Raw genomic sequence first — 60,948 nt, forward strand, 5'->3', positions numbered from 1 at the left:
TGGGTGAAAAAGTAAAATAATTATCCAGGGAATTAAGTTTTTTATATTTTTACTTGAAATTTATGGATAACTGAGGCAAATATATTATTTTGACAGAGCAATGACTTTTTCTATAATTTTTTTCACTTATTAATCAAATGTATTGATGTATAACATGTAAAATGTGCCCATTTAAGTGAATTGTTTTTTTAAGATTTAAAAAAAATTTTAATGTTTATTTATTTTTGAGAGAGAGAGACACACACACACAGCATGAGCAGGGGAAGGGCAGAGAGAGAGAGGAAGACACAGAATCCAAAGCAGGCTCCAGGATCTGAGCTGTCAGCACCGAGCCCAACGCAGGGCTCAAACTCGTGAACCGTGAGATCATGACCAGAGCTGAAGTCAGATGCTTAACGACTGAGGCATCCAGGTGCCCCAAGATTTTTATTTTTAAAAATCTCTACACCCAATGTGTGGCTCAAACTTACAACCTCGATTTCAAGAGTACACACTCTACCGTCTGAGCCAGCCACATACCCCCTAAGTGAATCATTTGTTGAGGGTTGTTGTTGTTGTTGTTGTAGTTATTTATTTTTTGAGAGAGAGAGCACGAGAGCAAGCAGGGAGGGGCAGAGAGAGAGGGAGAGAGAGAATCCCAAGCAAGTTCCACATTGCTAGCACAGACCCCATTGTGGGTCTCAAACCCATGATATGAGACCATGATGTTAGCCGAAATCAAGAGTCTGACACTTAACCAACTGAACCATCCAGGCGCCCCATTTGTTGAGTTTTTAATAAATGTTATTCACCTATATAACCACCAACATAATCAAGATGTGCAGTATTTCTATCATCGCAAAATTTTCCCTCTTGCCTCTCTGCAGTCAATTCCACCCTCACCCAGCCAGAGTTCCAGGCAAACACTGATCTGCTCTCTGTCACATTAGATTCATTTTACAGTTCCGGAACTTCAGATAATGAAACTGAATTATGTATGCTTTTGTGTCTGGCTTCTTTCAGTCAGCATGGTGTCTTTGAAATTCACCCATGTTGTTGCGTGTGTCAGTAGTCCATTCCTTTTTATTGTTGAGTAGCATTCCATTGTATGAATATAATGGAATTTGTCTATTCACACACTGATGAATATTTGACTTGCTTCCAGTTTGGTGTTATTGTGAATAAAACTGCTGTGAATACTCACGTACAAGTCTTTTTTGTGAACATATATTCTCATTTCTCTTGAAAAAATAGCTAGGAGTGGAATTGCTTGGTCATATAGTAAATGTACATTTAATTTTATAGGAATCTGCCAAGTGATTGTATTATTCTGCATTCCTACCAGCAATTTATGGAAGTTCTACTTGGTTTATATATCCAATCAACACCTGGTATCGTCCATCAATTAATTTCAGCGATTCTAGTAGGTATGTAGTGGTATGTCATTGTGGTTTTATTTTGCATTTTCTTGATGACTAATGATTTTGAGTGTCTCTTTGTGTGATTTTTGGCTATTCTTTCTGGTATCTTCTTTTGTGAAATGTCTGTTCAAAACATTTGCCTGTTTTCATTGGGTTGTTTTGATTTTAATTAAGTCATAAAAAGAGTCGTTTACATATCCTAGATACAAATCTTTTGTCAGATATATATTGTGATTATTTTTCAAGTCTATGTTTGCCTTTTAATTTTTCTAATAGTGCCTTCCAAAGGGCAAGCATTTTAAACTTTGATGAAGTCCTATTTATCAAATTTTTCTTTTATGACTAGTGTTTTTGTGTCCTGTCTAGGAAATCTCTGGCTACTCCAAGGTTTTCTTTTGTGCTTTCTTCTAGAAAAATTATAGTTTTAGCTTTGAAGCTTAGGACTCTGACCCATTTTAATTTTTATATACAGTAGAAGCTAAGAGTAGAGAATTTTTTCTATAGGAATATCCAGCTATTCCATTTGTTGAAAAGAATTTCCTTTTCCTTTTGAATTCCCTTGGAAGTTTTATTGAAATAAATTGATCATGTATGTGTGAACTTATTTCTGGAAACTATTCTGTTCTTTTAATCAAAATGTCTATTTTTATGTCAGTACCACACTGTCTTGATTACTCTTGCTTTATAGTAAGGCTTGAAATCTTGTACTGTAAGTCCTCCAACTTTGTTCTTCTTTTTCAAAAAGTATTTTGTCTATTCCAGGTCTTTTATATTTTTCATATAAATGTATTAATTATTTGTCAATTTCTACAAAATTCTAGGATTTTGACTGAGATTGCTGTAAATCACTTTAAGAAGAATCAACATCTAAACAATATTGAGTCTTACAATCCATCAACATGGTATATCTCTCCATTTGATTAGGCCCTTTAAATTTTCTCTCAGTAATGTTCTGTAGCTGTCACTATATAAGTCACACACATATTTTGTTAAATGTACTCATAAATGTTTCTTGGTTTTGATGGTCTTATAAATGGTATTTTTTATTTCTAGTTGTTCATTATTAATGTATAAAAATGCAATTGATTTTTGTACATTGACCTTGTATGCAGCAACCTTGCCTAATTTACCTATCAGTTCCAGGAAATTTTTTTTATATATTCCTTAGAACCTTCTTTTTTCCCAGCTTTATTGACATATAATTGATATATAATATTGTGTAAGTTTACAATGTCATAATTTAATATACGTTTACATTGCAAAACAATTACCACAATAAGTTTAGTTAACATCCATCATCTCATACAAAAAAAAAGAAAGAAAGAAAATGGTTTTTATCTTGTGAGAACTCCTAAGATCTACTCTTTTAACAACTTCCAAATACACCATACATCAGTGTTAACTATAGTCATCATGCTGTATATTACAACCCCAGTACTTATTTATCTTGTAACTGGAAGTTGTACCTTTTGACCATCTTTATCCAATTCCCCTACCTCCCCACCCCTGCCTCTGGTGACCACAAATCTGATCTCTTTTTCTATAAGTTTGTTTTTTGGGGGTTTTGATGTGTTTTTTTAATTCCACATAAAAATGAGATCATACAGTATTTGTCTTTCTCTGTCTGACTTATTTCACTTAGCATAATGCCCTCAAGATCCACCCATGTTGTCACACATGGCAGGATTTCCTTCTTTTTTGTGGTGAATAAGTTTCCATTGTATATTTATACCATAATTTTTTTTAATTTTTTGTTTATTTATTATTAAGAGAGAGACAGAGCATGAGCAGGGGAGGAGCAGAGAAAGAGAGGGAGACACAGAATCTGAAACAGGCTCCAGGCTCCCAGCTGTCCACACAGAGCCTGACATGGGGACCAAACCTACGGACCCCAAGATCATGACCTGAGCCAAAGTTGGACACTCAACAGACTGAGCCACCCAGGTGCCCCTACACCACTATTTCTTTATCCATGTATCCTTCCACAGATATCTGGGTTGTTTCCATATCTTGGCTATTATACCTAATGCTACTATGAACACGAAGGTGCAGATATGTCTTTGATGTAGTGTTTTTGTTTCCTTCAGATATATTCCCAAACATGGAAATGCTGGATTCTATGGTAGTTCTTAATTTTTTGAGGAACTTCCATACTATTTTTCATAGTGGTTGTACAAGACTATACAAGGATGCAAATACTGTGACAGATGGTTCATTTGGGGCCACCAAAGTATCAGTTTGGGTTTTTATTTCCCCAAGTGTCCTGTAGTTGTAGATTTGTCATCACCTCTAACTGTATTTTTTAAAGTAACCTTTAAAATCTTATTTACAATAGTACCCAATATATGTGATTGATAGGGCATAACCCCTACTTATTACTAAATCTGGATTGTATTTTTTTCTTTTTGCCTATTTTTACCATTTCTGTATGGTGCATTCATAATCATCCCCAAATAACAGTGACTGAAATAATATCTGGCTACTGTATCTTTCCAAACTATGTTATTCAAAAAGCACTCTGTAATTTGAAAGAAGTTGTAAGCATTCAACTCTAACCAACTTCCACCTTTCTGAGCAGAACTTTTTTTCCTTAGGGAGAGAATTTCACCTCATATAACTTTAGGAATGCTTTCAGCTTTAAGAAGCAAACACCCAAGCAACAGAGATTTAGAGTCTGGACAATAAAGACCTTTAATTATCTTATACAGCAGTCTAGATACAGGTGGTATCAAGCTTGATACCTGAATGACATCACCAAGTATTCAGGGTTTTTCTCTCTTTCCATACCATCATCTTCAACACGTTAGTTTCTCATCTTTAGATTTGTCCCCTCATGGTCATCAGATGATCCACACGCAACCCCACTTAAGGAAGGGAAAGGTGAAAGGTAGAGTCCCCTCTTGAAGCTTTGCCTTTTTATCTGGGAGGAAAATATTTCCTTCCTATAAGTTGCCTTCCCTCCATTTTTGTCAGACGCCAGGCTATCCTCACATTTCACTTAATCTGCAATTACAATATTATCTAGCAATAAAAGTCGAACATCACTGGGCAGGAAAAATCTACGCCAAGCACAGCCAAGACTGTCTCGAAGCTATTTTTTAACTCTACAAATCAGAGGGGAATCGCGGATTTACGAGACGGAGGAAAACAGCCCAAACCCCAAGGTTTGCAGTCACTACCAGACCGCCTCTCCCGGGGCTCTTAATTTAAATCTTTCAAAGTCCTGAAAACACCGCACGATCTTGTTAATAGGACCCTTAGCGTCTTCGTACCCACTTCAAATATGGCCGCCAGGTTTCAGTCCCCTTTACCACCTGATCGTGGCAATAGCTCTGGCTTCAAGCCCATTTCCAAAAGGGCCTCTTCCCGCGAGGCTAAAGTTCTGAGTGCGCAGGCGCGAGCGCAAGGCTTCTTCCCGGCAAAATGGCGATGGGATTGATGTGCGGACGCCGGGAGCTTCTTCGCCTGTTACGGCCACAGCGTCAGGTAAGGATGCCCCAGGGGAGAGCGCCCTAATGCTACCCTGTCCCTGTGGCCCGAGCCCGAGACAGCTTGTGCCAGGGACAGCATGACCTGCCCACCAGGACCTGTCTCTCTTGACCTCGGCTCGCCTGAGGACGCGGGAGGGTTACGGCCCCGGCCGTGCGGCCTCAGCGGCCGCGTATAGTTAACTATTCACGGGTCCCGTTGTCACCCCTGCCACGGAAACCTTAGCCTCGACCTCTGTGCTCCCGGGTGGGTCTGTGGTAACTGAGAGCCAGGACTCAACAAGTTGCATGCCTTCGGGCCAGCCATCTGCGCGCGGAGAGTAGCAGTGCCCTCACCTGTGGTGGCGGGCTGCCTGCTTCGTGGCAAATGAGCATGATGAACGACATCTGCTCCGATAAGAGGGCCCCATCCTCCTTTTACCCTCTCAGTTCCACAGCGTCGCAGGGCCCTCACATTGGCCCCAGAAACCGCTGACCGCGGGGCACCTCTTCCCAGCCGGCCGGTGCTGCGAGCGCCCGCACTATGTCCTCCTCGCGGCCCCTGGCCCACGGGGCCTCAGTACCTCTGTGATCTTGTTCTCAGAAGCCCAGGTAAGAGGCGATTAGTCCCTGCGACGTTAGGAGTGGGGTTTGTTGGTTGATTTGTTTCTATTTTAACTACATGGAGAGGGAATGTGGCAAAGAGTTCTTGGCCACACTCCACACAGCTCCCCAAAATGGTAGTATCTCTGCCTGGGATAGATTTTCAAGTCAGTGGGGAAATGACTGACAGTACAGCAGGAGAGATTTAAGTGCTATACAAGGCATTGTTTGCCATAATGGTGGCAAGCCACTGATGGTTTAGATGTGATTCCAGGTGTGCGTGTGTATTAGAAAAGTTATAACTTGCAAATCAAGGACTTCATGGCTATTAATATTTCTGACGGTGAGACCAAGTAAATATTTTGGTCTTAAAAACTAAATTGTTTTAATTAAAAATTTTGATAGTTGCAGTATCTGCAAAATCATGCCAGTGATGCTCAAATGACTGAAGTTTGGAAAACACTGATAGAAGAAATAACTTCCTAATAATAGGAAGAGAAGTCATGAAATCTTACTCTAAGTAACTTCCTGCCTGGAGGAGAAAGTAAAATGTCCTTTTTAAGCTTTGAATTCCATGTACACTGTAGACTAACCTGGGAGAATGAGAAATAGAAAGTCAATAGAACAACCTGATTTGATATTAGTTATTATTTTAGGGGACCTGTGATTTCTGTATGTCCCCCCTACTGAGTATTACACATGGCTTCCTTTTGCACAGGTTCAGGCCCCTCCTGTCATTCCTGCAACTCCCTCACCCACAGCCATAATGGAGGTGGCTTCTGGAGAGACTGCAGATGTAATCCAAACTGCTGCAGAACAGAGCTTCGCTGAACTGGGGCTGGGGTCATACACCCCAGTGGGACTAATTCAGAACTTACTGGAATTTATGCATGTTAACCTGGGCCTACCTTGGTGGGGGGCCATTGCTGCATGTAAGGGGAATACATCCTGATCAAGGGTAGAGGAAATGGGAACTTAGAAGTAGAACTTTAAAGATAGCAGTTCTATACGTGGATGGGAGGGATTACAGCTGACTCTTGAATAACCTGGGGGTTAGGGGTGCCAGCCCCACTCAACAGTTGAAAATCCATGTATAACTTTTGACTTCTCAAAACTTAACTGCTAAAAGCCAACTGTTAGAAGCCTTACTGATAACATAAACAACTAATACATATTTTGTGTGTTATATGTATTCTATATTATATTCTTACAATAAAGTAAGGTAGAGAAAATACATTTACAGTGCTATAAAAAAAAAAATCCCTGTATGAGGGGGCCCATGCGGTTCAAACCCCTGTTGTTCAAAGGTCAACTGTAGTTGCAGAAGTTTAGGGGTCAGAAAAGGAGGTGATTCAGGTGAGAGAGATTCTTGATACTTAGATACACTCTACTTATCTTTCCTAACAGGTATTATAAAATCACTAGATCATCTGAGATTCAAGAAATGTAGATACTTGAATGTGAGCATGGGGTTAGATTAAGGAGACCTTGTTAACAGTGATGAAGCTGCCCTGGTTTAGGTGAATAGAAGGTCAGGCCAGGTACTTAAAACTCCCCAAAGTGGAAGATGCCCACATTGTTCCTCCTGTAGGCGAAGACTATAAATTCTGTTTCTTCCTACACCGTACGCCAGAGATCATCCTGTCTCTTGTGTCTTTTTAGTGCCCTATTCTGAAAATATAAACATGTTCAAACATACCATGTATTTCTTGAGGAAAAAGTCCCTTCATCCTTTGTTCTTTCTCCTTTCATAGCTGTTATTTTAAAAGACTATCCTGCATGCAGTGGACTTCTTTCCACTCTTTGACACTCAACAATCTGACTTATTAATAACACCTCATTTTAACTGTCTGTGACATCAGCTAAGCCCATATTTCTTTTCATATTCAGCCTTTCTGTGTTAGACTTTCTCCCCCAGTTTATTCTATTGGAGTGTAGTTGGTACACAATATTATGTTAGTTTCAGGTGTACAACATAGTGATTCAACATTTATACCTTATGAAGTAACCACGATGTCACCATATAAAGTTGTCAACAGTGTTATTAACTATTTTCCCTGTGCTGTACATTGCATACCTATGTCTTCTTTATTTGTAACTGGAAGTTTGTACCTTTGTTTTTTATTTATTTAAGCAATACCTGGCTCAGTCAGTATAGCATGCAGCTCTTGATCTCAGAGCTCAAACTCAACAACCCCAAGATCAAGAGTTGCATGCTCTACCAGCTGAGCCAACCTAGCACCCCTGGAAATTTGTACCATTTAATTAATTAATTTACTTATTTTGAGAGCAAGTGGGGGGCGGTGGGGGGGAACACAAGCAAGCTCCTTGCTGTCAGTGCAGAGCCTATTGTGGGGCTCAAACTCAGAAGCCATGAGATCATGACCTGAGGCAAACGCAAGATGCTTAGGGGCACCTGGGTGTCTCAGTCGGTTAAGTGTCTGACTTCAGTTCAGGTCATGATCTGCTGGTTCGTGGGTTTGAACCCTGCATCAGGCTTTCTGCTATCAGTGAGGAGCCCACTTTGGATCCTCTGTCCCCCTCTCTTTTGCTTGTCCCCAACTTGTGCTGTCTCTCAAAATAAATAAACTTTAAAAAAAAAAAAAAAGAGTTGGACACTTAACCGACTGAGCCACCCAGGTGCCCCAAGTTTGTGCCTTTTCATCTCCTATTCTACCCATCTCTGCCACCCCCCTCCCTTTTGACATCCAGATTGTTCTCTATATATATGGGTCTGTTTGGTTTTCTAGATTCCACATATAAGTGAAATTATACTGTATTTGTCTTTCTCCTTCTGACTATACATAGCATAATACCCTGTAGGTCCATCCATGTCACAAATGGCAAGATCTCATTCTTTTTTATGGCTGCATAATTTTCTGCTGTGTGTGTATACACTACACCTTTTTTAGCCATTCACCTATGAATGGACATTTGCTTCCATATCTTGGCTGTTGTAAATAATGCTGCAATGAACTTAGGGGTGTATATATATTTTTGAAGTACTGTTTTCATTTTCTTTGGGTAAATCCCCAGCAGTGGGATGATTAGATCATATGGTATTTCTATTATTAGTTTTTTAAGGAACTGCCATGCTGTTTTCCACAGTGGCTGTACTATTTTACATTCTCACCAGCAGTGCACGATGAGTCTCTTTTCTCCACATCCTTATCAACACTTCTTTTTTATTCTAGCCATTCTGACAGATGTTGAGGTGATAACTCATTTTGGCTCTGATTTGCATTTCCCTGATGATTAGTGATGTTTAGCATGTTTTCTTTTTTTTTTATGTTTGTATATTTTATTTTTGAGAAGGGGGAGGGACAGAGAGAGACTCCCAAGCAGGCTCTGCACTATCAGCACAGAGCCCAATACAGGGCTCAAACTTATAAACCCATGAGATCATGACCTGAGCTGAAACCAAGTCAGCCACTTAATCAACTGAGACACCTAAGCACCCCTCTGTCTCTTTTTTGTTGTTGTTTTTTTAATACTTATTTATTTTTGAGAGGGAGAGAGAAAAAGAGCAAGCAGGGGAAGGGCAGAGAGAGAGAGGGAGACAGAATCCCAAGCGGGCTCTGCACTGTCAGGGTAGAGCCCGACAAGGGGCTCAAACTCACGAATCTTGATTTCATGACCTGAGCCGAAATCAAGAGTCAGATGCCTAACCCACTGAGCCACTCAGACACCCCTAGCACGTTTTCATTTGTCTGTTGGCCATCTGCATGTGTTTGTAGAAATGCCTATTCAGGGCCTCTACCCATTTTTTAATTGTACTGTTTTTTGGATATTGAGTTGTAGAAGTTCTTTATTTTGGATATTAACCCCTTATTGATTATATCATTTGCGAATATCTTCTCCCATTCAGTAGTTTACCTTTTTGGTTTGTTGATGGTTTCATTCACTGTGCAAAAACTTTTTGTTTTGGTGTAGCTTCAATAGTTTATTTTGCTTTTATTTCTCTTGCCTGGGAAGACATACCCACAAAACTATTGCTAAAGCTGATATCCAAAAATTTACTGCCTATATTTTCTTCTAGGAATTTTATGGCTTCTGGTCTCACATTGAAGTCTTTAATCTAGTTCCGTTTATTTTTGTATATGGTGTAGGAAAGTGATTCCAGTTTCATTCTTTTGCATGTGGCTGTCCAATTTTAACAACACCGTTTATTAAAGAGGCTCTCTCTTCTCCATTGTATATTTTTGCCACCTTTGTCAAAGATTAATTGACCGTGTAAACGTAGGTTTATTTCTTGATTCTATTGTGTTCCCATTAGTTTATGTGTCTATTTTTGTGCCAGTGCCTACTGTTTTATAACTTTGTAATAGATCTTGAAATCTGGGATTGTGATACTTTCATTTTTGTTCTTATGATTGTTTTGGGTATTTAAGGTCTTATGTGGTTCCATACAAATTTTAGAATTCTTCTAGTTCTGTGAAAAATGTAATTGGTATTTTATTTGATAGGGATTGCATTGAATCTGTAGATTGCTTTGGGTGTATGGACATTTTAGCAGTTTTCTTCCAATCCATGAGCATGGTGTATCTTTTCAGTTATTTGTGTTGTCTTCAGTTTCTTTCATCAGTCTTCTACAGTTTTCACACAGGTCTTTCACTTGCTTAGTTAAATTTATCCCTAGATATTTTATTCTTTTTGGTGCAGTTGTAAATGGAGTTGTTTCTTAATTTCTCTTTCTACTTCATAATTAGTCTGTAGAAATGCAAGACATTTTTGTATGTTAATTTTGTATCTTGCAGCTTTATTTTCATTTATTATTTATTTTCATATATTACTTGTAATCACTTTTTTTAGTGGAGTTCTAAGGTTTTTCTGTGTATGTCATTTGAAAATAGTGACAGTTTTACTTCTTCCTTACTGATTTAGATGCCTTTTATTTCTTTTTCTTATCTGATTGCTGTGGCTAGAACGTCCAGTGCTGTGTTGAATACAAGTGGCAAGAGGGTACATACTTGGCATGTTCCTGATCTTAAAGCAAAAGTTCTTGGGGTGCCTGGGTGGCTCAGTTGGGGAAATATCTGACTCTTGATTTCGGCTCAGGTCATAATCTCACATCTTGTGAGTTTGAGCCCTGCGTTGACAGCACAGAGCCTGCTTGGGATGCTCTGTCTCCCTCTCCTGCCCCTCCCCTACTCACTGGCTGTCTTTCATAAATGAGTAAATAAACTTTTTTTTTTTTAATGTATTCTTGAATGCGATTCGGTAATATTTTGTTGACGTTTTTTTGCATCTGTGTTCATCACAGATATCGGCCAGGTAGTTTTCTTTTTTTGTAGTGTCTTTGGTTTTGGTATCAGGGTAATACTGGCCTTATAGAATGAGTTTGGAACGCTTCCCTTCGTCTTCAGTTTTTTGAATAGTTTAAGAAGGATAGGTTAAGAAGGATAAGATTGGCTCTTCTTTAAATGTTTGGTAAAATTCACCTATGAAGCTCTCTGGTCTTGGACTTTTGTTTTTTGGGAGCTTGATTGCCAATTTCATTACTAGTAATCAGTCTGTTCACATTTTCTATTTCTTCCTGATTCAGTATTGGAAGATTGTATGTTTCTAGGAATTTATTTCTTCCAGGTTGTCCCATATAATGTTGGCATGTAATTATTTATAGTAATGTCTTACAATCCTTTGTGTTTCTGTGGTATTATTCTCTTTCTTTTTTTTTTTTTTTTTTTTTTTAATTTTTTTAATTTACATCCAAATTAGTATATAGTGCAACAATGATTTCAGGAGTAGATTCCTTAATGCCCCTTACCCATTTAGCCCATTCCCCTACCTCAACCCCTTCAGTAGCCCCTGTTTGTTCTTTGTTCTTCATATTAAAGAGTCTTTTATGTTTTGTCCCCCTCCCTGTTTTTATATATTATTTTTGCTTCCCTTCCCTTCCCTTATATTCATCTGTTTTGTCTCTTAAAGTCCTCATATGAATGGAGTCATATATTTGTCTTTCTCTAATTTCACTTAGCATGATACCCTCTAGTTCCATCCACGTAGTTGCAAATGGCAAGATTTCATTCTTTTTCATTGCCAAGTAATACTCCATTGTGTGTTTGTATGTGTGTGTGTGTGTGTGTGTGTGTGTGTGTGTGTGTGTGTGTATAGTATTATTCTCTTTCATTTCTGATTTTATTTATTTAGATCCTCTTTGTGATGAGTCCGGCTAAAGGTTTATTAATTTGGTTTATCTTTTCAAGGAACCAATTCTTGATTTCACTGATCTTTTTTTTTTTAATTTTTTTTTTTAATGTTTTATTTATATTTGAGAAAGAAACAGCGTGAGTGGGGAAGGGGCAGAGAGAGACGGAGACAGAATCTGAAGCAGGCTTCAGGCTCTGAGCTGTCAGCACAGAGCCCGGTGTGGGGCTTGAACTCATGAACCACGAGATCATGACCTGAGCCGAAGTCAGACGCTTAACCGACTGAGCCACCCAGGCGCCCCTCACTGATCTTTTCTATCATTTTTATTCAGTCTCCATTTCATTTATTTCTGCTCTGATCTTTATTATTTCCTTCCTTCTACTAATTTTGGTCTCTTTTTTTCTGGATCACTTAGGTGTAAGGTTAGATCATATGAAATTTTTCTTTTTTCTTGTATCGCTGTAAGTTTCCCTCTTAGAACTACTTTTGCTTCTAAAGATATTTGTTCCAAAGATTTTGAACCATTATGTTTTCATTTTCACTAATCTCAAGGTATTTTTCATATCCTCTTTGATTTCATTGGTTGTTCAGTAGCATGTTTTAGCCCCCACGTGTTTGTGGGGGTTTTGGGGTTTAGTTTCATACTCTTGTGGTCAGAAAAGATGATCTCAATATTCTTAAAGTTCTTCACACAGAGGGTGTCCCAGCAGGACAGCTGAAGCTAAAGTGGATTTAGGCTGGAGGAGGGAGGGTGTCTTGGGGAGTTCCACACAGGGAGCACCCTGGCAGGATGGGTGGAGGCAAAGCAAGCATGTGCTGGGAGGTCCCAGAGCACTCTGCACCAGGGATGCCCTAGGAAGTCCTCTGGAGCTGAAGTGTTGCAGGTCTGGGATGTTTCAGGCTACTCTGTGCCTATGGCACCTTGGCCAGACAACTGGAAGTATAGTAAGCACTAACTAGCATGTGCCACACAAGGGCTGCTTTGGTGGGATGGCTTGGGCTGTTATGGGCTAAGATCCTGGGGCTCACTGAAGAGGTAGGCTGGCTAGGGTACTCAGACCTGGCTCCTGTCCATGCGATCAAGGTGGAAGGGGAACATAAATTGTGGCACTCGCAAGCCCCACTAACCCGAAGAGAGTTCCAGCAGCTGCCCTGTCATTTGGCGGAGTTCTACAACTGGAACCTTTTTAAACCGCAGCTTTTATTTTTCCTGTAACCTAGTTTATCCAGGGTTGGTATGGGTTAGTGTCCTGGGGCTCGTGCGGCAGCAGGCCAGCTATGGCACCTAGACCCTGCCTCCCATCAGTGCTATCAAGGTGGAAGGACAATGTAAACTCTGACATTCTCCAGCCCCTCAGTGCTAGAGAGAGTTCCAGCAGCTCTCCACTGTTTGGCAGGGTTCTAAAGCCAGTTGCTTTGTAATTTAGTTGCTGATTGATGAATCCATTGTAATTTACCCCCCGTGTAGGGCTCAAACTCACCACCCTGAGATCAAGAGTCTCATGCTCTACTGACTGAGCCAGCCAGTTGCTCTTTCATACTGCTGCTTTTTTTGTGTGCCCAGGGTAGAAGAAACTGCTCATGATCCCTCAATGCAGTCCCTCCCACTGCGGTTCACAGTGCTGGGGCGTGGAGGTTCCCTTCATTAGTGTGTGTCCATCTCTCTTGACTTTCTCTATGTGATCTATCTTCCATTGTGCAGAAGGTGTTCAGTCAGCCCTCAGTTCTTCAGGAGGAATTGCTTTGTAAATAGGTGTAGTTTCGGTGTGTCCATGTAGGAGGTGACCGCCTTAGACAGGAAGCCCAGTGCATTGCCACCTTAGACAGGAAGCCCGGTAGTATGGACATTTTAACAGTATTAATTCAGTCCATAAACACAGTATATCTTTCCATTATTTGTATTGCCTTCAGTTTCTATAATCAGTGTCTTATAGTTTTCAGAGTACAAGTGTTTCACCTCCTTGGTTAAATTTGTTCCTCAGTATTAATTTTGTATCCTGCAGATTTACTGAATTCATTTATTCCGATCATTTTTGGATAAAGTCTTTAGGGTTTTCTGTATATAGTAATGTGTCATCTGCAAATACTAATGGTTTTACTTCTTTTCCAGTTTGGATGGCTTTTATTTCTTTTTCTCATCTATTGCTGTGGTAGGACTTCCAGTACAGGTATAACTTACTTTATTGCACTTTGTGGATAATGCATTTTTTACATATTGAAGGTTTGTGGCAACCCTGCATCTTGCAAGTCTTATCACTGCCATTTTTACAACAGCATTTGCTCATTTCCTGTCTCTGTGTCACATTTTGGTAATTCTCACAATACTTAAAACTTTTTTATTATATTTGTTACAGTGTTTTGTGATGTTACCATTGTAATTTTTTTTTTAATTGTTTTTTTTTTAACTTTTATTTATTTTTGAGACAGACAGAGAGCATGAACGGGGGAGGGGCAGAGAGAGAGGGAGACACAGAATCGGAAGCAGGCTCCAGGCTCTGAGCCATCAGCGCAGAGCCCGACACAGGGCTCAAACTCACGGATCGCGAGATCGTGACCTGAGCTGAAGTCGGACGCTTAACCGACTGAGCCACGCAGGCGCCCTACCATTGTAATTGTTTTGGAGTGTCACAAACTGTACCCATATATGACAGAGAATGTAATCAATAAATGTGTGTGTTCTGACTATTCTACCAACCAGCCATTCCCCCATCTCTCTCCCTTTCTTCAGGCCTTCCCAGGACACAACAATATTGAAATTAGGCCTGAAATTAGGGTTAATAACCCTACCGTGACCTCTCATTGTTCAAGTGAAAGGAATAGTCACATGTCTCACCATAAAAGCTAGAAATGATTAAATTTAGTGAGTAAGGCAAAAGTCATCACACTAACCAACAGATTCTCAACATGGATGAGAAGCTTTATATTGGAAAAAGATGTCATCTAGGACTTTCACAGCTAGAGGGAAGTCAATGTCTATCTTCAAAGGACAGGCAGACTCTTGTTAGGAGCTAATACAACTGATGGCTTTAAGTTGAGTTGTCCTTGTTAGTATAGTGGTGAGTATCCCCACCTGTCATGTAGGAGACCTGGTTCGATTTCCCAACCGGGAGGCAAGATGCACTTTGGTGGCTGGGTAGCTCAGTCGGTTAGGCTTCCGACTTGGGCTCAGGTGATGATCTCATTGTTTGAGCCCTGCGTCAGCTCTGTGCCGACAGCTTGGAGGTTGGAGCCTGCTTCAGATTCTGTGTCCTCCCTCTCTCTCTGCCCCTCCCCAACTCACACTCTTTTCTCTTTTTTTTTTTTTCATTATGTATATTTTTTAATCTTTTATCTATTTTTGAGAGAGAGAGAGTCCAAGCTGGGGAGGAGCAGAGACAGAGACACAGAATCCGAAGCAGGCTCCAAGCTCTGAGCTGTCGGCACAGAGCCTGACGCATGGCTGGAACTCACAGACCATGAGATCATGACCTGAGCCCAAGTTGGATGCTTAACCGACTGAGCCACCCAGGCGCCCCTCTCTCTTTTTCAAAAATAAACATTTAAAAAATTGTTTTAATCTTTTTAAGTTGAAGCCAGTGCTCATTTCCCATTTTGAAAATTGCAAGGCCCTGAAGAATTATGCTAAATCTACCCTGCCTGTGCTCTATAAATAGAACAACAAAGCCTGGGTGACAGCACATCAGTTTACAACATGGACTGAATATTTTAAGCCTACCATTGAGACCTAGTCCTTAGGAAAAAAAGATTCGTTTCAAAATATTGCTCATTGACAATGGACTTGGTCACCTAAGAGCTCTGATGGAGGTATACAAGACTGATGTTATCATGCCTGCTAATGCAACGTCCATTCTGCAGCCCATGGATTAAGGCGTAATTTTAAGTCATAATTTTTAAGAAATACATTTTGTAAAGCTAGAGCTGCCATAGATTGTGGTTCCTCTGATAGATCTGGGCAAAGTAAATAGATAACCTTTTAGAAAGGATTCACCATCCTAGATGCCATAAAAAACATTCACGATTCATGAGAAAAGGTCAAAATACCAACATTAATAAGAGTATGATATAAGTTCCAATTCCAGTCCTCATGGATGACTTTGAGGGGGTCAAGACTTCAATGGAGGAAGTAACTGCAGATAAGATAGAAATAGCAAGAAAACTAAAAGGGAGCCTCAAGATATGACTGAACTGCTGCAGTCGCATGATAAAACTTGAATAGATAAGGAGTTGCTTCTTATGAAGAGCAAAGAAAGTGGTTTTTTGAGGTGGATTTATTCCTGGTGCAGATACTATGAAGACTGTTAAATGATAAAGGATTTGGAATATTACACAGACTTAGGTGATAAAGCAGTAGCAGGGATTGACTCCAATTTTGAAAGTTCTAATGTGGATAAAATGCTATCAAACAGCATTGCATTCTACAGAGAAATTCATAAAAGGAAGAGTCAATTGGTGCAGCAGACCTCACTGCCATCTTTTTTAAGAAATTGCCACAGCCACCTCCAGCTTTCAGCAACCACCTGGTCAGCAGCCATCCATCAGTATCAAGGCAAGACCCTCCAGGAGCCAAAAGATAACTTGCTGAAAGCTCAGATGATAGCATTTTTTAGCAATAAAGTACCTTTTTTTTTTTTTTAAATGTTTATGTATTTTTAAGAGCAAGAGAGTGCAAGTGGGAGAGGGGCAGAGAGAAGTGGGGGAAAGAGGATCCAAAGTGGGCTCTGCACTGACAGCAGTGAGCCCGACATGGGGCTCAAAGTCACAAACCATGAGCTCATGACCTGAACTGAAGTTGGATGCTTAACCAACTAAGCCACTCAGGTGCCCCAATAAAGTAATTTTAAGGTATGTATATTATTTTTTTAGATATAATACTATTGCACTTAATAAACTACAGCATAGTATAAACATAACTTTTATATGCACTGAGAAACGAGTAAATGCATTTGACTATTGTGATAACCACTTTACTGGTAGTCTAGAACCAAAACTGCAACATCTCCAAGGCGTACCTCATATTGTTAAAAGCAATGAGAATGGGCATCCTTGTCTTGTTCCTGATCTTAGAGGAAAAGCTTTCACCTTTTCACTATTCAGTATGTTAGCTGAGGATTTGTCATAGATGACCTTTATCATGTTGAGGTATATTCCCTCTATACCTACTTTTTTGAGACTTTTTTAAAACATTAAAAAAAAATTTTTTTAATGTTTATTTGTTTTTGAGACAGCATGAGTGGAAGAGGGGTAGAAGGAGAGAGAGGGAGACAGAATCTGAACCAGGCTCCAGGCTCTGAGCTGTTAGCACAGAGCCTGACGTAAGGCTCAAACTCATGAGCCATGAGATCATGAACTGAGCCAAACAAAGTCGGATGCTTAACCAACTGAGCAACCCAGGTGCCCCAAGAGTTTTTAATCATAAATGGATTTTGAAATTATCATCAAATGCCTATTCTGTATCTTTTGAGATGATTTTTATTCTTTTTGTTAATGTGTGTCAACATTGATGGGTTTGCGTATATTTAACCATCCTTGCATTCCTGGAATAAATCTCACTTGATCATAGTGTGTGATCCTTTTAATGTATTGTTGCATTTGGTTTGCTAATATTTTGTTGAGGATTTTTACATGTATGTTCATCGGGGATATTGACCTGCAGTTTTGTTTTTTTTTTGTGATATCTTTGGTATCAGCGTAATACTGGCCTTATAGAATGAGTTTGAAAGCTTTTCTTCCGCTTCAGTTTTTTGGAATAGTTTGAGAAAGATCGGTATAAACTCTTCTTTAATGTTTGGTAGAATTCACCTGTGAAGCTGTCTGATCTGGGGACTTTTGTTTGTTGGTAATTTGATTCACAATTCAATTTCATGACTAGTAATCAGTCTGTCCAGAGTTTCTATTTCTTCTTGATTTAGTCTCAGAAGATTGTATGTTTCTTCTGGGTTGTCCCATTTGTTGGCATATATTTTTTATAGTAGCGTCTTATAATCCTTTGTGTTTCTGTGTATGGGTTGTTCTGTTTCATTTCTGGTTTTATTTGGGCCCTCTCTTTTTTTTTCCTTGATGAGTCTGGCTAAAGTTTATCAATTTTGTTTTATCTTTTTTTTTCTTTTTTTAATATGTATTTATTTTTAAGAGAGAGTGAGAGTGAGTGCAAGCGAGGGAGGGGCAGAGAGGGAGACACAAAATCTGAATCAGGCTCCAGGCTCAGCTGTCAGCACAGAGACTGGAGTGGGGCTCAAACTCACAAATCACGAGATCATGACCTGAGCCAAAGTTGGGCGTTTAACCAACTGAGCCACCCAGGCGCCCCAATTTTGTTTCTCTTTTTAAAAGACCACCTCTTGGGGCACCTGGGTGGCTCAATCGGTTGAACATCTGACGTCAGCTCAGGTCATGATGCGCGGTTTGTGAGTTCTAGCCCTGCATCGGGCTCTGTGCTGATAGCTCAGAGCCTGGAGCCTGCTTTGGATCCTGTGTCCCCCTCTCTCTCTGCCCTCCCCCGCTCATGCTTTGTCTCTCAAAAATAAAAATAAGATATTAAAAAAAAAAAAAAAAGACCATCCCTTAGATTTGTTGATCTTCTGTATTGCTTTTTTAATCTATTTCATTTGTTTCTGCTGTAATCTTTATTATTTCCTTCCCTCTACTAATTCTGGGCTTTGTTCTTTTTTTTTTTTTTTTTTTTAATGTTTATTTATTTTTGAGAGATAAAGACACAGAGCATGAGCAGGAGAGGGACAGAGAGAGATGGGAAACACAGAATCTAAAACAGGCTCCAGGCTCTGAGCTGTCAGCACAGAGCCCGACACGGGGCTTGAACTCACAAACCGCAAGACCATGACCTGAGCTGAAGTCAGACACTTAACCAATTGAGCTACGCAGGCGCCCATGAGCTTTGTTCTTTTTCTAGTTCATTTAGCTGTAAGGTTAGATTGTTTTAGATTTTTCTTGTTTCCTAAGGTAAGTCTTTACCATCTAAGCTGCCCTTTTTCAACTGCTTTTGCTGCATCTTATAGATTTTGGACTATTGTGTTTCCATCTTCATTTATCTCAAGGTCCTCCTTGACCCACTGGTTGTTTAGTAGCATGTAGTTTAGCCTCCACATGTTTGGCTTTTCCATTTTTCCTCTTGTAATTGATTTTTAGTATCATACAATTGTTGTTAGAAAAGATGCTTGATATGATTTTAGTTTTCAGTTCATTAAGACTTGGTTTGTGGCCTAACATATATCCTGGAGGATGTCCCATGTGCAGTTGAAAAGAATGTGTGTTCTGCTGTCTGGGGGCTGTTTTGTTGTTTTAATATTTTTTTAAGGTTTATTATTTATTTTTAGTAATCTCTACACCCAACATGAGGTTCAAACTCAAGATCAAGAGTTAATGCTCTTTTTTTTTTTTACCATTCTTTCTTTTTTTTTTTTCTTAATTTTTATTTATTTTTTTAATTTACACCCAAGTTAGTTAGCATATAGTGCAACAGTGATTTCAGGAGTAGATTCCATAATGCCCCTTACCCATTTAGCCCATCCGCCCTCCCATAACCCCTCCAGTAACCCTGTCTGTTCTCCATGTTTAAGAGTCTCATGTTTTTGTCCCCCCCCCCCCCATTTTTATATTATTTTTGTTTCCTTTCCCTTATGTTCATCTGTTTTGTATCTTAAAGTCCTCATGAGTGAAGTCATATATTTGTCTTTCTCTAATTTCGCTTAGCATAATACCCTCTCGTTCCATCCACGTAGTTGCAAATGGCAAGATTTCACTCTTTTTGATTGCCAAGTAATACTCCATTGTGTGTGTGTGCGTGTGTGCGCGCACACACACACACACACACACACACACACACACACAACCACATCTTTATCCATTCCTCCATCAATGGACATTTGCGCCCTTTCCATACCTTGGCTATTGTTGATAATGCTGCTATAAACATTGGGATGCATGTGCCCCTTCGAAACAACACACCTGTATCCCTTGGATAAATACCTAGTAGTGCAATTGCTGGGTCGTAGGGTAGTTCTATTTTTAATTTTTTGTGGAACCTCCATACTGTTTTCCAGAGTGGCTGCACCAGCTTGCATTCCCAAGGACTCACATGCTTTTCTGATTGAGCCAGCCAGGTACCCCTGTATTCTGCTGTTTGGGAATGGAATGCTTTGTATATATCTATTAAGTCTCTGGTCTTATGTGTTGTTTAAAGCAACTGTTTCCGGGGCCTGTGGGTGGCTCAGTGGGTTAAGCGGCCGACTTCAGCTCAGGTCATGATCTCACGGTCCGTGAGTTCGAGCCCCACGTCGGGCTCTGTGCTGACAGCTCAGAGCCTGGAGCCTGTTTCGGATTCTGTGTCTCCCTCTCTCTGACCCTCCCCCATTCATGCTCTGTCTCTCTCTGTCTCAAAAATAAATAAATGTTAAAAAAAAAAAAATTTTTTTTAAAAAAAGCAACTGTTTCCTTATGGATTTTCTGTCTGGACAGTCTATCCATTGATGTAAAAGGGATGTTAAAGTCTCCTACCTTTATTGTATAAGTGTCAATTTCTTCCTTTTTGTCTGTTAACATTTCCGTTACATATTTAGCTGCCCCCCGTGTTGGGTGCATAAATATTTACAAGTGTTATATTCTCTTTGGATTGATCCTTTTATCATTATGTAATGCCCTTTTTTGTCACTTGGTTTTGTCTGATACAAGTATTGCTACCCCAATTTTCTTTTCATTTCCATGGAATATCTTTTTCCATCACTTTCAGTCTATCTTCTTAGGAATCACATGTGAGTCTCTTAACAGGCAGTATATAGACGAGTCTTGTTTTTTTTAATCCATTCAGCCACCTCTGTCTTGATTGGAACATGTAGTTCATTTACCCTCAAGGTAATTACTGAAAGATACACTTTTTATCATTTTTTTAAGTAATCTCTACACCCAATGTGGGGCTCAAATTCACAGCCCCCTAAAAATCAGGAGTCACATGCTCTACCAGCTGAGCCTGCCAGGTGCCCTTACTTCTTACCATTTTTTTGATTTCTGCTTGTTTTTATAGTTCTTCTCTGTTCCTGTCTTTCTCTTCCCTTGTAATTTGGTGACTTTCCTTAGTGTCATGTTTGTATACCTTTCTCTTTATTTTTGTGTGTATATTATAGGTATTTGCTGTGTGGTTACCATGAGGTTCATATGTAACATTGTATGTATATAACAGTCTATTTTAAGTTGATGATTGCTTTAAGTTCAAGTGCATTCTAAAAGCACTACATTTTTAGTCCCCCTTCTCACATTTTGTAGGTTTTGGTTTTTGTGTTTGGGTTTTTTGGAGTTTATTTTGTTGTCTGTTTTGTTTTGAAGCTTTAAGAGCTTTTATTCAGAAAGCCTATGAAATAATTATATGATACTTTGAATGGGTAGGTGGTACAAAAAATGACTTGAAAATTCCTACATTGTTTTTGACATATCTTAGAATTTAATATTTTGTGTATCTCTTGACTAATTATTGTAGGTCTAGGTGATTTTATTACTTTTGTCTTTTAACCTTCATACTAAAGTATGTAGTCAGTTATCTGCTCCCTTTATTATATGTTTACCTTTGCCAGTGAGATTTTTTTTCATAATTTTCTTATTTCTAATTATAGCCTTTTCTGTTTTGAGAATTCTGTTTAATATTTCTTATAAGGCTGGTTGGTGTTGATGAATTCTTTAGCTTTTGCTTCTCTGGGAAACTCCTTATCTCTCCCTCAATCTGAATGATAAATTTGCTGGGTAGGCTATTCTCGGTTGTAAGTTTTTCCTTTTGGCACTATGAATATATTGTGCTCCTTCTGGCTTGTAAAGTTTTTGCTGAAAAATCAACTAATAGTCTTATGGGGGCTCTTTTATATGTAGTTGTTTTCCTCTTGTTGCTTTTAAGATTCTTTAACTGTTGGAATTTTTATTAATTAGTCTTAGTGTGCATCTTTTTGGGTTCATCTTTTTTTGGGATTATCTCTGCTTTCTGGAGTTGGATGTCTGTGTCCTTTAACAGGTTAGGGAATTTTTCACCCATTATCTCTTCAAATAGGTTTTCTGTCCCTTTCTCTCTTTCTTCTGAGATCCCTATGATGCCAATGTTAGTACAGTTGATATCCCTGAGGTTCCTTCAATCATCCTCAGTATTTTTCTTTTTTCTTTTTGCTGTTCCCATTGGGTGATCTCCACTATCTTCTAGATACCCGATTCATTCTTCTGCATCACCTAATCTGCTATTGATTCCCTCTAATGTACTTTTTATTTTAGTTATTGTATACAGCTCTCATTGGCCCCTATTTTATAGTTTCTGTTGAAATTCTGTTCATCAATTCTTCTTTGGAGTTCAGTGAGTATGTTTATGACTTAGACCTATGTATCTGGTAGATTGCTTATCTCTTCTTTGTTTAGTTCTTTTTCTGAGGCTTTGTCTTGTTCTTTTGTTTAGAACATACTTTTCTGGCTTTTCGTTTTGCCTAAACTCTCTGTGTTTATATTAGTTAGATCACTTCTGTCTCCTGGTTGTGAAGGAATGAGTTTTTGCAGAAGGTGTCCTATGAGGTCCAGTAGTGCAAACTCCCCGGTCACCTGAGCCAGGTGCCCTAGAGGTTCCTTGTGTGAGTGGTGTGTACCCTCCTCCTGTGGCTGGGTCTCTGTTGGTGTAGACTCAATGGTTTGCAGAGCTGTCCCCTGACACAGCTGTCTACAAGGCTCAGCCACAGCTTCTTCAGGTGTGCTGGTAAGTAGAGCTGCCCCCCATCCTGTCTGAGAGGCCCAGCTACTACTACTGTTGGGTGGGCTGGTGTGAGGGTTTGGCCCCAACATAGATGGCTACCAAGCCCAGCTGTTGCAGGTGCTCTAGTAGGCAGGGCAGGGGCCTCTTGGTGGGGGTGGCTCTGGTACAGACTGAGGTGGGGGTGGCTCTGGTACAGACTGAGGCCACCTGCTGGGTGGGAGGGGGAGGGCAGGGAGCCACTTAAGAGGGGCTCCTGGCCAGTGCATGAGTTGGGCTGAGCAAGCTGGTGCTAGCACAGTAGATGGAGAATGTCAGAAATGGTGCCCACCAGCTCTTCCATCCCCAGAGAATGTTCCAACAGATCCCTGCCCTGCCAGCACATGCCCTAAAATTAGTCTGTGGATCTCTTCCATGTGTAGCCCATTTTTCTAACTGCTGCCTCTGCACTGAACCTTCAGCAAGTGAGATTGTGCTGTACCCTTTAAAAGCAGAGTCTGGGGGCGCCTGGGTGGCTGAGTCAGTTAAGCGACCAACTTCAGCTCAGGTCATGATCTCACAGTCCGTGGGTTCGAGCCCCGCGTCAGGCTCTGTGCTGACAGCTCAGAGCCTGGAGTCTGCTTCGGATTCTGTGTCTCCCTCTCTCTCTGCCCCTCCCCTGCTCACGCTCATCTCTGTCTCAAAAATAAATAAACATTAAGGAAAAAAATTTTTGTTAAATAAAAAATAAAAGCAGAGTCTGTTTCCTATTGCACTCCAGCTCTCCCAGACATAAGCCTTGCTGGTTATCAAAACCAGATGTTGTACGGGGCTTGTCTTTCCAGTGCAGGTCCCCCAGTCCTGGGAACCTAATATGGGGCTTGGACCCCTCGTTTCACAGGGAGAGCCTTTATGGTTATGAAGTCCCTCCCACTCATGGTTCCGGACTAGACCATGTCTCTGCCTCCTATCTAGCTCAAAATGGCTTTTTCTTTATATCCTTAGTTGTATAAGATCTGTTCTACTACTCTGAAGTTCTTTCTCAGAGACAGTTATATATAGTTACAGATTTTGGTATATCCTTGAGAGAATGTAAGCTCACGATCTTTCCTCCTCCATTTTGACCTCTTGGGACCAAGGTCCTGTATTAGACACTTTAGACCTTGAAATCTATCCCATGGCTTTTGTGATCATCTTTCCTGATTTTCTTCCAGTCTTTCTGACCACGTCTTTCCATTTCCATTGCCCTTGCCCGGTTCTCGGTCTCCTCCTTCAGGGCTAGTATTCTCGGTTTCATCCTTAGCTTCCCTTCTCTTTCCACTCCACATCAGCCATCATAATGTTGATAAAGCCTAAGCCCATATCCCCCCAACTACCACTACCCTCTTTTTTCAGCCCAGACCTTCTTGCTTGTCTACAGATAAAGTATTTGTTGGAATTATCAAGAAATAGGAAATACAAGAAAAGAAATAGGAGCTAAAGCAGTAGGCCACCAAATTACTACCACCAAATTACTAGGGATTTCTAAGCTAGTGGTTTTCAAACTTTATTCTTGGGAGCCCCAGAGTTCTATAATGGTGCCTCTGAGGAAAGCAAAAGCCAGAGCTTGAACGGTTCTGTAGCCAGACTACCCCCTCATCCAGAGCAGCTCAATTTTATCTGTTACTTGTATTGGGGCTACACCTAAGAGTTGGGGGTGGGGGGGTTCCATTGATAATAGAAGAGTTTGGAAACCACTGATCTAGAGAAGTATCTTCTGTCACCTTCCTTTTGTTCAAGGAAATAAACAGTATTCCTGGCCATTTGCTTACAGAAGTTAATGCTAGACATTGTGATATCAAAGCAGAAGACTAAGCCTTGAAGGAACTAAGTCACCCCTGCCCTTTGTTTTGGGCTCCTCCAGCAAGAGTCGCAGTGTTGAAAAGACTGGAATAAGAAAGAGTCTTTCAGTGAGGACCTAAAGACCTTCAGCCTTCTAGCTGCAGAACTGCTTTAATTTCACTTCAGTCCTAGTGTATGTTTTCCAGGTACAGTCCTTGCCCGATGCCTGGTGTTTCCTCTCATCGTGAAGGGCCAACGAGAAGCAGCCAAGATCCACAACCACTTGCCAGAGATCCAGAAGTTTTCCACTCGAATCAGAGAGGCCAAGTTGGCAGGAGATCATGCTGAGTGTGAGTCAACTGCAGAATACACGTAGGAGCGGACCACATTTGCACTTTGCTGACATTCTGCTGAGGGAAGGGAATGACCAAAACTGGGAGTTACTAGAGGTGGGCAAGTTGTAAAGATGTACCTGATCCTTGGGCCTAATGTTTGCAGTGACTAGCAAGGGTCAGGTAGAAATTTCATGGGCCAGATAGTAAGGATGGTGACCTCCACTGATGCAACTGTTAGCCCAACCATTAATTTCCCCTTATTCACAGTTTACAAGGCCTCCTCGGAAATGACATTTTACCAGAAAAAGCATGATATTAAACTCTTTAGACCTCTTATTCTACCTCTGACTCAGGTAAGCAAAAACATTTTCCTTCTGATTTTATCCCATACCAGTCAGATAGCCTCCTCTGTGTTTCCCATGCCTTAGACCCCGAAAAAGCAGTGGTGGTGATACAGTTTTCAGTAATGGAGTAATGAGAATGTCTCCTTTGCTAAAGGGTCCTGACACTGTTTATCCTTTGTACTAGGCCCCAATCTTCATCTCCTTCTTCATTGCCTTGAGAGAAATGGCCAACCTTCCTGTGCCCAGCCTGCAGACAGGCGGCCTCCTATGGTTCCAGGATCTCACACTGTCTGACCCCACCTACATATTACCACTGGTAGTAACTGCTACAATGTGGGGTGTCCTTGAGGTAAGCCCAGGCTGGCCAAGTGCCAGTCTGCAAAGTGGGGAGTAGGGGTAAAGTAGTTATGCAGAATGGTCATTCTTTGCCCCTTGGAGAAGTAGAATTGATGGGTTGAAATCTGTGCCAGATTCTTTAAAATTGATGTGCGTTTGCTCCTTTTTTATTTTTTTGGCAGTTAGGCGCTGAGACTGGTGTACAAAGTTCTGATCTTCAGTGGATGAGAAATATAATCAGAGTGATGCCCCTAGCAGTCTTGCCCATAACTATCCATTTCCCCACGGTAGGTAATGGCTTAGGAACTGGCTCCAAGCCCTTCCACCTAGCCTTGCCATCTCCCATCGAGCTAGTAACAGATGACAGTTTCTGAGTATTGTCTCTTTCTTTTCATCCAGGCTGTGTTCATGTATTGGCTCTCCTCCAATGTGTTTTCCCTGGGCCAGGTGTCTTGCCTCCGGATTCCAGCCGTACGGACTATACTTAAAATCCCCCAGCGTGTGGTGCATGACTCTGACAAATTACTTCCACAGGAAGGCTTCTTAAAAAGCTTCAAAAAAGGTAAGGGTGTGCCCTCAGTATAACAGGATTGGGGGAAAGTAGTCAAAAAATGGGTAGAGGCCCAACTGCCTTCCTCTTTACACAGGGTGGAAGAACGCTGAACTGGCTCATCAGCTACAAGAGCGCGAACGACGCATGCAGAATCACTTAGAGCTAGCAGCCAGGGGTAAATAACCCTTTCAGGCTAATTTCGGTGATTTGTTTCTTCCTTTCCTTTGTTCATTGAGATTTGTTTTCTTTTGCCCTAGGTCCCTTACGACAGACCTTTACCCACAACCCTCTGCTACAGCCTGGAAAGAACCAGCCTCCCAGCACCCCGAGTAGCAGCAGCGCCAACCCAAAGTCAAAGCAGCCCTGGCGTGACACACTCAGCTGAATTCCATCTCTGCTTACACTGGTAGGAACTCTCTCTTCAAAGACTCGGCCTCAGAACAAGATTTGACGCTGAGTCATTGCCCCAGGCCTTAGAAACTCTGAGGTGTTGTACAGATCTTCATTGTAAAAGTGGATTCCACTACAGACTCTTACCCCTAAGTGTAAAAGAGCCGAGTGATCTTGCCATCCACAGAATTAGTAAACCTCTGTACTCCATGCTGCTTTCTGACACTTATTAAACAGGGAAATGAACTGAAGGATAGATTGATTGGTAATTGCCCCTGCCCATGCTCTTAGGAAGTGCCTCAGTGTTGTCAACTGGCATTATGATCTTAAATTCCTACCTCATTCATGGATTTTTCCATCCATTTATTTATCTTGGATCCTATAAAATATTCAAGTAGATGTGCTCAATTTCTTAGTGACCAGTACAAAGGACAAGAGTTGATATCTAACAACCTAAAATTTTGCTAGAGCAACTTAGGTGTGCTCTCTTGCATAGAGACTGGTTTCATCAGCCTCCAACAGCTGACTTGAGAGACAAGCAGAAGACTGGGACAGTTCTCATTAGGCTAGGAGGAACACTAAAAGCAGACACCCATCTAAAATGAAGCCACTCAAAGTTTAGAACATAACGTTTATTGTCTAGCACCTGTGACAGTTTCATGTCTCTCTCTCTAAAGGAGACAGGAGGTTTGGAGCATTATTGGCCCTTTTAAAGGAAAGGAGTGGGTAGGCACACCCAGAAGTGAGTGAACGTCTTGACACACGGGAATATGCTACTAGTACAACCAAGCCCACACCTGACATGCTCCCCACCACAGTCTGCTATATTGTCTTTTTTAAAAAAATCTGGAACAGTGTGTAGCAAAACAAATAAATTACTTTTCATCTCTCAAAAAGCAAGTTCAAAAATTGGAGGCACCTGTCCAGAAGCCTGGTCTGAGCAGCTTCAACAAAGAAGTGTACTTTCCTTTTCTCTTCTTTGGCTCCAGCCAGCAAGAGACAAGAGGCCCCCACTTTCCGCATCTTAGAATTCTAGATGGTGTTTAGTTAGACTTGGGATCTCGTTGCTTGGGTATCTCTCTTCCATCTTCCAAATCCATCTCTGCAGCAACTGACATACATAGGACCTGGAGGTACCATGTAGTGGATGCTACAAAGAGAAGTGCGAGTCAAAACTGAGAAGAGGTCAACTGAGCTCAATTCAAGTGGCACTGAACAGGGCTGGCCTGGGGGACGATTCATTTAAGCCTAAGTGTTAACAGGAAGGGCCAACGGCAAAGGTGACTTAGGGGGACGAGATTTGTGGAAAGGCTGTACACAATAGCTAAGCCAACTCGAAGATCCAGAGGCTTGGGGCTGTGGGGAGGGGTGGCTGGATGGCCCAGTTGGTTAAGCATCCAATTTCATGATTTAGGCTCCGGTCTTGATTTCAGAGTTGGGAGTTCAAACCCCCACGTTGGACTCCACACTGGGTGTAGAGCCTACTTTAAAAAAAGACCCAAAGGCTTACCCACAATCCTTCGGAGGCAGTGAGGTCGCTTGTGTTCTGGCACTCTGATGATGAGGAAGTAAAAGGGCAAGCCCGAGAGGGCAATGCCAATGCCGATGAGGGAGTTGATGGTATCACTGTAAAGCGGTACGGCCACCAGGAAGATGGTGCAGAGGCAGAAGACAATGGGAAAGAAAAGACTGAGCTGAAGGGCACAAGACAAAACAATGGACGTTAGACAGCTACAGTAGCAATTTCTCCTGTAAAGATCACAGCACTGAGCCCTTCCATCCCCTTCATCTCCACCCACTACCACCACCAAATCCTAGGCAGAGGGTTCTGTCTTGAAAGAATCCCCTGGAGCAAAGGTAAGATGGAGGTGAATTACCTTGAGGGGACGAGGCCGATTAGGCTCCTTCCAGCGCAGATAAAGCTGACCGACGATAGAGAGCCCCACGAAGAACCAGTAGCTGAAGCTGTAGTAGTTAATGAGCTGAAAGATGTCCTCCACACACAAGTAGATCAGTGCCATGATACCCTGCAGGCACAAGCAGAAGTCAGCTCCCCCTCACAGCATTTGTCACTCAAGGGGTTTTTTTAATGCCCTTTTTTTTAATCCCTACGCCCAGTGTGGTACTTGAACTCACAACCCCGAGATCAAGAGTTGCATGCTTCACTACCTGTGCCAGCCACATGCCCCCCCCCGCCCCCCGCCTATACAGTTTCTCTTAACCTAAAGCCCATCTCCACCTTTTGCTACCTAACATAAAAATCCACTTCAGATGCACTTTGTCCAAGAAGTCTTTCCTCGTGCACCTTCTGCCCCCATGGTAGATCACTTCTTCCCTTAAACACTACAGCACTTACTAATCTTGGCAGTCATTTCATCTCAATATATTCAGCATACTTTATGCCTTATCCTAGACCAGAGGAGGTTACCAATTTTTTATGGAAGGTAGTTTTTCTGTTAGACTCTAGAGCTTTGAGGAAGCCAGAACAGTTGTGTGTACTGTTAACATTTCCCCCATAGTCTGGCTTTCAGCCCCATTTGAGATCACTTACATTGAAGAGCAGAGCAGGTACCGGTGTGAACCGCTCAACATGAATCATGCAGATGGCATCTGGGAGATGGCCTTCTCTTGAGCCCACAAAGAAAAGCCTATTTGGGGTAAGATGAAAGAGGCTGAGAAACTTGTGGGACACTGGGTATGGCTGGTTCATGTACCACATAGCCCTTCCTCTGCCATCCCCTCCTTGAAAAGAGTTTGAATAATATGGAATGGAGTTCAGTTATAGAAATTAGTGAGAACTGGAGGCTGCTGATGGAAACAAGAACAAAGGGGTTAATATCATTATCACTTGGGGGAGCAGTGACTACACTCCGGGTCCTGTAAGTCCTACTCTTCCCTGCCATAGCTCTTCACGATACCCCCCCACACACCCTGTAAAAGACACCACTCTTACCTAGAAGCAGCCACAATGGAGGCATTGAGGCCACCAAAGCAGGATAATGCAACCGCCAATGGAATTGTCCAATTGAAAATTCCAAAAATCTGGTCTGCGAAAGTCTAAGGGAAAGGAACAGAAAAGTGTTTTTAGCAGGACCTAAACAGGATGAAAGGCATGGACAAGCGTGCCCCAGATAGCCCCTACCTTGTTTAACTCTTCATTCACAACCAGGATGACAGGACTTTGTAAGCCCAGTATGGTAAGCATACTTTTTTTTTTTTTTTTTAAGATTTAATTTTAAGTAGGTAGGGGCGCCTGGGTGGCTCAGTCGGTTAAACATCCGACTTCGGCACATGTCATGATCTCACAGTTTGTGAGTTTGAGCCCTGCATTGGGCTCTTTGCTGACAGCTCGGAGCCTGGAGCCTGCTTCAGACTCTGTGTCTCCCTCTCTCTGGCCCTCCTCCACTCGTACTCTATCTCAAAAAAAAAAAAAAAAAAAAAAAAATTAAGATTTAATTTTAAGTAATCCCTATACCTCCTATGGGGCTCATAACCCATAACCCTGAGATCATGAGTCACACACTCCGTTGACTGAGCCAGGCGCCCCTAAGCATGTTCCTTTCAAGGACCACCCACTTTCCCACAAGCACACCCTCAGCCTTCTGCTTGTGAAAATCCTTTACCACAGCAACAGCATCACTGGCGAGGATGTCCCTCATGTCTAGCACAGTGTAATAAGCCACATTGGTCAAGATGTAGATGATGGTGACAATGGGCATGGAAATGCCAATGGAGAGAGGTAGGTTCCTATGACCAAATAGAATAATGCATGCATTAGTCCCACGGTCACATCCCCATCTCCTTTATTCCTTACACTCCCACACCAATCCAGGGGTGGTGCCTCGGGTGCATTGCCCCACTGCTTTTGCCTTTGAAGTTACCTACAATCGTGACTTCATTCTTCAGAGTTCAGAGCTTAAAGGGTATCAAGGGAAAAGAATATCACATTTAGAGAAAAGGCTGAGCAGAAAAAGGATTAACAGAACTATGTCACAGAATAATAGCACAGGAAACAGGGGCTTTTTGGTTTTCACATCCAAAGCCTCTTGACGTCAGGATTCCCTCTCAAGATTGTCAACGTTGGGAAATTTGTATTAAAGTGGAGAAATCTAAGAGGAAATTATGGAGGCAAATTGTGAAATCTAACATCTCCAGAGAATAAGACTCTTGTTGGGAAGAACACTATGTATCTACATAAGCAAGCTGGGAACTATGTCCATGCCCTTACTCAACTTGAGAAGCTTATGTGGCATCCTAACCAGTGGCCAAGACACAAGGACAAGGTCCTCTGGACCAATAAAGCAATGACCTTTATAAGCATTCTTCACAGTGAGGGGGAGGGGGGATATTCTCAAGTCATTCAGCTTCTGTCCAGTAGGTGGAAGCACCACACAGGCTCAGTCCTGCTTCTGTTATCTGCTCCTGGAATTGCAACACTGGATGTGTGCCAAGAAAAGTTTATTATTTTGATTTAAAAATTTACAGAAACTCCATTCCCTCATACTCTCAGTTCCAAGAATAATTGAATTTTTGATCCAGGAAGGGCTCTGGAGATCATATAATTCAACCCCCTCAATTTATACATAAGGAAGCAGGCAGAGTTGGCAGGGGACTCCCTCAAGGTCATCAACAAATGAGTGGAAAGACAGGCTCCAGGCTCTTTGACTCCCTGTCCAGTGCTCTTGTCACTGCATGACTACAGAGTATTTTAGAATAAAAATGATGAAGCAATAGCATTCGATGCTGACATGATACCACTATGTCAGTATAAATTTGAGAAAGCAAAGGATCAAAAAGGAAATAGGACCGTTTGGGGGCATTTGGGACCTAAAGTTATCTATGTGAGGATAAAGGTGGAGGAGTAGCCAGGAAAAGCCATATGAAAGCATGGATGAACACACGGTAGAACCTGCTTTAATTAATGTAGGAATGAGTGAGCAGATGTGAAAAGGCCTGCTGTTACAGACTAGGTATTTGGGCTTTAGACCTCCCATCTATTAAAGTGGAACCAATAAAATCAGTCTCAGTGGTTGTGGTATGCTGTTGGGCACAACTCAATAAATGATAGCATATCCTTACTGCTGTGGAAAATTGATGGTGAGATACCTACCTCTCGGGATTCTTGATCTCTTCAGTAACATAGTTGAGGGTGTCCCAGCCTGAGTAGGAGAACAGAGCCGAATACAATGCCAGGGCGATGTCCCCCACTGCAAATGATGAACCCTCAAAAGAATTCTCAAAGTGAGTGGAGGCTCCTGGAATTCAGAGAACATGGAAAGACAAAAGGATTAGTGGTTCGCCCTCAACTTTAAGGTGATCGAATAAAGGAGTAAAAGAATAGGACAGTAACAGCTAGTGAGTGGCTTAGAACACGGTTGGCAGCAAGGGCAGTGGTAAAAGAACAGGGACAGAAGAGAGACCTCTACAATGATGGGCTGGAATGCAGGGAACAAACAGCATGAGGATCTTGACGGGAAGGACCATGGTGGTTTTCTAGGGTAAGAAACCATGACAGAACTGAAGGGCTATAGAACCTAAGTAATGTGGTTCTGTCCTATCCTGTAAGCTACCCGATCCCACCCCTTTTCTAACCCCACAGACAGCTGGTACAGAATGGAGGAAGGATAGGGCTTAGAAGGCCCAGGTCAATAGAGTAGTAGACTATGTGTTCCTACCTGGAAACTGGAGAGGAGTGGGTACAAGGGTTTCATTTCTGCCCTTACCCACTTCCACGGGCAGAACAATCACAGCCACAGCATTGGACATAACAGTCTGCAACAGCTGGCAAGACCAGCTTTGGGGTCATCTGAGTACAAATCTGAACTTACTAGCTAGGGACTCGGGCAAGATACTTAATTCTGCAGCCTCAGTTTCCCCCATCTATAAAATGGAACTAGTAGGGGCGCCTGGGTGGCTCAGTCGGTTGAGCGTCCGACTTCAGCTCAGGTCATGATCTCACACTCCATGAGTTCGAGCCCCGCGTTAGGCTCTGTGCTGACAGCTCAGAGCCTGGAGCCTGCTTCAGATTCTGTGTCTCCCTCTCTTTCTCTGCCTCTGCTCATGCTCTCTCTCTGTCTCAAAAGTAAATAAAAACATTAAAAATAAAATAAATAGGGGCGCCTGGGTGGCTCAGTCGGTTGAGCGCCGGCTTCAGCTCAGGTCACGATCTTACGGTCCGTGAGTTTGAGCCCCGCGTCGGGCTCTGTGCTGACAGCTCAGAGCCTGGAGCCTGTTTCAGATTCTGTGTCTCCCTCTCTCTCTGACCCTCCCCCATTCATGCTCTGTCTCTCTCTGTCTCAAAAATAAATGTTAAAAAAAAAAAAATTAAAAATTAAATAAATAAAAAATAAATAAAATGGAACTAGTAGTACCTAGCAAATGAGAATGCACAAAAGGCACTTAAAGAAGTGTGGCTCAAAGAACTGCACAAAACTTAGTCACTATTATGTCTTACCCTGGCCGAGTCTAACAATGCCTGCAATGATGACGGCGATCAATGCCAAGACTTTAGCATAGGTGAAGATATCTTGTACCAGTGTTCCCCACTTGACATAGGCACAGTTAATGAAGGTTAAGAGACCTGAAAAAATAATAATAACAATATTGATTGGGGACTGTCCCTACCACCCAGAGAGCCTTAGACTTTCAAGCAATATTTCCAGTAGCAGTCATCAAAACAGAGCCCTTGGCCAAAGAAGTGTTTGGGTTCTGACCTGCTGTGTATTTGACACCTCTGCCCAGAATGTCCTCACCATTAGCATTCAAAGGCACCTGCTGAGCATCTGTGTAGGCAGCACCACACACACCCTTAGCACTTACACTAAGAGAGGAAAAACAAAGTAACTGGATTTGCTTACATACAAAAGTGTTCACAGCAGTGGGAGGCAACTGGTAGCTGTACAGGATTAGTGATGTTTTTCCGCTACTGGCTCCAAAAAGTCATGGTCTGTCCAGCTTTCCACCCCTTTACCTCCTGATACGGGCTCCAGGACTCGGCGCTCTGGTATTGTTAACCTTGGTAGATCCTGTTGTGACTTATCCAATGCCTGGCCCAGCAGGTCAGAACATGTGGCCAGGGATTAGAATGGGGGCCAGACTTCCTGCTGCTGCCTGCCAGCTCAGCCACTTGTTTTTGTACTTGGAAAGATTCTTGGAGCTGAGGTTCCTATAGAGTGGGGACAGCATTTTTCCTGACTGGACATTGCAAAAGAGTGAGCCACACAGGTCACGATCTCACAGTTCATGGGATCAAACCCCATATCAGGCTCTACTCTGACAGCACAGAAACCTGCTTGGGATTCTCTCTCTCTCTCTCTCTCTCTCTCTTTCTCTCTCTCTCAAAAATAAACAGGGGCACCTGGGTGAATCTGTTGGGTGAGCATCTGACTCTTGATTTCAGCTTAGGTTATCTGATCCCAAGGTCATGGGATCAAGCCCCATTTCAGACTCTGTACTGTGCGTGGAGCCTGCTACTTAAGATTCCCTCTCTCTTTCTCCCTCTGCTCCTCTCCTTCACATGCACTCTCAAAATGTAAATAAACATTCAAAAAAAAAAAAAAAAACCCACAAACATTCCTCAAGTCCTTCTACCTCGGGGGTAGAGGCAATCCCTTTACCTGGATGAGCTTTGGCAAAGTCCATGGATCACCCCTAGAGAGTTCTTAACCTACAGCTTCCAAAATGCTTGAAATTCCTTGTAAATGGTTATGTATGTACACCAAAAATATATGCATTTTTCTAAGAAAAGCGTCCTAAGCTTTATGTCCGAATTTCAGAGAAATCTGTTACCCCCAAAAAAGTTTCAGTTTACTACTTCAGAAGATGACATTCAAGAAGGGAAGCCCACACATGCTGTGAAGTTGACCGATAGCCCCAGGATGTGACAGGGAAGAAAGTCAAAAGAAATGATTCTGAAACTCAGCTGAATGTTCTCAATCCCCCACCAGCCTCTTAAGCAGGCAGGCAGGCAGGCACTTGCAGCACGCCTTCCCCACTCTGGCAGAGAATCACCTTGCTGCTTCTGCCTTCCCAGATCAGCAACTGGAGCACCAGGAGGGGCTTAACAGTTCCTTCCAAGAGATCCCAGGGTAAGATCAGAATCAGCCTGCCTTAAACTGCAGAAAGTGAGGTCCGGTGCTGGGCTTGCCTGCTTCAGGCTACGGAAGAAATACTCCCTGTCTCAGCTCTGGTGGTGGCATGTCCCTCAATGTCCCTAATCCCCCCTGTTTTCTTGTGTCCTGGCCTCACCACACTGCCCCAGAAGCATCTTCATCCTGAGAAGCAGGAAAGACCAACCTCAAAGAACAGCTCATCTTCTGTCTCTCTCTCCCCCATCCCCCCCTTCTTTATACCCCTATTCTCGCTGCCCAAGTTCTTTTCTGCTCTTCAGTAGAAGGGGCATTCTAGTCCTATACAAACACTTGCCTTTCTGCCTAATAAACAACCAAAGCTTATCACAGGGCTGGGCAAAAATACACCGGTAACTCCTCAGTGCTCGGTTAATAATTAAAGACATGCATACTGGCTCCCAAGCACCCTACAAAATGACCAAAGTGCCTTTATCTCACCCTCCACAAATCTCTCAGCTCTGTTGATCCTCCCCAGTCAATTACCCATCCTTCACTCCCCACTGGGCTTCAGTTTCCAGCCATTCAACAGCCCTCACGCCCCTTCTGTTCACCCTGTGACCCCTACACCTTACCCTCAGGCTCTGCTGCTGCTCCACAAATAACACAGCAGCCAGATTTCTGAGTAGAAACGCCCGGCCCGAGACCAAAAAAGGGCAGAAGTGGGGGAAGGGGAGCACCTGGCCAGCTACCAGTTGGTAGAGCATATGACTCTAGATCTTGGGGTCATGAGTTCGAGTCCCAAGGTGGGTGCAGAGTTTACTTTAAAAAGTAAAAATAAGGGACGCCTGGGTGGCTCAGTCGGTTAAGTGCCTGACTTTGGCTCAGGTCATGATCTCACGGTCCGTGAGTTCGAGCCCCACGTCGGGCACTGTGCTGACAGCTCAGAGCCTGGAGCCTGCTTCAGATTCTGTGTCTCTCTCTCTGACCCTCCCCCACTCACACTCTGTCTCTGTCTGTCTCAAAAATAAATAAACATTAAAAAAAATTTTTTTAATTAAAAAAAAAAGTAAAAATAAAACAAAATAAAATATAAAAAGAAAGGCCAGGGACAACAGATGCTACAATATTCACAAGGGAATGGGATCACAGAAACTGATAGCCCTCAGGGTAACTACAGTCACACCACCAAACCGGCCTAGCTTCAGGGATTAATTCAGGTTCAGAGTCTGTCTGCAGCCTTGTGCCACAGCATCTGTTCTCAGCTCTGTCCAGGCATGTGGGCAGGGAAAAGACAACTCATCATCCTTTACCACAACAAATTCTGAAATGAAAATACATGGATTGTTTGCATTTTAATCCCTACTGCTTCTCTACTTGAATTCCATATCCATCTATTTGCATCCCTCCTTTTACCCACAGTTTTTCTCCCTCCCCCCACACCTGAGCCTTCTTTCTCAGCCACCAACCCACCATCTTGCCCTGATCTACTGCGTCCTGAGCACCGGGACGAGGTTTGAATGAAGAAGGGAATCCTATGGAAGGAAACGGAGCAGGGCACTGCCTGAGGAGAGCTGGCCCTCACCTTCCCCAGAGCCCAGCTTCCTCCAGGGCCTCTTGGCCATGGGAGCAGGAAATGGGTATGGCAGGCAGCACTGCTGACTGGGCTGTTTGTCCTCGCCCACAGCGGATACAGCTGACCGGAGACCCCAAAGCCCAGCCTAGTGCACTGTTCTTAAAGTGGAGCCCAACCTCCTGCTTCAGAGGCAGGAAAAGGAGGGGACCACAGGCTTATAGTAATATGGCGGCAACTGCAAGCCAACCTCAAGGACAGAAATGCCCTACCCTCCAACCTCTAGGTGTAATTCCATCTCCACCCAACACTGGGCCAAGTCCACAAGAAGATGGCTGGAAATCACCTTGGACCCGTGACTCAGGTGCAGCTCCTTTCCTGCTCTGACCTGCTCTGGAGGAAGGAGAAGCCACTCCTATAATCATCTAAAGAGATGCCCCTGAACGGTCGGTCGGTCATCAAACCCAACTGCATGGACTCTCCTGGAGCAGAAGGCTAGTTCTAGCACTAAGGCCCAGCGTCAGCTGTAGAACTAAAAGCCAGGAAAGCACCCACATAGATTGATACAGAACAACAAAGCTTGTAGGCCCACTCAGATCAGATGCCCAGATTTACTTTAGATGCCCACACTAAACAGTCCCTGAAAAAAGAACATTAAACCCACAATTCTCCCAGCACCGTTAGTTTTAAACACATAGAATGTAACACATGAAACTCTGGCCACTATTCAGTGTATTTTCTGCTTCAAATTCCCAGAGACTATAAAACCTCAATACTTTATTTATTAGACAACTCATTCCATTTTTAAAGAGATCAATAACTCTTCCCTCCACTAAGTCAAAAACTTCTTCCTCCTAACTTCTACCCAGTAGTCCTAGACCTCTCCTCTGGAACTACACAGAATCCAGATAAATGGCCTCATTTACATAATGGCCCTTCTTATCAAACATTAACACCCTGTCCCTTTTGATACTTCCCCCATTGAAGCTAAAAACGCAGTTTCTTCAACCTCTTGTGTGACAAATGTCACTTCCAGATCACTCACTCACTCACCATCGCGTTCCCTCCTCTCCATTTACTTCACTTTGTCAGTATGTCCCTGGAAACATGAGACCACAAAGAACACTCCAGACATTTTTGCAGACTAGGGGCTTTCAGTTTGAATTCATTGTCAACTCCAACTCCACCTCAAACTAATGAGCTTTTCCCTATCCCCCTTTCAGGGCCTAAAAAAGGGATTTTTTTATTATTTTTTTTTTTAATCCTAAATAGGAGACCTTAACATTTATTCCCAGGAACTTTCCTCTGTAAATTTTTAGGTATCATTCTCATCTACTAGAAATGGATTTTCCCTCCTAATTTTATTAAGTAGTTCAAATGCCTTCAATTTGTGAAATCTGCAAATTTGATTAGCATACCTTCTGGGTCCTCCCTGAAGTCTTGATGAAAATGTTGACTAGACAGGCAGAGCCCTGTAGTCTATCATTAGAGACCTTCCTGTATGCTGTCATTATTCTACAACATCAACCAAGAATCCACCAAAGTATTCTTTTATCTAGTCCACCTTTTTCTACCTTGTCAACAAGAATATTGTGAGAATTTGCCAAGAACTTCTCTGAAATCTGTATAAACGTGTCTCTGCCCTTGCAATCTAATGACACAATCAAATGATTCAATGAAATTAGCACACATTTATAGAATTTTCATAGCTATACCACGTAATAGTCAAAAATTAGAAATAACCTGGGGCTCCTGGCTGGCTCAGTCAGTAGAGTATGCAACTCTTTTTTTTCTTTTTTTTTTTTTTTTTGGTAAGATTGTTTTTAATGTTTTTTATTTATTTTGAGAGAGAGCACGCATGTGCATTCAAGCAAGTGAGGGAGGGGCAGAGAGAGGGAGAGAGAGAATCCCGAGCAGGATCCATGCTGTCAGCCCAGAGCCTGATGTGGGACTCAATCTCACAAACTGTGTGATCATGACTTGAGCCAAAATCAAGAGTTGGATGCTTAACCCACTGAGACACCCAGGTCCTCTTTGCCTTTTTTTTTTTTTTTAATATTATTTCTACACCCAATGTGGGGCTCAAACTCACAACCCCAAGATCAAGACTCACATGCTCAGGGGTGCCTGGGTGGTTCAGTCAGTTAAGCATCCAACTCTTGATTTCAGTTCAAGTCATGATCTCACGGTCATGGAATCAACCCCCGAACGGGGCTCTCCATGGATTACGGAGCCTGCTTGGGATTCTCTCTCTCTCTCTCTCTCTCTCTCTCTCTCTCTCTCTGCCCCTCCATTGCTCACGCTGTTTCTCTCTCTCTCTCTCTCTCTCGCTCGCTCTCTCTGTCTCAACATAAACAAGCATTAAAAAAAATAAAGAAGACAGTCGCATGCCCTACCAGCTTAGTCAACCAGGTGCCCCTGAGCATGTGACTCTTGATCTCAAGGTTGTGAGTTGAAGCCCCATGTTGGGCATAAGGTTTACTTAAAAACAATAATAATAATAATTGTAAAAAATAATAATTATAAACAATCCAAATGCCAATCAACAGTAGAGTGACTAAGTAAATACTTAGAATATGTAGAATATTAAACAATAATATGATCCATCTGCAACTATAAAATATAAACTTCACAAACATATTAAGTGAACAAAGACACAAAAAGAACACATATCCTGGGGTGGCTGGGTGGCTCAGTTGGTTAAGCGTCCATCCAACTTGACTTCGGCTCTGGTCGTGATCTCACAGTTCGTGAGTTTGAGCCCCCTCATCAGGCTCCGTGCTGACGGCATGGAGCCTGCTTCAGATTCTCTGTATCACTCTCTCTCTGCTTCTCCACCTCCCCACCCCTCTCTTTCAAAAATAAACACTAAAAAAAAAAAAAGAGTGCATATCCTTTATATCCACTTATATTAAATGGCCAAAATGAATCTATGCTACTAAGAATAATAGTAATTTCCCTTCATGTGTGCATGGGGGACAAGGGGAGTGACTGAGAAGAACACAAGAGGAGTTCAGAGGACTGGTTTTTTGATGTGGATGGTGGTTACATATGTGAAAATGTGTGAAAAGTCATCAAGCTGTACGCTTACAACATATGCACTGTTCCTTTTATATTACACTTGAATAAAAAAATTAAAGTTGAGGGGCACCTGGGTGGCTCAGTCGGTTGGGCGGCCAACTTCAGCTCGGGTCATGATCTCACGGTCCATGAGTTCGAGCCCCGCGTCGGGCTCTGTGCTGACAGCTCAGAGCCTGGAGCCTGTTTCAGATTCTGCGTCTCCCTCTCTCTGACCCTCCCCTGTTCATGCTCTGTCTCTCCCTGTCTCAAAAATAAATAAAACGTTAAAAAAAATTTTTTAAATTAAAGTTGAACTGGGGCACCTGGGGGGCTCAATCAGTTAGCAGCTGACTCTTGGTTTCAGCTCAGGTCACGATCTCACAATTCATGAGTTCAAGCCCTGCGACGAGCCGTGTGCTGACAGCGTGGAGCCTGCTTGGGATTCTCTCTCTCCCTCTCTCTCTCTGCCCTTCTCCCCCACCCCCATCAAAAATAAATGAACTTTAAAAACATAAAAATAAAATTAAAATAAAGCAACAGTATGCTTTATTACTATCTCCTCAATTCTCTTGGTCTTGCTTTTTTGTTAGCCTAGATCTGTTTTTTACTGAACCTTTTCTAGGTTACCAATCCTTCTGCTACATACAGTTAGAAGGAAAACAGGACTGGGCCTTCTCCTTTCTCTCTACCATCTGTTATTGCAGAACTAAGTGCCCTTGCTGTTTTCACTCTATATGTTGCTTCTAGAGCTTTTTATCATCCGCAGTCTCTTCTTCAGATCTTAGTTGATGCTGGGCACCAACCTTTGGACACTTTTCTTACAGCTCTGGGCCACTCCTGCATTTAATCTTTGTTATGCCACCTCTCCCCATCTCTTATGTATCTTGTTTCTAAAAATCTCAGCTTATCAAAAAGCAATATGTTTAATCACATTGGTTTGTTCACATGATTCTCCTCTTCCTAAATAAGAGAATTTTTTTAATTTTATTTTAGAAAGAGAGAGAGCTCAAGCAGGGAGGAGAGGCAGAGAGAGAGGGAGAGGGAGAATCTGAAGCAGGCTCCAAACTCAGCATGGAGCCTAATGCAGGGCTCGATCCCACCATGCTGGGATCATGACCTGAGCCGAAATCAAGAGTTGGATACTCAACTGACTGAACCACCCAGGCGTGCCCTAAATAAGATAATTCTGATAAAATAGGTGAAAATTTCATTTTGGAGAAGCTTCTGGTCTTTTTTTTTTTCAATCCCTATCTATTAGAGTATAAATTCTTTTCCCTGAACTTTTCCATCATCTCTTTGCCAAACTTTAGAGTTTTTCTGAGGAAATGCACCATTTCTTTTTCTGAGAGGTACAAACTCTGAGTAGGTATAGTCACTTTCACACTAGGACTCCACATTTGCCCTGGTTATGTTAAATTAATAATAATGATAAAACAACAACAACAACATCCTTATGGAGATTCACAATGACACCTTTACAAGTTAAATGGTATGATGTCTTCGATTGGCTTGAAATAATCTAGTGGGGTGAAGAGGGTGGTTGGAGTATAGATAAAACAATGGTGATTAATCATTCATGCTGCTGCTTGAACCCTGGGAGTTCATCATATTATTTGCTCTAGTTTTGGATGTTTGACATGTTTTATGATAAACCTTTAAAAAAAAAAATTTATAGAGGTACGGCTTCTAATGGAATAAAACGGATTTTAGCGAAAAGCAAATGTTTATTAGCCTTATTTAACATTTATGAGTCCAAAAGCATCATTCCCAACCTTCTATCCTATTTCTCCAAATGCACTACTCAGCAACTTTCCACTTTTATCCTTCTACATGATTCCTCGCAGCCTCTAAAATACCCAGATTTAGGGGTACCTGGGCGGCTCAGTAGGTTAAGTGTCCGACTCTTGATTTTGGCTCAGGTCATGACCTCATGGTTCATGAGATTGAACCCCGAGTTGGGCTCCACACTGAGCGTGGAGCCTACTTGGGATTCTCTCTTCCTCTCTCTCTGCCCCGCCCCCACCAACTTGCACACATGCACTCTCGCTCTCAAAATAAACATTTTTTTAAATACCCAGATTTGTACCTTCATCTGTGCATTTTTCTCCTTTCCTTTACAATTTCAGGTTAAAGCGACACTAAACACATCTCTCCCAATCTCTATGAAATCTGCTCTATCCCTTACCAGAGTTTATCCTCCTGGTATCTTAGCATTTACAGTCAGGTACTCTGCTCTAGGTTCTCTTTGCTCTTGCACATGCACAGCCTTCAATTAACAGAGATGAAAATGCCACCTGCCACTCAGTTCACTATCTTGACGTTCGGAGTCACCAGTGACACACCTCAGGTATCCTCTGACTGATAACATCATTCATCCCACGGGATAGCAAAAGGATAGCCATCTGTGGGTTCAAGTGATTCAAGCAAGCTCTTTGTGGTAGGTTGCTCCAGAAAAACCGCATGTCTCTGCATTAGGCTGGTCTACCTGCAGCCAGAGTCACACCCCCTGGGGAGCAGCCGAGACTCTTCACTGGTTTGCTCAGGCCTGCTAATACCCAGATGTTTCCAGAATACTCTACCACTGCCCTTTCCTCACAAGGACCAGATGTAAGGTTTCTGAAAAAACCTCAGTTGTGTTACCTAAACCCAGAAAGTTCAAGTCTCTCCTCTTTTTACCTGCTGTATTTCTGTTTGTGTTGTCAGGGATACTCTCTATACCTTAAATATCATGTTTTCAGGGCACCTGGGTGGCTCAGTGTGTTAAGCGTCCAACTCTTGATTTTGGCTCAAGTCATGATCTCACGGTTCGTGAGCTCAAGCCCCGAGTCTGCTTGGGATTCTCCCTCCCCACCTCTCTCTCTGCCTCTCAATATGCACACTCTCTCTCTTTCTCTGTCCAAACAAATAAGCTTAAATAAGTAAATTTTCTTCCTGGCTTCCTTGACGTATTGTTTCTTCCACCCTTCCTAGGTGCTGTAATAGGTCTCAGACAGCAGATGGTCCTCAGGTTCTTTTACCTTTCAGGCTACAGGACCATTTTGCTTACTCAGACATCATGGGTAAGAACAGCAGGCAAGACAACACACAGAGCATAAACCCTACGGATCACTGGATCAGAGTCTTCCTACTATGCCCCCTGGAACTCAGGCAGCGTTTTGGTCACCGCGGCTCTGCACCACTCTGAGGGAGCAAGCAGGCGGTCTGTACCAGGAGGCCCTCATATTAAACCACACTACCTGCTCTCTTCTCAAAGCCAGCTAGTCCTTATCGGTCCGATCCTTACTGGTTTGTTCAGCTAGGTACAGTTTGGGTCCTCAGAAACGGGACCCCAAGGTTAAGCGAGCATCAGAATCACCTGAGGCATGTTACCTAGGGTTTCAGAGCTCCAACCCAGAAGTTCTGGATGCAGGAAGTCTAAGACGGGGTTTCCCAGAGGAGTCATGATCTGCCTGCTTTGGGTGTGCTGCCTTAGGTAATCACTAGACGAAATAATCACCTACAGAACAGCCTTGATCAGAACAAGCCCAAACCCTTCCCTTAACTCGGTGCTCCTTTATCCTGGCTGCACATTGGCATCGCTTTACAAGCTTTAACAAAGTCAGCGCTCAGGCCCCACCTAGGCCAATGAAGTCAGAAACGCTGGGGTGGAGCCCAGGCACCTGCGTGTTTTTGAGGCTTCCCAGGCAATTCTAAGGGACAGTGACAACTGAGAACCTTTCCGTCCAAGGCCTCCATCAGTTCTCCTCAGCAGCAACTTTTCTACTTCCCCAGTTCTCCTTCTCCAAGCCAATTCCCATTCTTCTAACCAGTGGCTCAGATTTATTTGGTTGGGGAAACGAAGTGGGAGAGGAAGGGGCCATTAGCATTTTTCTAAAGCCCTAGGTGATTCCAATGTACAGCCAGGGTGGGGGCCCACTCTCCCCAGCTTCTTCCCAAGCCTACTTTAGCCTGTCCCCTCAGCCTCTCCTGAGTCAGAGAGAAAGAACACAAGAAAAAGAAGACCAAGGGTGAACCCCTGAAGAGCCTTGAGGATCCAACCAATACAGAGCTCTACCCTCTGCCTGTGGAGGAAGGTTGTGCTGAAGTTCATGTCGGCCCCACCCCAGAAAGAACCCAAGGCTCTGACTCCAGCCTATGCAGTGTGTGAATGTGGGACGTGAAGTGGAAGCTTCCTCACCTCCAACCTAAAGTGGCTCTTGAGAAAACTCCTCTGAGAAAGTACCTAGCTGCCAAGTAGAAAGTATGAAGGGCAGAAATCAGTTGCGGGCCCAGCATCTGCCTATTCCGCTTCATTAGCCACAAGTACGTGAAGTCAGTGGTCGAGTATCAGAAGAAGCTGCACAAGGACACACGGCCCAAGCTCTCAGACAAACACGCAGAGATCCAAAGTCCCCTACAGCCCACAAGCGGCTCCAGGAGACCCGGGGTGAGCTCTCTGCCCTCCCTCGTGCCTAGCCCACAGTGGGCCCAGCCCTCATCCAACCCTGAGAGCCAAAGGCACACAATGCCCTTCTCCGCCAAGCCAAATCTAGAGCCACATCTCCTGTTCGTGCATCCAGCTGCCATTTATTGAAGCACCTACTATGTGCAAGTCACTAGGGTCAAGCATCGGGGACACACCTGATCCCCAAAGACCAGCGGTCTGTTCCCAGAGGGGCCTGAGTATGTGCTGCTGGCTGACTGGCACAGTGTGGGCAGACCTCCTGTGAAGACACAGGAAGTAAGAGCTCCTGTTCATGAAAGGCAAAAACAAAACAAAAACAAAAACAAAAAAAACTAGACCAAAGATCCTAGATCACAGGGCAGGCAAGCACAGACAGGACAAGGCAGGAGCAGAAGCGTCCGAAACGGCTAACAGTGGCCGAGGCAGGCTGGCTTTCAAGAAAGAACGGTCAGGTGGGGCTGCACTTGGGGACACCTCGCTCTGACTCTGCCAAGGGAAAAGTTCCCCTGTCTGGCAAAGAGGAAGAAGGGTCTCAGCTCTCCTTTCTTTAAAAATAAACTTTTTCAATGTTTATTTTATTTTTGAGAGAGAGAGACACACACACACAGCGTGAGCAGGGGAAGGGCAGAGAGAGAGGGAGACACAGAATCGGAAGCAGGATCCAGGCTCCGAGCTGTCAGCACAGAGCCTGATGCGGGGCTCGAACTCACGAACCGCGAGATCATGACCTGAGCCAAAGTCAGATGCTCAACCGACTGAGCCACCCAGGTGCCCCTCAGCTCTCCTTTCTGATCCCTGGAACACTAAAACCGCTTTTAAGTCATCCAAAGGTGGAATGGAAAGTAAAGTTTTTAGAAATTAATAAGATGCATATGACTGAATAGAATTTGCAGTAGGACACACCATTTTTGGCTAATAATTAAGTGTTAGGTCCCTTGCATTCTCATAGATATCATCTAACTTAATGTGACAGAGTAGGTGTATTATCTTTATCTTTTTTTAAGTTTTATTTATTTAAGGAATCTCTACACCGCAGATGGGAGTCGAACCCACGACCCCAAGATCAAGAGTCACATGCTCTTCTGATTGAACCAGCCAGGCACCCCAGTCTTTATCTCATAATTGAGAAAACTGAGGCCACTCAGGCAGTGTCCAGCTCCAAAACTTGTATACACCGCAGCACGCCATGCTGTCCCTATTGTATGCAAGGATGTGGGACTGTGAGCGGGATGATCTCCCCCTGGGGTGATGGGGCTTCTGGCTGCAGAAAACTGGGGCAGTCCCCTAAGAACTCTGAGAAGCCAGAATAATCAGCTCTAGGAGGGGCCATCTGCACACTTCTCTGGTTAGGAAAAGTAACCATTTATAGTACCCTGGCGGGACAGCAAGGTTTTTTCAGAACTCCTAATTCATTTATTCCTTTATTCATTCATTCATTCATTCAGCCAGCCAGAGAGCAAGTATGTACTGAGCACTGACTGTGCTCCAGGCCTTGTACAGACCCAGTCCTCAGCCTTCACAGAAAAGTGAACATGGACAATTATAAGAACTGGGTGATGGGGTGCCTGGGTGGCTCAGTAGGTTAAGTGTCCGACTCGATTTCGGCTCAGGTCATGATCTCACAGTTCATGAGATTGAGCCCCACATTGGCTCCACACTGAGCATGGAGCCAGCTTGGGAATCTCTCTCTCCCTCTCTCTTCTCTGCCCCACCCCTTGCTCACACACTTTTGTGTGAGTTCTCTCTCCCTAAAAGTAAATAAACTTAAACAAAAAACAGAAAAACCCTGAGCCTGGGTGGCTCAGTTGGTTAAACGACTGACTTCAGCTCAGGTCATGATCTCACGGTCTGTGAGTTCAAGCCCCACGTCGGGCTCTGTGCTGACAGCTCACAGCCTGGAGCCTGCTTCGGATTCTGCGTCTCCCTCTCTCTCTGCCCCTCCCCTGCTCGCTCTCTGTCCCTCAAAACTGAATGAACATTTTAAAAAAACTTTTTTTTAAAGAAAAGACAGTTTAAAAAAGAATAAAAACTGGGTGCTGTGAAAGTCACTGTGAGGCAACCCATCCAGTCTGGGGCAGCGAAGGGGGTGCAGGTGGGCACCAGGACCACCGTTACCTGGACTGAGCACAGGGAGGCTCATGCTGGGGTTGGGGGATGGGAGGACAAACTCCTGGCAGAGAGGAAAGCACGTGATTACCCAGACAATGAAATCAGCAATGAGTGAAGTCACCCACGCGTAGAAAAAACTTACTTAAGCAATAATCAGTAAATAATTTCAAGGTCTATTCGCAATAGTAGCCTATCTAGCATTGTAGTTCATCAGCAGTTCTAAAGGAAAACTATTATCTGTAGAGGGACAGTAAGCCACCATGACGGGAGCAGAAATTATTTGCTCTCCTGAAATGGTCACTGTTTGAACAGGATTAAAGTATGGTAAAAATATAGATCAAGCCTCTAGGAGATAGACTCCATTATACAGATGAGGAACCTGAGACTAATAATTTGACCTGATTCCATGCTCTTAACCACCACACATTCCTGCCTCCCAAAGGGATGAGTTCAAGGGAGAGAGATGCTGACTCGGGGCACCCAAGCACTCTACCCAACCATGGAGAAGACATGACTGTCGGGTATGGATTCTTCATCCAAATTTTCCAGAAATATACCCCCAAACCAGCCTAAGGAGGACTGAAGTCTTCCCCATAAACCCCTCCCTCAACCTCGGTCCCTCCCTCTAAGAACCACACTTCTTGTCTACAGAATCAGTCTTCTGGAAAGTATATCTACATTCCCTTCCTTTCCCTTGACTGATATCCACTCTACCACTCCACTGAAGAGGGACAGTTTTCCTGACCTGTTATTTGTCAATTCCAAATGGCATTCCATTCCTTATCTTACTTAACAGTTCCTCAACAAAGGCTACTTTTGAGTGTAAACCCATCCCCCTTGAGTGTGCTGCCTCTGCTTTTCCCCACACTATCCACACTGCAATAGAATAGTTTATTGATGTGTCTCTATCATCAAGTCGGAGCCAAATGAGGACAGACTGAGTAACAGTCACTTCTGGATCCCTAGGCCTCGCCCAGAAGTAGGCATATAGTAGATACTCAGGTTTCACTGGATGAATAAACAATCTCTCTGAAATCTGACTCTACCCTCACTGCCCTGAAATTTCCCTCTCCAGAGTCACGGTGACTTCCTGTTGATATATCCAAGCAACCGCCCTCCTTATCTAGCTTGGCCTCTTAGCAGATTGGACACCGTTGGCCACCGACTCCTTCTCAAATTGCTCTCTTTTACTCACCATCTCCCATTTCCCTCTTATCTCTCTGGGCGCTTCTTCTCCTTGTTGTGGACTATTTATCCTTCAATGTTGGCATTCCTGAGATGCTAACCTCGCCCCTTTCCTCCTCTCTTGCTACATCCGGTCAAGATCATCTCATCTGCTACTGTGATTTCAATGACCACCTCTACACCAAGGATTCACAAAAGTATATCACCAGCCCAACCACCGTAATTTCATATACATATGAATATACAACCACCTACTGGACGTCAGCAAACACAAATTCAACCTATCCAAAACTGACCTATCAATTTCTCTTAACCTACTGCTCCTTCAGTCTGACTCCCTGTAAGTAACTGGCATCACCATCCACCCAGTTGCCCGAGACAGAAACGTGGTCATCTTATCATCCTCAACCTCCACCCATATCCATCTAATCAGTGTCTAAGTCTTAACCAGTCTCCTCATCTCTCATCCCATGACTCTAATCCAAGCCACTATCCTCCCTCACTGGGATCATGGCAACAGCTTCCTAAGTGGTCTCCCTGTTTTTAGTTCTGCAAACTGAAGTCAGAGTAATCTTTCTAAAAATCACAAACTCTACAATTTAATCACAACACAAGTCACTCTCTGCTTTACTCTCAAAGAGGTTTTTTTTTTATTACCATAGGAGAAAGCCCACCAAACTCCTTAATGTGGTTTGTGCAACAGATTGTATTTTCCAAAGATGTCTCAACAACATGCTTTTCATACAATGTGACTGTAACACTCTGCCCATCAAGAGATAGGGTCTGTGCCTCTTCTCTTATGAAGAGATATTCTTGGGGCACCTGGGTGGCTCAGTCGGTTGAGCGACCGACTTCAGCTCAGGTCATGATCTCACGGTTTGTGAGTTCGAGCCCCGCGTCTGGCTCTGTGCTGACAGCTCGGAGCCTGGAACCTGCTTCGGATTCTGTGTCTCCCTCTCTCTCTGCCCCTCCCCGACTCATGCTCTGTCTCTCTTTGTCTCAGAAATAAATAAACATTTAAAAAAAAAAAAAGAAGAAGAAGAGATACTCTTCTGTGAATGTTTCTACCTACAGAGTTCAGCAGGAAAGACACCCTGTGACCTCAGAGGCTAGGTCATAAAACGCACAGCTTCCACTCTGGTTGATGACATACTCCGTTCTGGAAGCCTTCAGCTGCCAGGTAGAGAGTTTGATTGCTCTGGGGCCACCATTATGTAAGGAGACTCAACATAGTCCATATGGAGGGACCACTTGAAAGACACATCTAACACAACACGAAAAGAAAAAGATGCCCAGCTAGCCCCCATCTTCTTCGGCATCCCCTCGTTCTAGCTCCTGCCACCATCTGACTACCACCACACGAGACCCTGAGCCAGCACTGCCCCAGTTACCCCTTCCAAAATTCCTGAGCTAAGAAACCATAAAAGAATAAAACAGCTGTGGGGCACCTGGCTGGCTCAGTCAGAACATGCAACTCTTAATCTCGGGGTCATGAGTTCAAGCCCCACATTGGGTGTAGAGATTACTTTAAAATAAATAAATAGGGGCACCTGGGTGGTTCAGTCAGTTAAGCGTCAGACTCTTGGTTTCAGCTCAGGTCATGATCTCACAGTTTGTGGGTTTGAGCCCTGCATCGGGCTCCATGCTGACAGCACAGAGCCTGCTTGGGATTCTCTCTCCCTCTCTCTCTGACCTTCCCCAGCTGTTTCTCTCTCAAAATAAATAAATAAACCTAAATAAATAAACAAACATAAATAAACATAAATAAATAAATAAAATGACTATTATTCTATGTCACTAGATGATTTATTATAGAACAATAATAACTACAACTAATAAAGCCCTGAACAAACTATCTTACCATTTCCACCCACCTCTGCAGGCCAGCTGTCAACATTTCCTACCTTAACCTCAGTATTGCAGCCCACCCTGACGTCCTTTACTAGAAGGAGTCTCTAAAACGTCCTTCTTTCTTGTCTTCGGAGTTTTCATACCTCTTGTTCTTGCTGCCTGAGATGCAACTCCGCCCTCTTTTGGTTAATTCCTCATTCAGGTGTCAGCTTAAACTTCCTTACAGAGTTTCTACTCTCCTAGGCTAGCCTAGGTCTGCTCCCATGGCTCCCTGTGCCTAAGAAATCACAACACTCATTATAATCCATTGTAACCTTGCGTTGGAGTGCCCACCCTGACAGCCCCCAGCATGCTCACGCACACGTATGCGTGCACACACATGCAGTGAGAGCTCCAGGAAGACAATGATCAGTGCTGGGAAAATAAACATTCAACAAGTATTTACGAAGCACTTGCCTATCTCCAGCCCCATCTCTTTACTGAGCTCCAAATGGGCACATCCACCTCCTATCCTACAAATTTCAAATTCAACATGATTCCATCCTCCCCATCCCTGTAAACGATGCCACCACCTACCAACTGCCCAAACCAGAAACCTCAGCTTTTCATTCAAGGAATAGTTATCAAGCTCCTCTCTTGGTTTCTTTGCTGGGGATACAGTGGATCCTAAGACAGGCTTAGCCCCTGGGATACAACATTTACAAGCTGGTGGGTGTTTTCCTCATCACCTACCTCTCTCTCTTACACCAGACATCCCAATAAGTATTACTGGTTATACTGATTATACCTTCTAAATTGCTCTCCTATCTATCCTTTCCTGGAGACATCATCTCCTAAGTAAGCCACAGCCCCGCTGCCACTGCCCTCATTTGGGCTTTTGTCATTTCCTGCCTGGATTGCCACAAGAGCTTCCTAACTTGTGGAATAAAATCTTAACTCCCTAGAACATGAGCGTCGTGTTCTAGCCGCTTGCCTCCTTTTGTCCCCTCACATCCCACAATCGCCCCCGCGCACCCACACTCCATTCTTTTTCTCACCTTTGTGCTTTACATTGCCTTTCCCTGTGCCTAAAATATCCTTGCCCCTTCTTCATTCAACATATTTATTGAGTACCTAGCAGATGCCAGGCACTGTTCTAGGCGCTGGATATTCAGCCGTGAGCAAAACAAAGTGCTTACTTTCGTGGTGTTTACACTCTAGAGGGAAAGATAGACAACAGACAAGTAAACAATTAATGTCAGGTGGTGACAGGTGCTATCAAGAAAAACAAAACAGGATGGGAAACTGAGAGTGACCATTAGAGACAGGAGAAGTCTCTGGTGAAGTAACGTCTGTACAAAGACCCGAGTGGACTGAGGGGATGAGCTCTGAGGACATCTGAGGAAAGAGCCTTCTCAGCAGAAGGAACGATAAAGTACAAAACTCCCGAAGCAGGAACAGGCCAGGCAAACTGGAAGAAAAGCAAGAAAGCCGGTGTAGCTCCACAGAGAGAGTGAGGGGGAGAGAGGTCTGAGAGAAGTCAGATGGAGCACGCCTTGTAGGTCACGGCCAGTGGGCGCTTCAGCCACCCCTTGACGCCATTTCATCCTTCAGCGTTGAGTACAGACATCTCCTGAGTAGGGCCCACCCCACCCGCTCCCAGCACTTACCCATATGAAGTGTGTAATTGACTACTTCCTGTCTCCTCCACCACACCGTGAGTTTCCTGCTCTACCTTTCAGCTCCGTATTTTATAAAACCCATCACGTTCAGTAAATTTGTCTCCAGTAGTCAAAACTTTCTCCCTTGGCTCTGATTCCATGCCCTGAGAGCAATCCCTGATTCCTCGATGGGTTTCCTAGGGACTATGGCATTAGGAAGCCTTGACAGTGAACACACACCTTCTGGTCATTAGAAATTATGCTAATGATGTATGTCCATCATTGTACATTCCTAGGCTGCCATCATCATTTACACATCAGTCTCTGTTTTAAGTATGAGTCAGTTGATGGGACAGTGACCGACTCTGGGTCATGATGACCCAAGGAGGGCGCTGCTCATGGAAAGGCCACATAAGCAGCCTAGCAGAAGCTCCAGATGCCCCTCTACTCATCCCTCAGCTCACCTTCCCTATTTCAGATGGAAGCCCCATCACCGGCCCCCTGTCCAAGCTTGAATTCTTAGCATCACCTCTGAGAACTGCCCCCCACCACCACACACACTCATCCAGAAGTCCTAGAAACCATGCCTTATTACTACTTTTCTATCCACCCCCTCATCTCTGGTCCAAAGGCCTTGCTCACCAGCCTTCAAGTGGACTCAGGTGTCCACTCCCTAAACCGATGTGCCTACCTTCTGATTCTCACACTTACCACAAACACTCCACCTGGCCACCAGTGTTCTTCTTCCAGGCAAATCTAATTTCACTTCCCCACTTACAATCAACAACTTCCCACTTTCCAGATAAAGTCTACCCTGTGTAGACAATGTATAAACCAGTCTTGGAGCTGGCCTTGGGCTACGTTTCCAGTCTCTGCCTTCTCACCCTCTCCCACCCTGCATTCCAGCCATACCAACCACCTGGAATTCTCTGAACATTCCATGCCTGTCTGCACCTCCACACCTTGTCACACTGCAGTTCCCTCAGTGAAAGTGTCCTAGGAGACAGTTCCGTATCTTTCCAAAATTCAGTTCAGACATCATGGTCTCTGTGACATCCTCCTATAAGCCCTCTTCCCCAAATGAAGAAAATTGTCCTGCTTTCTCCTACAGTGTCTCTATCACCACATTTCCTACATTGCATGACAATTATTGGTTAACCTATCTATCTCTCTCCTTGACTAGGAGTTCTTGGATGGCAAAGTCCAGACTTTATTCTTCTTTGCTTCCCAGCATTCATTGGAATATCTAGCGCAGAGAATGCTCTAAATGTTCCGTGAATGAATGAAAGTTCTGTATTAAATCCCTATTCTCGCTAAGTTCAAAGATTCAGCCTCAGTCCTCACGTTGAGCATACATTGTTGGCATATATTTGACAACTCTGGGGGAGTGACAAGGGCACCAGACCTGTGCCTGAGGGAGGGCTCAGTAGTGGCAGGACATTGGGCAAGTGCAGGGATGGTTTACTTCCAGGCCACTATGCGGATGAAGTGAGGCTGTGAAAACCATAAATCATGACTCAACTGTAACATATTAATGATTATTGTGTTTAAAATTTCTTTCTTGGCTGCTTCTAGGCCTTTTGCTCTACCTTTCTCCTGAACGGCTATGGCTAGATAAACAAGATATTACTGCATAGGTAGTATATGGACAGAATGTTCATGTATTGGGTGCTCGTTAGACAATGGTTGAAGGAAGAAACTCATGAATCATATGTCCCTAAAATTCTTAATTACAATCTTGGTTGCCCTTTTGAACCTTCTTCCAGATCTCTAGGTCCCTCTGAAGTAATTAAAGACAGAACAAAGTCCTGGAAGCAGCCAAAAGAGAATAATTTCAAACATAATAATCACCAATACATTACACCTGAGTCATGATTTATGGTTTCCACCAAATCTCACTTCGTCCACACAGTAGCCCAGAAGTAAAACAGTTACTGCACCCTGCCTAGGGTCACACAGGCTCAAACACAGATCTGGTGTATCTGTCACTCCATCAGAATTATGTTATATATATGCCATAAAGCCATGCACAAAACTGTATCTTTTTATTAACTGGGGAGCTCTGCGGACAAATCATAACTGTGGCTACTCTGCCCATATCCTTACAAGGGTGTACCTGCATGTGTATGTGCACCCAACTGTAGGGTCTGAGGACATCTCTGTCCCCAATTAGACACAGCAAATTAAAAAGGGGTGACTGACGCCTGGGTGGCTCAGTCAGTTGAGCGTCCAACTTCAGCTCGGGTCATGATCTCAAGGTTCATGGGTTCGGGCCCCACGTCAGGTTCTGTGCTGACAGCTCAGAGCCTGCAGCCTGTTTCAGAATCTGTGTCTCCCTCTCTCTCTGCCCTTCCCTCACTCACGCTCTCTGTCTCAAAAATAAATAAACATTTTTTAAAAAGGGGTGGCTGATGGAGGTAGGCACAATGCCAGAGTCAAGGAACAACAGCTGTCAGACATGACACAGATGGAACTCATAAAGAATGAAACTGCTGAACTGAAGTCAGGCCAGCACCCTGGAAGCTCCTGAAGAAGTCAACACTCGTCCCCGCCCCAGCGGCCTGAGGCCTCATAGTCATGTAAGAATAGAGATGTGTAATGGTGACTCTGAGTCACCAAAAGAAATGTCAAGTTATGAAGGCAGGCAGACATATCACTGGTTTTAAAGAGATTTCAACAGAGATGGTTAAAATTATTGGATTCTAGTACTTCAAACGATGCAGCCATCTTGGAAATTTTGCTTGGAATAATCCCTACACCACACAAGATACATAACAGTATGCCCACACTGGAGAGCGCCTCAAGACTGACAGATCCTAAAATTAGTTTCCCCAGTAAGTCAACTGTAAATGACGCAAGAGACATTACAGATCACATCTGAGACCTCAAGGGAAAGCCTCCTTCTTGTAACAAGAGACAGTGCCCTCCTCCCCTCCCTGATTGTTGCCATGCCTGACAAACATCCCCATACACGAAGAGGAGTCCAAGCCACAAGCACGGACGCACAAAGCACAAGGGGACCCCATGGAGACACCCAGGACTCCGCACAACAGTCAAAGGGGGCAGGCTGGAGAGGAAGCTGAGGAATAAGATGGGGCAGTGGAGAAACCTCGAGAAAAGAGGACACAAAGCCGACTGGAGAGGATTGATCCAGGGAGCAACTACACCTGGTGCAAAATGCCCACACTCCGCAGCCACCGCTGCTGGGGGAGGTGCCCCTTAAAATGACAGAATTTCCAAGCTTCTCCACATTTGGGGTGTGGGAAGGGTCTCCAAGGTTTCAGGCAAGGAGGCCATTTTTCCAGAACAGAGGCCCCTGGGGGATGGGGCTATAGACGATCAGCTTCTCAGGACCTCCAAAGTGGCTTTGCTGAATGTATATGTTTAAATACATTACTTATGAGACAGAGCAAAAGTCAGGGTAGATTGAAATGACGGTTTTAAGAATCTGGCCCACAGAAAAACTCGTATAAACAATAAAATATTCATTGGCGCATTACCTGTGTGCCTAACAAATTAGAACCCGCTTAAATGGCCACTAAGAGGACTGATTTGTTAAATAAACAATACATCCTTCACATTAACATGGAATAACATAAATAATTTTTTTTTTAAATAGATCTCTAAGTAGAAAATGTCACTGGTAAATTCTGGGAATAAAGCACAAACCGGAATTATATGTGTACCATGATCCCATATTTTAAAAACAAAACAACTACCTCTCCCAAAATAAAGAAACTTTACAAAAAATAAAAACAGAAGAAAACTACATTTTTTTAACGACACTTCTTAAAGGAACAAGAAAAAGTCAGGAAGGGCATACGAACTGCTAGTGGGGCTACCGTGGGAAAGTGGGGAAGAGGTGAAGCGTTCTCTTTATTGTTGCTTGTTTTTACACGTTGCTACCATTTGAATTTTCACACGAAGCCCACACTAATTTAAAGACAACAAGAGGGGGCGACTGGCTGGCTCAGTCGGCAGAGCATACAACTCTTTTTTTTTTTCTAACGTTTACTCATTTTTGAGAGATGGAGAGAGACAGAGCATGGCGGGGGAGGGGCAGAGAGAGAGGGAGACACAGAATCCGAAGCAGGCTCCAGGCTCCGAGCTGTCACCACAGAGCCAGACGGGGCTCGAACCCCCAGGCCCCGAGATCCTGACCTGAGCCCAAGCACTTAACTGACTGAGTCACCCACTTGCCCCAAAGCATACAACTCTTGATCTAGGAGTTGTAAATTCAAGCCCCACGTTGGGTGTAGAGATTACTTAAAAATAGAATCTTTTTTTTTTTTTTTTTTAATAATAAAATGAAAACAAGAGTGTTTGTCGGAGGCATTCGCTTCCAGCTCCTTTCTCACTGGCTTACTGGACTCACATCCCAGCCTCTGCCCTGGCGCTCCAGCCCATACCTCCTGCCCTGGCCCCACTTACAGATACAGGCAGCAGCCAGCAGGCGCCCAGCCGCATAGGGGGCAAAGCAGCTCGGGAAGATGGGCTGCACCATGTAGTTGGCAAAGGTGATGGCAATAATGGCCTGGCTGGTGGGCTCGATGATGAGGAGTGAGGTCCACAGTCGGATGAAGGCAAGGAATCCCCCGAAGGCCTCGAGGATGTAGGCATAGCTGGCTCCAGATTTCTTAATGGTGGTGCCCAATTCCGCATAACAAAGGGCTCCAAAGACGGAGAAGAGGCCCCCAACAGCCCAGATGACCAGGGAGAGGCCAAAAGAGGCACTGTACATGAGCACGCCCTTGGGGGAAACAAAGATGCCCGAGCCGATCATGTTCCCCACAATCAGGCACACGCCATTAAGCAGCGAGATCTCCTTCTTCAGCTTTACCTGCTCAGACCCTGAGCTGGCTTCATCGCCCAAAGGGGAGGCGTCCCCCTCTTGCTGGGAGGCCACTTCATATTTAATGCCGTCAGCCATGGTGGAAGGAGAAGAAAGCCGTCACCAGCTTCTTGGCATCGCCCTCTAAGGAAGAAAGATGAAGATATAACTCAGGTGGCTGGCAATTACCTAAAACTCTTGCCTATGGTGGTCAACAGGGACAACATCCGGCCCACCATCTCAGAGAGCTCACTCTGGCTTCCCATCTCCCATTAACCTCTTCTTCTCCAGCTGGCTCCTTGAAACAACCCCAGGTGGAATTTTTAAGAGAAGGCACTCATTCTCTAGAGAGAAAGCAGCATTTCTCCTCATTAGGAGGGTGCTGCCCCCCAGATTTCCAAAATAGAAAATTAAATCCTGGTTCTATCGGACTCTGCTGGGATACAAGGCAATTTGGCAGTCCCCAGGTATAACCATCCTGATTTGAGCCTGTGTTTTTTTCAGCCTTGCCCCAAAAAAGCCTGTCTCCCTTCCAATTCCAGTCTCACTGTTACCTGTGCTGAGCTGCAACATTAGGAACCAACCTTGCAAGCAGCCTCTCTGTGGGTTCCCCTCACAAACTTCTCTCCTCCCCAAGGACACGGACTCTGGCAAACCTAAGGGCTTCATGGACCTCTTGCCGGAAACCTACAACCATCCCCTTGCTCAGGGAGCATCTCTTAACCACCCTGAGGTGAGGTCTGCAGCCCTAGCAGAGCCCAAGCAGCCCCACTCCTCTCTGAAAGAAGGCAGATTATTCTCCTCTTTTCCTTCCCGGACATCTCTCTCTCGCAGCCCCTAGTGTTCCAGCCTCCTGCTGTCCAATCCCCCACGTCAGCATAGGTGCATCACCCAAAAAGGTATGAATGGGAAAAGGGTGATCCAACCTAGGGATGATGGGAGGCAGCTGATGATGGCTCCCCCGCCGAGGAATTGCAGCTGGAGAGCTGAGACCCAAAGACCCAAAGCTGAGGCAAGTAGCTAAAGCGGCAGCAGGTGCCCGAGAGCACTGCAGAGTGGGAGACGGCGGAGAGGAAGAGAGGAGAGGCTGGCGGACCAAGTGGAGAGGTGCTAGGGCCTGGGGCACTGGGGAGAGGAAGTGATCGGACAGTGCAAAGCAGCACAGGGGGTGGGCGAGGGGAGGGGGTTGCTGAGGGGAGGGCGGGAAGCACACTCACTCCCTGAACCTGGGTTCCAGCAGATTCCCGCTGTGGCAGTCCTGGGGAGCCACAGCCTCCAGGCACTATGGCCTGACCACTCCTCCTTTTCAGCCAGCAGTCAGAGGAAAGGCCAGGCAAATGCGTATGGATTTAAATCAAATGGAGAGGTCAAGACGGGAGGAGGGAGTGAGGGAGGGGGAGAGGAGTGTTAAGCAACTGTCTGGGTCTAAGGTTCACTGGCCTTTCACATCTGCAAAAGGGGCAGCCTGGAGCTCTTGGCTCAGCACTTTCTGTGATAAGGCGCTCTCTCAGGAATCTCCTTTGTCAGCGCTGCTCCAGGACTGAGGACCCATAAGAAATGACAGTCCACTGGGTGCAGTTTCTTTAGCCCCAGGGAAGTTGGCCCTGAGGAAATTAGCTGAGGACGGGGCGGTGGCCTGAGAAGGAATGCACAAGCCTCTGTCCTCCAGGCCCCACCCTAGCCCCACTCCCCCCTCGCCCCAAACAAGAAAGGCAAGGCGGGGAGATTGCACAGGGTGCCACAAAGGCTTGTTGCCCGTGCTGACATTAGAGGAAGTGTAAGTACAGTCCCCATGCCTCGTGACGGGCCTCCTAAGAGAAGAACTCTGCACACTTCCCCTCAGAGCAAAGGATGGCTGCCCCCAAATTTGAGCCACAACCCCAAAGCTGAGCCTCAATCTACTTCCAAGGCAACAAGGTCAAGAAATGAGGCTCTGGGGTGCATTCGGTTAAGCGTCTGACTCTTGATTTCAGCTCAGGTCATGATCTCATGTTGGTGGGTTCGAGCCCTGCATCTGGCTCTATGCTGACAGCAGTGCAGAGCCTGCTTTGGATTCTCTCTTTCTGCCGCTCCCCTGCTTGCTCATTCTCTCTCTCTCTCTCTCTCTCTCTCTCTCTCTGTCTCTCTCTCTCTGTCTCTCTCTCTCTCCAAATAAGTAAACTTTAAAAAAATTAAAAAGAAAATGAGACTCAAACCTCTGGCTGCATCCCCTCCCCATTCATCCTTAAAAAAATAATAATAATTCCTATAAACACCTTCCCCACATACAAGTTTAGTCCAATTTCCTAAAAATATGGGGAACTGAGATTTCATTGAGCTATCTTGAATAGACAGGCCCAGAGCAAAGAAGTTGAGCATTGTTTTGGGAAATCACATATTCTAGCTTCATAGTCCATCTACTTCGGTCTGGTATTCTGGTTCTCTTTTACCAACAGAAATACATCCTATCCATCCTGAAATCTGCCGGTCCCTTCCCACACCCTTTCTAACCCTCTTTGGTTAACCTAAGAAGGAAGATCTAAAAATCCCCAGGGTGTGGGGGAGGGTGGCTTATCTCTACCCTACATCTTTGCATTCTGGTGAGCTCACCCTTCCCAGAGATCAAGCTTCTCCTAAGCCATCCTCACAAATACCTAAAATCCCTCCAGAGGAGAGAGTCCTTTTCTTCCAGCAGCCCCCTCAACACTCATGTTAATGATAGCTATCATCTATGGAACACTTATCAGGTGCCAGACATACTGCTAAGCACCCTAATGCTTGATCTCATCCAAGCTTGCCTGCAGCCCCAAGAGGCACTAAGTCACATGTCGGGGTGCCAAACTGGTGAAGGAGGCAGGTGGGCTCGCCAGCAGAGCCCATGCTCTGTGCTATCTCCCCTACCTCCCACCAGTTCCAACCGGCCTTCCCCTCAGACAGGAAAACGCTTCCGATGGCTCCCTAATGAATTACCTGGGGGAGGGTGTGATTAGATTAAACGGAAAGCCTCTGCCATCCTTCAGCCTGATGCCTAGGCTACCTCCTTCCCAGCCTGCTCCTCCCCTTTCTCACCCCTTTTGCAGGGATGAGGGGCGACTACAAGTCTTCTTGGCGGCGATGCTATTGCTAGGATGGCCACTGCCTGGCAAATAAAAACACATCATGCCGCCTGCCCTTTTAAGACCAAATTTCCTGGCACCAAGGGGTGGGCGTATGTCCTAATGGAACATAAAGGAAAGGGATGAAGGAGAGATGAGGAAGGTGGGACAAAGGAAGGGGAAACTGTGGCGGAAAGTAGCGAAGCAGTGTGCAGGGTTTAGTCCCGGGCTGGGGGTATGTGAAAAGCGAAGTCCTTTATCTTGGAATCTTGAGACAGATACCCAGAGGAGGGGGGTGAAACCCACACTCCAGCAGGACAGCACACCCTAGCGGTCTCACTAGGAAGTGCCGCCAGTGGAATCTTCCCTATCTTACTCCTTAGTCTGTGCAAACTGGACAGGGGAGAATGCCCTTCAGAGAAAAGATGCCCCCTCTTAACCACTGCTTAGCATCGCAGCCGTGGGCAGGAAGGCACCATCTTTGGCAGCTCACATTCCTCCCTGAGAGCCTGGCTCTCGGGTAATGCTTCCACCGTTCAGGCAGCCTGGGACCAGCAGGACCTCTCCCAAAGGGCTCTCCCACGCCAGGCTTTACAGGAGAAACTTTAGAGTCTGGCACCCCAGGAAATACCTGCCTTCCTGATACATAGCACCCTGTCTTCTTCCTGCCTGAGGTGCATTCATCCCTGAGTACCCAGTGGAGGTTACAGGACAACACTCATAGCCTATGGGTGAAGATTCAGATTCAGGGTTTCAGAGAAAGTGGGCACAGGGCCCACAGCATGCCATGCCTAGCACAGCAGCCAGTGGAGTCCTGGACCCAAACCCTACCTGTGAATGACAAAGCCAAAGCATACTTCTTCCAGGAACGAGAACACAGTTCAGGGTCTTGGCTGCTCTGTCAAGCTCAAGAGCTAAATGAAGAAGACACTTTCTCCCCTAGAGACCCCATGTCCTGCCTTCCTAGTTCCAACTGGTCTGTGCTTTCCCCTCTAACAACAGAAAGAGAAAACACATACACTGTGGTGCAGCCAGATTCCCCCATCACCCCAAGCTGGAAGCTCAGCTCCTCCCTCCCCAGTGCTCCATTTGTTTTTCTATATTCCAGTGAGGCTACCATAGTCCCTTTAAAAAAAAAAAAAAAAAAAGTGAAACAAGAAAGAAATTGTTTACTCCTGCGCCCAGGGCTCCCATTAGCGTAGGGCTGAAGTCTCTGGGCAGAAAGAGGGCTCTGCCTAGAGAGGGCCGGGGCCAGGGCCAGGGCCGGGAGACAACGGACTCTTGGGTCTCCGGTTGGCCAATTTGCAGGACGCTCACTCCATCCTCCTCCGGCACTTCCCCTCTGGCCCATAGTCCCTCCTCTCCCACCTCTTACCTGTCCCGTGACCTTTGGGCAGGTGCGAGGAGGAGGGGCTACCCGCAAGCAGGGGGTAGGGGCGGGGGAGGGGAAGGTGCTAGGAAGGGAAGCCAGCTAAGGCTGGAGCTGCAGCAGCTGCTGACTCCGAGGAGCTGAAAAGGCAGAGGGTGACGGGGACCGAAATGGAAAACAGGAAAACACATGTGTGACTCTGGCCGGCAGCGGGGAGGGGCCAGGGGACGGGCTGGAGCTGGGACTGCCCGGTCAGACCCAGAGGACTTCGACGCCTGCTGGCCTCTAGGCACCTTCTCTACTCAATCTCAGCTCCTCCTCTTCCCCACCTCAGCCCCTGAACTTCCTCGTTGCCCTATGTTTACTGAGCACTTAAGTTCTCCCAGTGACTGGCAGTCCCCTCCTGGTGCCCTTAACCATTCCCCTGTTCCTGATTCCATGTCCTAGTCATCTCCCGCTCATATATGATCTATCCTTAGTCCTGCAGAGGGCATAGGAACCGTCATTAGGACACCAGAACTCAGCCCCTATGTAAGGCAAGACACGCCAAGCAAGACTACTTGTGGGGGTACCGCCAAATGCCCGACCGCAAACGCACCCACTCACAGTTCAGGTCCCCAGTTGGTTCAAGGGGTGCACGTGTTGCCGGGTAAGAGCCAGCCCTGGCACCCTGAGCAAGCCAGTGAGTTGGCACCCCTTCAGACCCGGCTCATTTAAATATCTGTTGAATGTTTTACTTAGCAGGGGTGGAGGAATACCAATTTTGTTGGGATAAAAACGGTAAGCCTCATTCTTTCCATTCAGAATTAGAGCTTATTATATGAATTCATCACATGCAACTCTCTGAAGCAGTTTCTCGGTGGGCATATTAAACCATTTAAACTGTAGACAATAGCATAACGCTCTCTCAGGGAAGGGCACTTCACACTGGAGGGCGCATTTGCAGAATTCCAGCTGTGACTGCTGCCTTTAGACCACGCTGGCTGGCAGGTCTCGGGGGCCACACCCTGCAACTTCTGCCTGTACCTGCACGTTGCAAAATTATTCTGGAGACAAACAGTCCAGGTAAGCAGTCGTCAAGGATTCTGTCAGTGTATGGGAGCCAATTTACGGTTCACCAAGAGACCCAGACAGAAATCAGAGTTCATTGGCACCAAATGTCGGAATTACCCCAAGGATAATTTAGTGCCCTTTTCTACCCAGGCCGCTGCCCAGCTGGCCTGCCCCTTAATTCCAGTCTGGGGTCAGGCCCAAGTTGCAAATGAGGGAAGTCCTAGGAAGACAGCCCTAGCGCTGCCCCTGTTGGCACTGGCCCGTGCACTGTCACTCCACTCAAGCCACAGCGGCCTCCTTGCTGTTGCCACACAACAGACATGCTCCCTTCTCCGAGCTTTCGAGCTTTCGCAATTGCTGTTCCCTCTGCCTGCAACATTCAGCCCTCCCCCCCCCCCACCCCCACCCCGTGATATCCATCATCCCTTCGCTCACTCCATTCAGGTCTATGCTTAAACACCATACTACCAGAGGCCTTCCCTGAGGAGTCTGTGATGGAGCAACTTCCTCCCTCTGTCGGTCTTCACCCCTTCACCATGCTGGACTTTCTTCAAGGGCACGACCACCCCCAGAGTTCGTCTGTTTGTGGGCGTCT

At 44.3% G+C, this 60,948-nt stretch overlaps 2 protein-coding genes across 5 annotated transcripts; one reads left to right on the plus strand and one right to left on the minus strand.

Annotated features, from left to right (window-relative positions):
* Positions 1-4,774: 4,774 nt before the first annotated feature.
* Positions 4,775-26,347, plus strand: OXA1L (OXA1L mitochondrial inner membrane insertase). The gene is made up of 10 exons (XM_060619192.2): positions 4,775-4,886; positions 5,318-5,479; positions 6,189-6,402; positions 24,347-24,490; positions 24,743-24,828; positions 25,004-25,168; positions 25,338-25,442; positions 25,555-25,717; positions 25,803-25,883; positions 25,966-26,347. Exons 1-10 carry the CDS (start codon positions 4,824-4,826, stop codon positions 26,091-26,093), a joined length of 1,311 nt encoding a protein of 436 aa, XP_060475175.1. The 5' UTR covers positions 4,775-4,823; the 3' UTR covers positions 26,094-26,347.
* Positions 26,348-26,715: 368 nt separating this feature from the next.
* Positions 26,716-60,047, minus strand: SLC7A7 (solute carrier family 7 member 7). 4 transcript variants are annotated; one of them, XM_060619189.3, is made up of 10 exons: positions 59,307-60,047; positions 54,458-55,001; positions 32,553-32,678; positions 31,209-31,353; positions 29,722-29,845; positions 29,052-29,155; positions 28,650-28,746; positions 27,976-28,125; positions 27,609-27,792; positions 26,716-27,248 (listed from the first exon to the last, which is right to left on the minus strand). In XM_060619189.3, exons 2-10 carry the CDS (start codon positions 54,954-54,956, stop codon positions 27,142-27,144), a joined length of 1,536 nt encoding a protein of 511 aa, XP_060475172.1. In that variant the 5' UTR covers positions 54,957-55,001; positions 59,307-60,047; the 3' UTR covers positions 26,716-27,141. The 4 variants fall into 4 exon arrangements, with proteins under 4 accessions (XP_060475172.1, XP_060475174.1, XP_060475171.1 ...); XM_060619191.3 differs by lacking the exon at positions 59,307-60,047 and adding an exon at positions 56,084-56,483; XM_060619188.3 differs by lacking the exon at positions 59,307-60,047 and adding an exon at positions 56,075-56,481.
* Positions 60,048-60,948: the final 901 nt, after the last annotated feature.

This window comes from Panthera onca, chromosome B3 (genome assembly GCF_046562875.1).
Source record: "Panthera onca isolate mPanOnc1 chromosome B3, mPanOnc1 haplotype 2, whole genome shotgun sequence".
Lineage (NCBI taxonomy): Eukaryota > Metazoa > Chordata > Mammalia > Carnivora > Felidae > Panthera > Panthera onca.

What these genes read in the sequence shown, in the direction of transcription:
- SLC7A7 (XM_060619189.3), bottom strand. Translation starts at nt 54,956, where the DNA reads ATGGCTGACGGCATTAAATATGAAGTGGCCTCCCAGCAAGAGGGGGAC. An exon ending in CATTGTTAGACTCGGCCAGG is followed by an intron (nt 31,354 to 32,552) that starts GTAAGACATAAT and finishes TCTGAATTCCAG; the next exon opens with GAGCCTCCACTCACTTTGAG. An exon ending in GAGATCAAGAATCCCGAGAG is followed by an intron (nt 29,846 to 31,208) that starts GTAGGTATCTCA and finishes ATTTGGTCATAG; the next exon opens with GAACCTACCTCTCTCCATTG.
- OXA1L (XM_060619192.2), top strand. Translation starts at nt 4,824, where the DNA reads ATGGCGATGGGATTGATGTGCGGACGCCGGGAGCTTCTTCGCCTGTTA. An exon ending in TAACTATCCATTTCCCCACG is followed by an intron (nt 25,443 to 25,554) that starts GTAGGTAATGGC and finishes CTTTTCATCCAG; the next exon opens with GCTGTGTTCATGTATTGGCT. An exon ending in CTTAGAGCTAGCAGCCAGGG is followed by an intron (nt 25,884 to 25,965) that starts GTAAATAACCCT and finishes CTTTTGCCCTAG; the next exon opens with GTCCCTTACGACAGACCTTT.